This window comes from Tetrao urogallus (genome assembly GCF_951394365.1).
Source record: "Tetrao urogallus genome assembly, chromosome: 2".
NCBI classification, from domain to species: Eukaryota; Metazoa; Chordata; class Aves; order Galliformes; family Phasianidae; genus Tetrao; species Tetrao urogallus.
The window spans coordinates 50,912,939-50,973,886 of NC_136814.1; the positions used below are offsets into that span (position 1 = coordinate 50,912,939).

At 39.3% G+C, this 60,948-nt stretch overlaps 1 protein-coding gene across 1 annotated transcript; it reads left to right on the top strand.

The window, feature by feature from the left end:
• Positions 1 to 9,855: 9,855 nt before the first annotated feature.
• Positions 9,856 to 55,897, top strand: SNX9 (sorting nexin 9; the record flags this gene model as incomplete). The annotated part of the gene is made up of 18 exons (XM_079550020.1): positions 9,856 to 9,909; positions 13,030 to 13,116; positions 15,604 to 15,678; positions 16,835 to 16,969; positions 28,602 to 28,785; positions 29,536 to 29,689; positions 30,702 to 30,786; positions 31,690 to 31,815; positions 32,096 to 32,213; positions 36,270 to 36,400; positions 39,244 to 39,347; positions 41,075 to 41,178; positions 43,767 to 43,844; positions 49,485 to 49,561; positions 50,872 to 50,961; positions 51,554 to 51,668; positions 53,057 to 53,148; positions 55,850 to 55,897. The coding sequence occupies 18 exons, from the start codon at positions 9,856 to 9,858 to the stop codon at positions 55,895 to 55,897; spliced, it is 1,857 nt and encodes a 618-aa protein (XP_079406146.1).
• Between the last annotated feature and the right edge of the window lie 5,051 nt (positions 55,898 to 60,948).

Sequence of the window (60,948 nt, forward strand, 5' to 3'; positions counted from 1 at the left end):
AGCATATCGGAATTATACCAGAAAATGTTGACAGAATTGAACTGTAACTGGTCACCTGTAGTGTGAACTTCAGAAACGTCCATGGTGTGACAACCTGGATAGCTGGGGGATGGCTGGCAGTCAGGCGCAGCCTGCACAGAGCGGGCTGTTTGTGCTTCCTGAACTAACTCCTGTTTAAACTAGAACATACTTTATGAAGAGAAAATGGCATTTCTTCTGTAATTTGTTTGTGAACTCTGGCCAGTCTTCTTGCCTTCCTCAGTGATAAACCGTGCCGTTTATGTTCCCAGAGTGCTCTGAAGATGTGGTTTAATCTCATCATCTCCTAGCTCTTCCCTGCACCATTTAAGCTCATGAGATTTCTTACTGAAATATAAAACCTTCTGGGGAAATAACTACTATTTTCATGCAGAAAAAGAAAAGAAAAAAAAAAGCCTCTATTGATGCTCTCCTGATGTATTAGTTAACTGTCAGCAGGGCAGGGATACTGCAGGCCCAACGTCCTTTGAGGGCTGCGGGGATTCAATCTAGTGATAGGAGCTGGCCTCACAATCGCTGCTGCTCCCTCCTCGTGTTGACTCTCTGTTGATACTAATGCTTGTCAGACCCGTCCTTGAGTGACTATAACTTGCTAAAATAGCCAAAGATTAACTGAGAGAGAGCAGTGGAAAAGTTTTGTCCAGTTCCATCTAATGAAGTAGGTAAAAGTTTGCTAAGAGCAGATGCAAAAGGTTTGGTGCAAGCACAGAGGGGGAGACATTCACAGTGAAGGCTGGGAATATAACTGGAGAGCAAAAAACAGTGGATGTGAGACTTCTGGTGGCAGTTCTTAGGTTAGCTGGATCCTTAACTGTAACTTGGCAGCCGCCTTTCTGGCTTCCTAAGGGCTTGCACAATGCCGAGTTCTCCAAAAGCTGAGGCAAGCTTTAAAAGAAATAAATAAAATTGGGTTGATGAGGGAATCCCAGCTTCCCAAATTTCACAGTACTTTAACTAAACCAAACATAAGAGATAGGCACATCTGCGTTTAAGAACTGATACACTGGATATGTTAGCCTGGATACTTCCTTCATTAATGGAGTTGAATTTACTAATTCCTAATTCTTGACTGTACAAAAAAAAAAAAAGGCAAAATGAGCTTGAGCTTGAAAGTGTGTAATGAAGCTTAAAAAAATTCCAAAACCCAGCTACAAGGAAAAGGAAATATCATAAATGTATGTCTCTGATAGATGCTTTAAAAAAGTTGCCAGTCAGGTTCTCTCATTCTTAATGCTTCTGTGCTTTCTGTCTTGGCTTCTTTGGCCTTTCCTCTTTCCCTGCTGCAGTTTGCAAAGTCCCAGCTTTACTCATACCCTTTCCTTTGTTTTGGAGGTTCATTGAACAGGGAGAGCCACGAATGTCAGGAAGTGATATGCTGACTTTTAATAATGTGCTCCCTACCGTCATCTATTTTTAGAGGTGTTTGTTTAAAAAGGTAGGCAAGTCTGTTGCTTGCAAAAGCTAGTGCTCTGCCCTTTGTGAAGCCAGGATTTCAGGATGATATTGAGGGAATTTGGTAGGCGTGTGTGGATGGAACCTGCACTGCTAAACAGTGCACAATGAGGGGTTTAATGTTTAAGGAGGAATTTGGAGCTGGCCAGCTGATTTATAGAAGTGTTGTTGAAGTTGGTGAAGTTACTTTCACAAGTGAGCCAGGCAGGTATTGGTAATCTTCACTAGGTTTGACTCCAAAAATCCACCATTTTTACTTGTAACATTAGGGACAACTGTTATTTCTTCATGATGTTCTTGATTCTTCACTGGTGTGTCTACTTCAGGAACTTGTCTTTATTTGTTTGTGATTCTGTCAATAGGTCTGGGCCCTTTTTCGGGGGAAGAAGTCCACTGATGTGAAAGATCTTAGGCTGGATATTTTGTTCTTGAAAGAAAACAGATATAACTAAAAATACAGAAATTTTTACTGTTTGAGGCTTTGGAATAGTTTTTTTTGAATGTCATTAGCTAGATATACTTGAATTTAGCATGATTCTTCTACTTGTGCTGAGGGAAGATTGTTTTATGTCTGAAAATACCGGATACGGAAAAAATACAATACTTTGGACTTAGATTATCTTTTTTTTTTTTCTGTTCTCCTACTCGTGTAAGGCTCACCAACAGAAGTCTCACATTTTTGTTCCTATCGTTGTGAAGCTGTTTGTATGTTTACATAATGAATCAGACAGAAACAATTCTTTGTTCTGATTTGCAGCTGGGAAGGGAAATATCCCTCTGTGCCAAGTGCTCCAAACTTTGCATTGTGCGAGTCTGCCTTCTGTATTGTCCTGACTTTGACAGTACAGAGCCTGTTCGGGGAAATTATATCTTTGGAAAATATTCAATGAATCAATCTTAATATTATCGGTTAGTTGGGATGAACTTATACTATGTGAATCGGTTTGTAACATGGCTAGCATGTTCCACTGCTTAAATTCAGCAAAGCGAGACTTGATTGATGACGATTTCATTTGCAAACTTAGGATGTGATGGAACAAAACTCGTTAGGTTAAGTGGTCATTTTGGTTTAATGGTCTTAGTCTCATGAAAAGGTTTTCACAGAATTGTAGGGGTTGGAAGGGACCTCTAGAGATCATCAAGAGGTGATCGAGAGGTGCCAAAGCAGGTTCCCTACAGCAGGTCGCACAGGTAGGCGTCCAGGCGAGACTTGAACATCTCCAGAGAAGGAGACTCCACCACCTCCCTGGGCAGCCTGTTCCAGTGCTCCGTCACCCTCACCATAAAGAAGTTCTTGCGCACATTCATGCGAAACTTCCTATGCTGCAGCTTATGTCCATTTCCCCTTGTCCTGTCTCCACGTACCACTGAAAAGAGACTGGCCTCACCACTATGGCCCCCACCCCTCAGATATTTCTAAACCTGGATCAGATCTCCTCTCAGTCTTCTTTTCTCAAGGCTGAACAGACCCAGTTCGCTCGGCCTTTCCTCATAGGGGAGATGCTCCAGGCCCTTCACCATCTTTGTGGCCCTCTGCTGGACTCTTTCCAAGAGGTCCCTGTTTTGTTAAACTATAATTAAGTAGATGTGAAAATACTTCTTGGGACTTTTAAAAAGTGGTAACAATAGTACAAGAGAAGGTGAAAATGTTTTGGGGTAATGCTTATTTACCTCAAATACATGGCTTATTGTTACAATGAGATGTTAGGATGAGCTCAGCAACAAAAGAAATAATACCATCATTTTTTGTGAAGGTACAGAATTTTCCATTCTTCTGTCTTTAACCTTGAGATCTTTTAAAAGTTCAGTGACAAGTGAGTTACTTTACATTCCAGCAATTGTTAGTGCAAGGCTTCTCATATGAGAGCCAGATCTTGGGCTGGCAATCTGGCAGAGTGCTGAGGTTCTGTATGATGTTATGCTCTGGTAATGATTCCTCTGACTCAGTTTTTCAAAGCTATTTTAAGTACCTGGGCATTGAGTCATCAGAGACTCATTACCAGAGGTCGTCATTTAAAAATACAATTACAGTAGTGAGAGAGAAGGAACTCTGGTATCAGATGTTATGAGCGTCATCTGGTCCTATAGACCAAGTGATTCAGATTTTCATTCTGGTCTGATTTTTTCCACATATCAGCATCATTTCAGCAAGAAGTTACAGTTAACAGTCTTTACAGTTAACTGTGGCTTTGGAGTGAAGATTATTTTACTCCATTCTTTCTATGTTTTCCTTTGCAAATTGTCTTCCTCTTTTAGAACCTCTGTTCTTAATGCCTTCAAAAATCACTTTAAATATGAACATCCCCACCTTGTTTTGTTTATGAAAACTTTCTTATTTGATTAGGATGGCTGTCACATTTCAGAAATGAAAGTTTACAGAGGGGAAGTGATATGGGAATTTTGCTATTTTAAATGGATTGGTTCCATCCTACGTTTTTACCTTTATTTGCCTGCAATTGCAACACTGGTGCTGGAAGCAGCATTGCAGAGCATTGCAAAAGCAGGTCGTAGGGACTGTAAAACAGTAGGAGTGATTTGTTTCAGCGAGCACTGCATTAAGACTGATCAACACTGAGATAACCAAAATTATTTACTTTAAATAACTGCTGCAGTGGTCTACATTTAAAGCTAAAACTTTCCTATTTCAAGGCATGTTTTGCAATTGAAAGGTCACTCAGCTTCACTTCAAACTTTTCTGAGAGGAGCGAAGATCAGAACTTGTGCTGTTAATTCATTTAGTTGTATCTCAGCATTGTCAGCGATTTGTGATCAAAAAGGAGCTTCCCAAATCACTCCAAGTCTAAAACACAAAGCATTCTTGTCCTAATTCCACTAGCAAAACTTCAGTGCTACCGAAGAGGTTTGTGCGTGTTGCTTACTGGAAAATTGCACTGGATCTCTTACCGTTTTTTCCAAAGCAGTTTTTCTCGTTGAGCTTCATAGGGATGTGCAACATCTGCCAAAAAAAAAAAAAAAAAAAAAAAAGCAATTAAAAGCAGAATTGTGTAGCTTTGACAATTCACTTAACTTTGACAATTCACCTTAACTTTGACAATTCATCCTCTGAAACCCACAGCTTTGAAAAGGAAAAGGGCATGAGACACAGCTACTCCTGTAGGGAGTTGTCCACATGCTGGCTGGCCCAGCTGCTCTCAGGGAGAGGACATTCAGGACAAGGTGTGGTGTGAAGGGCGAAGGAACAGCCCTGGGTGCTGCTGCTAAGAGGGTGTGCTTGCAGTTGAGCCTGCTAGGTAAGGTCAAACGAGTGAGCTTTTTGTTAGTAAAAACTTTAATTTCCTCCTATAATTTAGAGTGGCTCGTCAAAAGGAGGCTATAGGCAGAGCTTCCCCTGGGTGTTAAAGGAAGCTGCTTTACAGGAGGGTTTTCCAGTATGCAAAGTACGGCTGGAAGGAGGAGGGGGCTATAGAGAGGTGCTGGCAGCACAGCTTTAGGCAGGTCCCTGGAGAGTCTGAGCACCACAGCTTCTTCTGGGTACGCAGCGGTGCCTGACCTGGGTTTTCTGCGCGTGGGACTGGCCCAGGTGAAATCCCTCAGTCCCACTCTTGTGCAATGTGGGACTTGTGTACAGCCAGTGACTGTCGTTTTCTTGCGACTCATCTCTGTGTTGCTGACTTCTGCTCCGACTTGCCATCTGCTCCTCCTTGGCGGAGGAATGGTTGTGTTTTTATTTTGTGCCTTCGTATGCTATCTCTGTTTATACACAGTAGGTTTTGAACTTGCTCTCTTTTTCTCAGCATTTAGAGATTACAGTTCTCAGTGTTCAGGGCAAAAAAATAAGTTGTACTCTTGATTCTAGTTTAAATCAAGCAAAATATTGGTTTTCCTGGCTGATACAACAAAAATGGCTAGTTTTCAAGAAAAAAAAACTGTAAACAGTTCTCTTAGGGTGACTTTAAAATGGTTCTCTCTTCTGTATGAGAATTTCTTTCCCCTCCTTTGTCATGAGGACACTGGATAACACTATTACATTTGTTGCTCTTCCTAGGTCTTATTTAAGTCCTGGGGTCCACAAAAAGCCTGGCCTATACAATTCACCTTTCAGCAGCACCAAGGCCATGAGTGATGAAGCTCTTCATTTTGTCATAGAACTTGATCAGATCTGGGAATTAAGCTTAAATGTTTTATCTCCTCCATTGAATTTTCAAAAAGCTCTGGGGAGGTGGTTAAGATTGAAGTAACTGAAAATCACTGTACCATAAACTAATATAGTCAGTGTTTAGTTTTGGCATAATTTTTTCAGCAGTACTGTCGTTTCCTCCCTTACTAGCTCTGTGTTTGTCTTACAAAAAATGGTTGCTTGCAGAATGAAAAACTAAGAACCTTTCTTACTGCGGATAGGTAGACCATGTTCTTGGAAGCTTGTATATAGGAGTTTAATTGTAATTGTATCAACAGCTCGGTCATATCTTACCAAACTTCCAAGTTTTCTAGCCACTTGAAAGGAAACTGCAGTTCAGGCTTGCTTTCTTTGATTTCTTCTGCCAGTATACCCTTTGTAAGTGACAGATGCAAAGTAGATGACTAATGTCCAGACCAAGTGCTAGGTGTGCTCTGGCCAGGTCTAATGTCTTCTTATGTGAACTGCTGATTGCAGAGACTGGTTTGTAAGTTTATGGGGCTTGTGCTTTTATACTCTGTCAACAAAAAAGCTTAAAATGGCTGTAAGCTGGTCTATATTAGAATGCATTTAATCAAAGTCAAATTTTATTTGAAGTAGCATCTTTTTTGCATGCGGGTTGATTGCTTTGATAGTTCTTCCTTTGTGTTTAGATTGCCGTGTACAGCTGATGCACCACCTGTAACAGTGTGGTGAGTCTGAAAAGGCTTTAGAAGTTCGTTAGATTACCTTAGTGAAATTGTATGTGTCTCTAATTATTGGGATAATTACTGTTTTATAATCTCCTCGTGTAGAAGAAGCGCTCTTGTGTGACTGCAAGCTGTCTTAATGAGTAGGTCACAATGTGGCAGTTTTTTCTGGTGAACGATGCCAGCTTTTTCTGAAACCTTTACCTCTTCCTAGTTTTGTTCTCTGGGGACAGGATTGCAAGGGTTTAACACTGCCTGTTCCAAGATCTCAGGCTGATACCAGGAGGATCAACATGGCAGGCTTCTGAAGCACACAGTTACACTTTTTTTCAGCAAACAGTTGTGAGCATGGGTAGCTTGATTGCAGAGGCACAATAGTGATTGAATCTGGGCGGGGATTTTGATTGCACTTGAGATAAGTGTATCCTGCCTAACACCTGTGAAACAGTCACGCAGTGCTTGCTTCAGCTGTGTGTGCAATGTGATGAGGCAGTCTGGGCACTTGGAGCAGTGTGGTAAATTGGTTTAGAAAAATGTCTTCTGATAGAGTGGGAGCTCCCTGCTCCTATCTACAGTAGTTTGCTAATGGATAGCTGGTTCATAAGTAATGCTTTAAGCGAGAAATAATACCTAGTGTAAGCACTTAATACAGTAGAATGCTCAGATGTGATTAACAGGAGAATCTGAGTCAGTATTTGGAAACATCTCTAAAATCACACGGGAGTCTTGCATGTATTTCTGCAACTGAGTTTACCCTGCTTCTGTACTGCTTGGGTGTGCTGGATTCTGTCATCTAGTTCCCTACCACCCTATCAGTTTGTCTGTATGGACACCACCTTTCTAGGGTAACTGTGCACCTTTCTAATAGGATTCTATGAGTAAAAGTTCCAAGTGCATAATGTCAGTGTTGAAAGTACATCCATCTGAATGCTGCTTTTAAAAACTGCTACCAAAAAAGTGCTGGACTCACCTGAATGTCAGTCTTCCCTTCTGTCTGCAAGCAGCTAGTGTCTGAAGGGCCCCTCTAGTCTCTGGCCTGCTCTGCTATGGTATCTCAGTAGATTGACCCTTCCTCAGTTGCCTGTACTGTACTTCAGTTTGATTCCTTATTTTTCTGGTTCGTAAATGCAGTTGTGTAGCTTCCCTTGGAAAGAATCTATGCCAAGAGCTGTGAAGAACTTTTGGAATTTATCAGCTGTGGATGTGTGGGGAGCTTCTTTCCTGATAGACAGAAAGATATTTTTTAGCAAGACCATTCAGTCCTGTTCAGTAGCTTGCTGTCTCTAAGGTCAGAAGAGCTGATCTGTCGTGACCCGAGAAGGGCGTAAGTTACGGAGGAAGGTTAATGTCATTGTCTTTATGACTAGAGAAAATATTTTTTAAGTATCTTCAGCACTTTAAAACTTGCCTAGTCACTTCTTTCTTACGGACTAGTATTTAGAAGTAGTTGTAAGGTATGCTTACTACATCCTTATTGCTAGTTCTACAAGTGCTGGTGGTTTAAGCCTCGTGCATTTTCATGGGAATCAAGCATTTCATTACTGTCCCTTACCTCAAAAACACCTCAAACTTCCCCCCTGTGCCATTTGGAAACTCCTTCTGCTCTGTTAACCATTCCCTTGGGTTGCCAGGCAGAGCTTTTAATCCAGTGTGTGCACTGGATCACGTGTCTGCCTGAAGTACTGGAGGCACGTGCAGCTTACTGGATGAAGGGAGGAGTTCCCTGCTCTGTTTCCTCTACCAACAAGCATCTTTTTATTAGCAGGACAAAATGATGCATGTTCTTGTTTCTTAGCTTTTTATCTGTATTTAATTTGCTTCTCATGTGCTTGTAGTCAGTGTTGTTACCTCTAAATGAGTAGCTGCAGGCTATTGAGTTATTTTACAGTTGAAAAATTGCTCAGAAGAAAGTGAGCCAGCAGGTCAAGAGACACATTTTTCAGTTTGAGTTTATGGAGTATTTGTGGAGCCACAGCTGGTGAGGGAACTTAGAGTAATGACATCTGAATGTTATGATCTCACTTTCTGGATGAATTTGCTTTAATTCTGATCCTGAAAAGAAAACAAACAAAAAAAGCACCCCATTTTGTCAGTAGAGAAAAAGCATCTTTATTGGACAAATCAAATTTAGTTTTTACTTACAGTTTAATAAAATTGTGGTATAAAACCATGTTTGAAGAGGTAGTTATGGTATCCTCACACTGGTGGTTTTATCTAGGTAGATGCATGACACAATGTACAGAAACGGCAATGCCTGGCATTGTACAGGCAATGTGCATTTTCTCCATCTGCCTTTTATTAGTTTAAAAAGTGCATTTTCTCCATCTGCCTTTTATTAGTTTAAAAAGATCATTTTAATTTGCTTTGTAATAACTTATCATTTAAATTTTGGTTTCCAAAATGGTGTATAATTTCTTGAATTCCTAAGGTAAGGCTTCTGGATGGAGACAGTGTTCTTAGAGTCCTTCCACCTGTGATTTTGTTTGCTTCTTGTCTCCTGGGAATGCCTGTAAGAGGAATATGTGTAGAGATTTCTGTACTTGAGGCAAGACAGAAAGTAGCTGCCTTTCCAGGCTCAGAGACATAAGCACTTTAAGAGCTATTTAATATTTCTGCTTAGATTATCCAAATATACACTTAACATGGCAGTCTGGTATAATTGTGATGTATGGACTAAAACAAAGAGACAGTTTTGTTAAATCACAGCACCAGATATTGCTGTTGCTGCGTGAAAAACCATTCAGTCCTGGGGTATGTAATAGCTTTTGGGTGAACCTGGGTTTTAGAATAAAGAGAGAAGAAGGTTAAATAAATCTGAATGATGCTACTGTTGGAAGAAAGGTGGCATATTCAGCACTCCGAGGTGGGAAAGAAATGGGGTGGCTCTTAGCTCTGTTTCTAAAGCATTTTTTTCCTGTTAACTTTGGATACTAATTGTTTTAATTTTTAGCCTTGTCACATATCCCTTGGGAATAGCAGCAGTGTGGTAGGAAGAGATACTGCCTATTTCTGAATGGAGTTATTTGCAGCTAGTTCTTTGTCTCTATTCTTTTTCTTCTGTAGACATTTCACCAGGCTTCCCAAATTATGATTTCTGCTTCTCTAGTGTGTTGCTAATTTCTTTGAAAAGATTTATCTGCCCCAGTTACTTTCCAGAAAAGAAACAGGGAATTTGATCTTCTCTCTATGAATCTGGAAGCTACTGCTCCCAGCAGCATGGGAAGTAGGACATGAAGCTGGAGAGCACCCATGAAAACCCGCCCACAGTCTCTTTTTGAAGGAGACCGACGTTGTGAATTTCTATCCCATGAAAAGTGCCATACTGAATGACTGAAGCTAATGTGACTAATGTAGACTAACGTGCTAACTACTAAAGGGAAGGTGTGCATTTACTAGAGGAATTTCATACTTTGAACCTTTTATGGTTATTTTCTTTGTAGTGTGTGCTGCCCTTGTCTATCCTAGGGGGGCTGTCATCTTGTGATACAAGTTTTTTAAACTTTAACGTGTGGCTGAAACACATGAATCTGCAGCATAATGCAAGATCTGTTTTTTGTAGAAGTCTTATCCATGGGGAAAGTGTTTTCAAAGATATGATCAAATTTTGAGTGGGTGCCACTGATATTTTCCAAGTGCTGTAATGCATGGTGTTCATTGTATATACTTGAACAGAATGGTAAAGGATGGATGGCTTACCAATGTTGGCTTAGATGGGCAAGCTACTTTAAAAGCTGCTGTGAACACAATTGGTCATAGATTCACAGAATACTCTTGAGTTGGAAGGGACCCACAAGGTTCATAATGCCCAATCCCTGGCTCCACACAGCACTACCAAAATTCAAACCTATGCCTAAAAGCGATGTCCGAATGCTCCTTGAACTTGGACACTTGGGCCATGCCCAGTGCCCTGGAGAGCTTGTGCCATGCCCACCAACCTCCGTGCTGGTGAAGAAGCTTTTCCTGACACCCAGCCTGTCCCTCCCCTGACAGCTCCATGCCGTTCCCTCGGGCCCTGTGGCTGTCACAGAGAGCAGGGCTCAGCACTGCCCCTCTGCTCCCTGTGAGGAGCTGCAGCTGCCATGAAGCCTCTCCTCAGCTCCTCTGCTCTGGGCTGAGCAAACACAGGGACCTCAACTGCTCCTTGTACAGTTTGCTCTTCAGATCCATCACCATCTTTGTAACCCTTTGGACCCCTCATTGGTAGCTTTGTGTCCTTCTTATGTTGTGGTGCCCAAACCCACAGGCAACACCTGAAGTGAGGCTGCACAGTGCAGAGCAGCGCCATACAATCCCTTTCCTTGCCCAGTGTCAGTGCTGGGCCTCATGCAGCCCAGCGTGGCAACTGTTACTTATTTAGAGGATTTGCTGTATTCTATAAATGAAGCAAGGGAAGGGAGAGTACCAGCAAAAAGTGTAAATAATAATAATAAAAAAACACTGAGGAATATGTTTGAGTTATTGATATACAGATCAAATTGCAAACATATCTCAAATGCCAAATGTTTTTACAGTAATCCATTTTTTTAGTACCTCAGTTCTTTCAATTTGTCGAAGTGCAGCAAGGGAAAAACTGACTGGGTTTCCCCCCCACCCCTCCTTTCTTCTACTCTCAGTGAAATAGGAATCTGGAGGAAGTGAGTGGATAGACATGATACAAGAGCTTTATTAAATGCTATGAATCTGTCTTCCTCTTTTCTTCCATACATGCTGAATTCTTCCAGATTTCTCTGAACAAGTCATTAGGGAACAAAGTATTTGCACCTGATCTCGAGGTTATTAGACACAAGTATTTTAGCTTTCTAGTCAGGTCATTGCTGTAGGATGTTGTACCACTTCTGAAGACTAATAAAATTGCATGTGTCCTGGTGAACTCTCTTTTAAGCATGAACTTAATGCTGTCTGTACTACTTGAAGTAGCTAAGAAGGCTTTCCCCTCAGGTCAGATGCCCATCGTCTGAGCCATACTAAGTAGACTTGCTGAATGGAGTATGTGTTGACAACCTGCTGTAAAAATGACATGTTCAACATCCTTACGTATACTAAAGCGCTCTCTCTCTCTCTCTGGCAGAAACAACTTATTTTGCTTTTTCTTTCCCAAAGGGCAAGAAGGCCCTTGTTGGAGGCACCATCTGACATTATTAGCAATAGTGTTATAAAGTTGTTTTTCTTGGAGTTATATGTATATATTAATCAGCAGGAACAAAGCCTTCTTGTGTGTGAACTGAGGAAACTAAAAGCATGTGTTGATAGCAATATCATAGTCTTGCAGATAGGCTGGAGAAATTGATGTGTTTCCTCAAATCACTTTCTGCTGCTCCTGGAGGAGCTAATGGGGAGATGGTTTCTTTTCTTAGTTGACCATTCTGTGAACTGGGAGGTCTGTAAAGCAGTTCTTGTGTTACCTGTTTTGGAGACCTTCCTATGCAACCACAAATTTTCATTTCTTTTTTCTTGTAACTGAGTTTATACATTGTTATTTTAGCTGGACAAGAAAAGCTTTTTGTTACAGTTATTAGCGCTGTCTGCTAACACCTGGGTTTTCCTGACCAGCAGTCTGGCTTTCTCTTTTGCTGTTCTGTAATACTTCGCTGTTGTCATCAAACAGATGAAATAATGTATTGATTAGTTTTGGGCACCTGGCTAACATGGAGACTTGAGATAACACAACAAAGGCTTCTATTATTTGTAAGTTCTTTTAGTATGATGAGTTCTATTTCCAAGAAAGATTAGTTTAGATAAAGGGTTTCTTGCTCTCTTGTTTGATCAGATTTAAAGTTTATCTAATATGCCACTTTAAATGACGGGCTAAAACTTTTATGCTAGATCTTCCTTTAAGGTTCTTAGATGAATTATACGTGTTATACGTGAATTATTAATTATACGTGAATTATATGTGTCAGATGTTCTCTGCATCAATTTCAACAATTTGTAGGAAAATAAATATAACCACTTTGTTATTCCTGAAGGTCTTTTCTGGTTACATTGGAGAGGAATTTAATAGAAAGCAATGAAAAGGTGGTTGGGAATATAGTCTTACATACAATTGTGGCACAGTATATAAAGCAGAACTGTTCTTTAAACACCAGACAGCTTTGTTAGTGTTTCAAACAATTTTTTAAGGAGCATAATACTAAATTCAATATATGCTGAAGGTATTGTTTCTAAATGCTTAATAATTAGATGGTTGGGTTATTTTCTCGTTCCTGCTCCAGTCAATATATAACAGGCCTATTCTCATTATGTGCATTTGCATAGTTCCTCCTTTTTACAAAGAATTTCAGAACATAATTTTACATCTTGCTTCTTGTGTACCTACATCTGCAGTAACGTTTGGTATCCTTTGGCCAAATTGCTTACACTGTGAAACCGTCCTGTTTACCCAAACGAGTTGGAATGTGTCTCATAGAAGAAAATATTAATTGGATTGTTTGCTACCTTCTTCCCCTGGAAAAAAAGCTGTCCGGGCTGTTCAGGAGATGGCAGAAAACAGCCAATCTTAAAATGATCATCTCTGACATGCTCTAAGGAGATTTTAGTGCCATACAATCTGTGTTAAATTCAACTTGGGGTTCTAATTCAGAAACTGTCAGCTCCCTACGTGTTGAAATTGTTCTTTTTATGTCCAGTATTTCTGCTATTTAAGTCATACTTCCTCCGTTAAATCTTCTGAACGTGACAGAAGACTCACTGCTGTTTTCTTTTACTATGTAGGCTCGTGTTATGTACGACTTTGCTGCTGAGCCTGGAAACAACGAGCTAACTGTCAGTGAAGGGGAGATCATCACAATTACCAACCCGGTAAGAAAAATTAAAAACAGGGCTTCAGTGCGCTGTCCTGACCTTCTTCCAGCCAATGAAGGAAAAGATGTTCTAGATGGCATCTGAAGTCCCTGTCTACCTTCCCCTGAAGTAGCTAAAATGAACTAAACCCAAACTAAACCCAAAGAATTTTCCAGCAGTGTTGTGGTAACAAATACAGTGAGCAAAATTCTGGAGAATGGAGGCCCTGTCAGACTTTGTCTACATGCTTTGGAATTTTTTGCTTGACTTTTTTAATCTAAGTAGTGCTGAGTGCCAAGGCAGAAGGGTGGGCTAGTGATGCTGATGCGTTTTACATATAAGTGTGTACTCTCTCTTTTTTTTTCCTTCTCTTTCGTGATTAAAGCAGTATGTGCAAGGTACAGTGAAGGAGTGGTGAAAATACTGAGATAATGCTGTCAAGGAAATTTTAAATTAATCATATGCTTGAGCAGTGACATTTGATTTATTAATTTCAGCATGCCTTTATAGTTCTTACACTTTAACAAGGTAAGTATAAGTTGATGATGCTTCTGAATCTTCAGTGATATGGCTCAGTGAATAGGCTTTCTTTTTCAGACAAACAAATCCTCATTTTATGCCAGATTTTATTATCTGGTTGCATAGGAAGTAAAAGAGCCTAAGCACATTTCTGAAAGAGCTTAATCATATATAATCCTGATACTTTTTAGTTCCACTGACCATAAATACTTGAAGCAGACCTTTAGTAGAACCAGCATCTTCTTCAACAAGATATTTTGTGGGAGCAGAGGTAAATAATAACTAAATCAGGAGTTTAATTTTTTTTTTTTTTCCAATGGTAGGACTGAATAAATAGTTTACAGCTTTCAAGCTGGTTTTTCCTGAACAAGCCATTTGTGTGATAAGGCAATATGCTCAAAGTGAAGTAGAAACTTACTTCATGCTGTCCATGACTAAACTGTGGGGTAGATTGCAACGAAGGCTCTTGATCTTTTTTATGTGGTAAATGTAGAGACAGCAGTAGCAGAAATCATGGGAGTCCACTGGTGAGAGACCTGGGACTATTCAGCCTTGAGAAGACTGAGAGGTAATCTCATCACTTCATACATATCTGAAGTGCAGGAGTCAAGTGATTGGGGCCAGAATCTTTGCACTGGTGTGCGGTGACAAAACAAGGGGAATGGGCATAAACTGAAATACTGAAAGAAAGTTCCTTACAAACACGAAGAACTTTCCAGTGACACAGCACTGGAACAGGTTGTCCAGAGAGGCTGTGGAGTCTCCCTCTCTGGGGAACTGAAGATCCATCTGGACATTTTCCTGTGTGACCTACTGTAAGAAACCTGCTTTAGTGGGGTGTTTGACTTGGTGATCTCCAGAAGTACTTCCAATCCCTACAGTTCTGTGATTCTGTGATTTCTATTAAGTGCAGTACAAATGTGATTTCTGGCTCAAGATATTATTAGTCCTGCCGATTAACCAAACTAGGTTGAATTTATAATCTGAGATATCTAGTTGTTTGTGGTGGTGTGTGATCATTTAGTTCCATAACAAAAAAGCAAATGAAAGTTTATTTCAGTAAATGATTGGTCTTTACTATTTCAAATCTTTAAATACATAAGCAGACTTCTCTCATTATGTGCAGGATTGCATGATTTTTTCAAAGAGAAAAAATATTGTGCATAAATAAATACATCAATTAAAAAGCAAATTAAGAACCTGAAATTCAGTAACTGCTGTATAGCGCATATGGTTCCAGTACTCACCTGTGAATGAACTTGAGGTGTAACTGTGTTCAAGTAGCAGCTTGATTTTTAACTCAGAGCTGTCTTATTCCACATAGCATTGTCTTGAAATTGACTCTGCTTATCTGCAAATGTGTGTGAAACGTGTTCAAAAAAACAATATCAGGGTGCCATGCTGAGATCTGAACTGTCTTAGTTCTTTTCAAGCTGATAGACTAAGACATGCCTCAGTGATATTAAATGCAAACTAGGAGTGTTTCCAGATCTTGTATGGCAGGTGCCTTTGAACCTTGAGGTTAGCCATAATGTTCTTGTTTTATAGCTGCCACTTAACTGGTTGCATCTGCACCTTCCACAGGTGAAGTCCAGAATATGCAAATGCTACCAATAGCTTAATTCTATGCATCTTGCCTCTTTATAATGCTGAGAAAAATGAATGTTTTGGAAACAGCACACAAATTATTGTATTTTATGCACTGAGCATTGACTGTGGTTGCATGAATGATTGAAAGTGCTCAAAATCAACTTTTTTTGTCTCATGCCTGTTAAAGCCCACAGTAGTCCTGTTAAACAAGTGTGGTCTGTGTTCTTTTGAATGAGTACCTCCTTATTCAGCGGATTTAAGTGAGTTTGTTGTAGTCATAACTGTCTTTTGAATCTTGCATTCAGCACTTGACAACAAGACAGTACTTCTTCCTGAGTTGCTTGAAGCATGCTGTGGGATCCATCTAGCAAAACTATTTATGTATTATTTTTTTAGGATGTCGGTGGAGGGTGGTTAGAAGGAAAAAATAGCCAAGGAGAAAGAGGACTTGTCCCAACAGATTATGTGGAGGTAAGTGACTGCATCACTGCGTGCTAAAAAAGCAGAACTACTGAAAAAGCAATCATCCGGTTTGCTGACCAGCTCAAATGTGAAACTTTTAGTACTAATATTCAGAATGTATAGTATTGAAACAACTGTAGCTGACTTTGGAGACCATGGCAAATGTCATCTAAAACTACTGTGTTTCGTAGTGGTTTTCCAAGAAATGCAACATAATATTAGCCATTGTGAATCCTAGTGATATATATGCAGAACATGAGCTGTTTTGAGTTTGCTTCTGGTTTTGTCTCGTGATCCAATAATTTTGTTTTCCAATCTTAGAACTCAGATGCAGAAGTAAAGTGAGTAATGCAAGTTTGCTCTGCTCTTGCTGTAGCTGACATGCCTCATGCCCATGAGATCTCTGGAATAGAAATGCACATCTGGGGCTCAGGGTGTGGGATCCCAAATCCAGGGACTGCTCCATTTATCTTCCCGAGGGCCTGTAGTGTCTCCTCTGTGTGTTGATCTGCTCTTTGCTTGAAGACTGATGTTACTGGAGTGGGGATGGAACAGATCTCTGAATGTAAAGCGTGGAATCTCATTCACCTTTGGAACATAGAGCATGTATACATCTGCAGGTCATCAGCTAGGTCAAGATTTCTGGCTGTAACTCCTCCAGTGTCACTAAAGCATGTCCTTCCCTTCCTTCACTAGAGCTGTTTATTTTTACAAAGCAACCAAGATGAAAAAACAGCCCCAAATCTCGAGGTGGGAGACATGCTGACTTGCATAATCTTGTTTCTTGTATTTGTCTGGTTAGTTTCTATGTAGCTTTTTGCTCTCCTGACTTGTCCCAAACTGATTGTGAATTCCCAGTCTCCAAGCAGTAATGTTAACAACCATGTTGATCCCTAATGAATTTATAGATACGTATCTGCTACCACAAATTTGTTACACTGTGCTAATGCACTCTGATTCTATCTGTTGTGGAAATGAGTCCTCCAGACTCAACTGCTTGTAAAAGATACTATTGAACTACTACTTGTAAAAGGTACTGTTGAATTTAAATTCAGAAAGGATGTATGCTGCCATCTTAACATCTAGTGTTAGAATGATATGTGATAAACTGTGTAATTGAATTCTTGGAAGTGTAAAAAATCTTCTGCAATTTTTCTCATTTCAGATTATAACTGACGGTACAAAAGATGGAATTAGTTGTGGCAATTCATTAGCTGACCAAGCCTTTTTTGATGCCCTCTCTTCAAATACAGCTCAGACCAGCTCGGCAGCAAAAAGCAGTAATCAGGTAGGTCTCCAGGTGCCATGGCAGTTCTGTTAATATAACTGCTTGCATTTCTCAGCTGTGCTGTACCGTATTTATGAACCCTCACAGAATTGCTAATAGAAGTAATTATGTTTTCGTTAGGGAGCACTTCTGTTGATTATTTATTGTTTTTGTCTCTTCAGCTACTGTCACTCCTAAAAAAATAAGTGTTCTACAACTTCAAAAAATAAAGCATTTTATTTTTTAGAATCTACAACCTTGTAAAACTTTGACTACCGTTGTCTCTGTTTGTACCCCAGTCACATGTAATGGAATTCTCACTTTTAGCAAATTTGCATTAAGATAAAGTTGCTTGCATTAGTATGCTTATCTTTTTAAGGAACTGTGCTTTTTTTTTTTTTTTTTTTTTTTTAATGTTTGCTACAATTGGATGTTCTATGCATCATGAGCCACAGATGGATATATATCTTTCAGAATTTAAGTAAGATTTGTTTCTTTGATTAAAAAAGATGAAGCAAGTTCTGGCTTTGTCTCTTGTCAGTTGGAGAAGAGACTTTGTTTTTTCTAGAATAATGTTTTTCTTTCCTTTTTTCTCATTTTTTATTTTTTCATACTTTTTGTCCAGCATGTCATTTTATTAAGCTGCAAGTGTTTAGCTTCATGTTAAATATATGAAGGCAGCCATTATTTTAAACACAGTTTGTTATGTTCTGTGGATTGCTACATGTGTTACACGTAGGAGCAATTAAACACGTCAAAGTCCATAGGTCAGCACAAGAACAAAATCTGCTCTTTCCAGCGCCAGCTTGCAAAGCTGTCACTAATTGGAAAGTAAATGCTTTACTTATTGTAGCAGTGGGGAAAATGTGCCTAGCTTGTGGCAGTTAAAAATCAATTATTAGTTTTCTTAACTGTAACCTGTACCACAGAACTCAGAGATGAATTGAGATCTCTTGAAAACTGTACATGTGATGTTTTCATTATAGTCAGTATACATGAGTGTATGATATTTAATTTATGCTTCTTGTACTGAGCTAGACAGTGCCAAACCAATATAAGGTTGCCTAGCCTTTAACTAAAAGATTCTAACTATTCAGTAATCATTTGTAGTTTGCTTTGTTACGACTGTCTAATAGAAAAATTGGTGGAGGAGGGGACAGATCTCAGTGGTTTCTGTAAGTGCTTCCTGATGTTGTGCTCCATGCAAAGTCATGGAAGGGTGTAAAGAAGACGGTGCCAGGCTATTTACAGTGGTGCCCAGTGACAGAACAAGAGGCATTGTGCACAAACTAACACATACTGAAGGTTTCATCCAAACATCAGTAGACACTTTTTTACTGGGCAGGTGAGAGAACACTTGCCCAGGTTGCCTGTTCTTTTTTGGAGATCTGTAAAGACCACCTGGACAGGGTTCTCGGCACCCTCCTCTGAGTGGTCCTACTTGAGCAGGGGTTGGATCAGATGGACCCAGAGGTCCCTGCCAGCCTCAGTCAGTCTGTGATACTGTGGCATGTATATAGTACATTCAGGTACTGCGTACATGGAGTACATATGTGTAATATACACATATACACCCACACACAGTAGAGCTCACTACGACTGTCTCAATTTTTATTTATTTTTATTTTTTAATTTTTATTTTATTTGTCTATTTTTATTTTATGAATAATTTAGGTTAAACACAGAACTTCTGATATACCTTGTGAATTTCTCATCTCAGGCTGAACACAAACCATTGATTATAGGTTCCTTTTAACTCACTAATTTACAGTAATTTTGAAGGTAGAGTGGAAACATCATTTCTTCTGCTGTTATTCTTGCTCTGGTTTTTCATCCATAAGAGTTTCTAGCTAAACTTTAAATTTGAAGGGTTTGAAATATTTGCAGCACCGATTTCTGTAAATTCTGAGTACTGTTCCTCTTGTGAATGAAATAAGTAAATTTTACCTTGGAACAACTACTTGTTGTAAAGTAGATTAGACTATTTTGAATGGTGGTAAAGGCATCTATGCTTAACAGAGGGTATTCATGTGCCTGGAGAAGGGCAGAAAAATAGCCCTTGCCTATATAGGAGGAAGAATTACAATAAAAGATCTGTTCTGCTGGAAATAGAGAATTACTACATCAATGTAATTTTGGAAGATGCATTTCTAGAGAAGACAAAGTTTGAAAAGGCAGGTGCTTAACAGTTTATCAGCAGTATACTGAATCTGTAATACAAACAAATTGCAGTTTCTTTATAAACAAGTTTTGGAATAGGGTAACTCCAAGTGAACAGCTTGTTTCATTTTCATCAGTGTATTATTCTTATGTGTCTCCATTATCCTTCAAATGCTCTGTGTTTGGAGTTTGGAGAAGCAGTTTGGAGAAGCACCATACCGTTGTGCATTATAGTAACACTGTATTGCTGGAGATGGGGAGAGAGAGCAAAGGGGGAGTGTGAATCTGGATGCAGGCAAGGTCATGCAAGATGTAGGGGAAGCTAATACATTCCCTCAGGCTGATATGTTTGGGCTTCTTGCTTTCCTGCATTTTTGTAGCAGAAACCATCTTGTTGCATTGTCGAGATTTTATCATTATTTCAATTTCCTCAAGATTTTTATTTTTTTTTTTTTTAAATCTGGGTTCAGTAAACTGCTGTTTGGTTAAATATATTTTCTAGAAGGGCCTGCTTTGAATGTTAGTTTCTTCAGTTTCTGACACTGGTCTTATACTTTGTTCACATGTCCTATTGCTAGTAAGAATTTAATCTATATACTGAGCAGTCTGGCTGTAGTTTTGGATATTGTGCCTTTCTTCCAGATCAGAGAGTTCTTCATGATATTTTCTCTGTGCAAAAATTTTATGGTTAATTCTCCATCTGTTTCTAAGAATTTTTTCTTTTTTCCCCTAGAAAAGCCACTTTCTGCAATCTCCTTGATCTTGTGTCTCATTTGTAAAATGAAGATACTAGAATTTTATGCATTGCTCCTTTGTAAAGTCATATGGTGCAAAAAAAGATTTAATATTGTTGTTCTGGCATAGAAAGGCCAGACATACTGAAAGATTGCGTTGACTCGTGTACTGGTGCATCAGGAAGTCATTGTGGTGTTCATCCCCTATTTACCAGCTTTACTTCTGAAGCTGTTGCCTGTAAGAATATAGCCTGCTCTCTGGGTTGCTCCACAAGTGTATTACTCCACACTTGATTGTGTTAGCATTTGCACTGGTTAACAAGTTTGTTCAGGTGCTTTGGATTGATCTGTATTCAGATACACAGTCGTAAGCAATTGACTTGCTATTTTCAGGTTGCTTAATGAGTGATTTGGTCAATATACAAAGTGCTTCATCTACAAATACAACTTGTGTGTTCAGACTGTGGAAAGCGTAGAAATACAGGACATTAGGTGTTAATGTAATGGGAACTAAAATTGTCGGGTGTGGTCTGGTGCACTGAAAAAGAAAAAGAATTCCTAACTGCTGACATTTTGTTACCTGTTACAGTAGTTGGGGGGTTGAGTTTATTACAGGAAAATTTTGTAAAAACACTTGTAAATAAACAGGACATCTTAGAATTTTTATTACTATTTATATATTAAGGTTGCTTTAAAATGTCAGTAACTTTGCAGTGGAACAGGTTGTCCAGAGGAGTTGTAGGTCCCCTATTCCTGGAGACGTTCAAGGCTGGGATGGATGGGGCCATGGGCAATTTGATCTGATGGGTGGCAGCTCTGTCTACAGAAGGGATTTGGAATTAAATGGACTTCAAGTTTCCTTCCAACTCAAGCCATTCTGTGATTCTATGTGTATAATATCCACAGCCCCCAGTTTCAGTCAGTTAAAATGATGACTTAATTCTTGAAATGGCTACCATACTTCTGCTGGTAAAGACAGAATGATCTGTCTCACTATCTTTCAGCACCAAGCCTTATTAAGAATAAAAGATCCAGCTAAGTTACTCTTAGGCTTTTTTTTTTTTTTTTTTTTTTTAAGAGACTTGCTGTTTTAATACAAACTTTATGACCAAGAATGTTTTTCTGTCTTCATTTTCCAGTCCTCAGCTGGATAGTCGATCTACTCAGAAATGTATCTTAAATCTCAATGTGCTTCTGATAGGGCTTGAGTAAAATTCCAACAAATTTTATTTTTTAGCTTTATGCATTGTACTCTTGTTGACATAACTTTAGATGTTCTGCTATATCTCAGGGATAAAAGTGCTTTTGTCAAGTAGAAATGCTGTATGTCATAGTTTTCCCAAATCTATCCGTATATCTGCATCTCTTTAAATAAGACTTCGTTCCTTCTTCTGTTTACATTCCCTTTTGCTTTCTAGGAAAATAAGATGTCTCTGGTTTCTTACTATAGAACCCTTAATTTTTTGGTATTAGAAAAAGATCATCAGGTTGAACGCTGCACTGCTCCTTCTCTTTGCTTTTTTAAGATCTTTTTTCTTGTTGTTCCATAAATTAATAACTAATGCTACCTACTCTTCTAACTTCCTTTTCTTCATTGACAAAGATACAATGACCCCAACACCACATTGGTATGCTGTCATAATTGGATTAGCTACAAATATGAAATGAGATAGAAAAAGGGTCCTGAGATACTTCCTAAAGAGAAGGGAAGAACTTGGCACAGCTTGGCAGTTTCTTCTTTCCTAGCTAATTCCTTGAGTCAGTAGCGTGCCAGCAATAAATATCTTGGTAGAGCTTGCAGCATCTCCTTTAAAGAGGCTCAAGCAGGTAGCAAGCAGTCATGCCCAAATAACCAAGAGAAGGTGCATGTTTCCAAGGACTGCTTGTAGTACTGGGGCAGACAAAAGCAACCAGAGGAAACAGTGAAGCTAACTATATACAAACAAGGGAATAAATGATTAAGGGTGACTATTTTTATCCCCAGAGAAGAAAAGTGGATAAGAGATCTTACTGCTACATGTACCTATCATGTTTGTGGTTTCATGTCTGAAAGGCCTTTGAATAAATCAGTCAACAGAGTAATTAAGTAACCCTTAAATGGTGAAGATGCAACCTGTTATATAGCTTCTATGGGTCTCATGCTGTCCTGATTGTATGGTCTTTACATAAAGGAGGTGAAAGAATGAGGAGTTTTCTTCCTCTGACACTGAAGGCTGCTAATTTTAAAGAGTAATTTTAAAGAGTCATGGAAGTTATATGTAAGTTTTTCTGATATTAAAATAACACTAGCAATGATGACACTGAAATGAACTTAAATTATGGTAGGTCAGACGTATTGTTTTAGCCAGTAGTAAGTGAAATGACTTGGGATAATTTCTTCCCAGTAGAAGAAAGATAAGCGGGTACAGTCCAGAAGATAATTTTCCTTCAGAAAACTTCTGTATAGTCATTCTGTATAGTCAGGACAAATCAAAAGTAGTGAAAGCACCTTGTTTGGTGTGCAGGAACTGAGATAATTCTTAACTTGCCAGGTGTGTAGACTAAGTTGTTGAACAAGCATAAGAACACTAAGGAAGCTGTCCCCAAAGCTGTACTTAATATCTTTTCCAATAGTTGCAACTTAATGCTGTAAAGACAAATTGTGTTCATTAATTTGTGTAGCATACATCACCAGAATGGCTATGGAAAGTAGTAGATGATAAGATCAAAGAAAATAAACATAGTGTTATTACTAAAAGTGCATTATTCTGTGGAAACTGACATGCATATTATTGCATTCCTGAAACAGTCTCCCAATTCTGTGGCATTGCTGTGTGCATTCAGTGAGGTAGAAGTATTGTTGTGGGAAATGGGAGATGCATGACTCCCTCATGTTTGGTTTACTTCAGTCTGTCTTGTTAAACTGGTATGCTAAAATGCCTTCTAAAGTATGTAGGTAGATTGCAATTGTGTTTGTTTTTTTTATGGACTTCAGAAGCGTGCTTCCGTAAGTAATAAACCTTAACTCTGTAAATGTATGTTTGTAAGACTTAATGTATAGTTATCTCCGTACATAAATAATCTCTTGAAGGGTGTAGTGTAAAAGATGTCTAAAAAGAAGTTCAAGCAAAGTTATTTGGGTTATAACTGTTCATAAATTACCAGAATACTCAATATCCTGGTTTGCTGGTTCTCACAATTATTGAATTCCAATTCTTGTTACAGACAACACTTCAACATCTTCCTTTGCTACATGTAATTTGAAAGCAGCACTTTTCCTCCACATTTGGGTGGTTGGACTCAATGATCTCTAGAGGTCTCTTCCAGCCCCTACAATTCTCTGATTCTGTAATTCTGTGATCTAAGTCATGATATTACATTCAGAATTGTGACAGGAGTTTATGACCAACTCTTTTTTTAACAAAAAACCGGCAGTGATTTCCATAAAAGAGTGGCTCGCATGCTTTGAATTGAATTGCATTCACATACAAAAATATGATTGTCCACAATAGGACAGTGGTTGTGCCTATCCAAATTACAGAGATGTGTTTTGTGAGAGTCCCAATGGAATAAAGGCTCAGACAGCATGTTGTTAAGTTGTGGTATTGTGATCACTCTTCATCATCGTGATCCCATGCTGTAAGGCAAAATCTAACCCTGAAATAGTTTTCCCACAGTTTTTTGTGTTTGCACATTCCTTTTCTTGTAGCTCAGTTTTTTACTGACTTCTTGTTTTGTGAGGTAGCTTTGTGGTCTAGTAGTTTGGCATTGAGTATACAAAGGATGTTTTGACTTGATAATAGTGGCAGTCTTGTCAGTTGTAGAAGTGCCCCTACTTTAATTGCAGGCATAGTGCCATGTGGCGTGTGTGTGTTGTACCATCTCCTTCACCACAGCAGGGGGCAGTTGCTCATTGATCATATCTTTAAGGTGAAGTCTTCGACATTTGTCATTGAGAATGGTACTTTGAAAAGTCTTGGCCTACAAAAATACACGAGTGAAACCCTTGTTCTCTGTTATCAAACGAAAATACAGAGTGCAGTTCCCAAAATGAAAGGATAAAGCCTGGTTTAGTTTTTGTAGCCTGACCCTGGGATGTCTAAAGAACAACATCAAAGAGAAACAAGGGAATCTTCTGTTTCTGGCTTTACTGTGACTGCTACTTGGGTAAGTCTCTGACATTTCTCATCTGTGTTTTGAGAAGAAACCTGAAATCAAGTGAAAAGAAAACAAGGATATTAAAGTGACTTGACTGCCATTTAAATATTCCTGCGTGGGTAATGAAAGCAGAAGCCTGAGAGATCCTCATTGGATAAATATACAGAATTGTATGACAAAGCTAACATTAAGCAAACTTCAGAGAAAGTATTATCACTTCCTTTAATCGATGAGGGTGCCAACAGATGGGAGTTTTTTCCCTCTCCTCACCCTATCACTGAAGTATGGACTTTTTCTTTTCTCTTCCAAGTTACACATCTTTCTAAAAATACTACTTTGCCTCACAAACATGGCTTTTTTTATTTGAGTCAGAAGTTAATAGATGAAAATCTACCATGAAGCAAGGCAGCTTCTTGGCTACTTTGTGAATAGCCCCTGTTTCAATGTCTCTTCAGGAGTGTCATAGTTCTCATTGGAACTTTGGCTATCCTGTACTTTCCTTGATATGACCAAGCTTGCTTTTACTTCTCACTTTTTCAGCATGGCTTCTGTCTCTTGAAGCAGGTTTCAAGGTCTCTTTCTTACAGTTGGAAATGATTACTTTTGGTGGCACAGCTATCTGGGGTCTTCTGGGGTAATCAGCTTAGTTTTAGCATCTGAACGTTGTTTGGTTTGTCTCAGCTTTTGTCCTTCAGGAGTAGAATTGATCCATTCTTCAGTCAGAAGCATCCATCAATAGGAGGAAGGAGTCTGCCAGGAATTATTTACGTAGTCAGGAGGTCAAAAAAAGATGTTTGAGCTAGGACAGAGTGATGCCACGGTGACTTAGGTTTTTTTCTTTTTTATAACTTCAGATTCTTAGAAGATAGAAAAAATGTTGCTTTTTCATGTTTCATTTTTGATTCATTTGATGAAGACAGTGACCTTCCACCTTCCAGATGAGGATTTTGCTGTTGTGAAATTCTTCTTCAACTATAATTAGATCTTTGAAAATATGCTACAATTCTCCTGTCTGTTCCCCATCCCTCTTACCCATAATCATCTGTTTCTAAAGTGATTTTTGCATCCATCCTTAATGGAAAATTCTTAAAATATTTAGCAATGTGGTCCCTCCATTGTCTGTCCCCCAAATAGCTATTTTTGTTCTGGTTTTTGTCTCAGAGCAGTAGGAGTGAACAAGGCTGTAGTGGTCTACAAAAGGGAAAACTGGTTGCCTTTAAGGAATTTATCTTTCAATTTAATCTCGGTACTTGAGGAGCAGAGACACAGCATTTCATTTGAAGATCGAAGTTTCTTAATTATGTGTGGTGTAGCATTTTCTTTTTGTGCATTTGCTTGAGATTGCTTTGGATGTTTGGATGTTAGGTGTACTTTGTCCTTAGATTAACTCAATAATAGCTTCTTGCAGGGACTCTTCATCTTTTCTGTGCTGCCTAGAGAGAGAGATCAGAGGATTATAAGTTTCAATTATGGAATAGTTAAGGTGTGAGAATATACAAGTTAATCACTTACAGAATACCTGCTGGCCTGATTAAGGTTAAGTCAACCAGAGCTAAGCCACAGAAATGGTTTCTCTTATGGAATTTGTCAGCTACCGAGATCTGTGGAACTGCTGAGTGGAGCTGAGATTATTCCTTTAATAAATGTTCTGTTTTTACTTGGGCCTTCATGTTGTTGTGAGACATTGAGGAAGGCAGACTTTGGATTCCTGAACCCTTCTCTACACTTACTGATTTTGGCTACTGTTTGGAAGCGTCCACAGCATGTGCGTGTACACAATGGACACAATATAGGCAAACATTTGAAGAAAGATGAAGGGTGACCTGGAAATGTTCTCTGAGATGTGTCACCTGTGTACACATCTCTAACCCATCTCTTACCCTCTTTGCCAGTGCCTCGGAAAGAAATGTGTGCCCTTCAGCTGAAAGCAGCTGAATGAGAATAGCGTATCCAACAACTTCTGCACCTTCTTCTGTGTCACCTGCTTAGGGGAAAGAGTTTATCCCAGAGCTTTTTTGGACATCTCAGAGGTAAAACTGATTTCAGAGTAGTGCTTCCCTGTAGGACCAGAGATAAAACATCTCCAGGAGCAGTTTAAGTAATCCGTTTCCCTTTGCTGTACAGCGTTTAATGTATATGAGCAACTGTCTGCAAGTTCTGTAATGATTGCTTTTGACAGCCATTCTTTAGTACTGTATTCAGTATTACTGTTATTACCTCCCCCTTTTTTTGCAGTGAATCTTAAGGTTTCTTTGCCACCCACTCATGTACCAGATTTCACATCAACTACAGAGGAGAGGAGAACTTTACTCAGCCTATTGGCAATCATCCCACTTCTGAGCTTTCATTTGCCAGTGATCAGCCCAAAATATATTGCAGAAGTATATGCAAATGAATATTATGCAAATTGTTGTAGGTGCTCTAAGTTGCATTAGGAGACATGTTTTTCCATGTGGGTGAGTCCCAACATTTGTGTTTTCCTTTAACAACGACAATGAATTCTGATGGCTTGTTTTTGGTTTTTTTTTCGCTTCACATAAACTTGTATGGGGTGAACATCATAAGAAGAGCAGCTTGGTACCCTATAAGCCAACAACAGCTTCACTGTAATTAGTAGTGTGCATCAGTTATCCAAGAATTAGCAGACCTCAACAAAATGCTCTCCTAGGGAGCAGTGTTCTTGCATCAGTTTCATCTTAAAAAAAAAAAAAAAAAAAAAAAAAAAAATGTTATCAATGTAGGAGCTGTCCATACAATTGCTCTCAGTCCAGCATTTTCTAGAGACCACTCCTTGTCTGGCTCACTTATTTCTCTGGGGTCTTCTGAATGGAGATTTCCGCTCAACTTAGAGGCTTTCACCTCGATTTCCAGTTCCTAGGGACTCTGTGCCTGAAGAGCCCGCACTGTGCAATATCAATAGTACATGCCTTTTGAACTCCTAAAGGTTTGATAGCAACTGTGAAGTCTGACTGTCAGCAGACTTTGTTGTAGGGAAAACTAAAGCAAGACCTCGCATTCTGTGATTACCCAGGATTACTTCAAAGAACTGCAGAAAAATAATGCATTGGCATTATTAAAGAGTATTTGTTTATCTAAGTGGTGGGCAGAATATGATGCTCTTACCATAATAACTGCCTTGACTCGTGGTAGCATCAAGGATTATAAAGCAAAGTCACAGGTGCAGCTGTTTAATTAAACTTTTGTATTTAAAAAAATTCAATACATGAAAAATCTAAAATGTTTGGAAGATAAAATTGCATTTGTTGCACAAACAAATGTTCTGCTTTTTTTGCTTACAAGAGGATGTCTGCAAAATCTGGATAAGGTTCTGGTTTGTTAGACAGTTTTGAAACAAGTGGTCTTCTTAGTGAGCTGAAATAAAGTAGTAATTTCTATTTAAATTTTAACTTTTGTAAGGAATGCAGGTATGTTGAAGATTTTGGAGGGTTTGGGGAGAATAAGTTGACTTGCAGTGGGAGTTCTAGTGAATCTTCTGCCCTGGAAAATGCTCCAAGTTTCATGTAAATGTTGTAGTTTTACGTAAGTTGTTATAGCAATTAATTATACTAGGCATCCTTGATATACTGCTTCACGATAAAGACAGTGCCCTGGATTCTGCAGGCTTTGAGATATTTTTTTTTCTCACAAAACTCAGTTCCCCCCTCAGTTGCTGAACAAAGCAAACTTTGTAGGCTTTATTTTCTTTCCTTCCCCTTTTCCTCCTCCTTCCTCCTACACTTTGGGTGTGTGGGTTTTGATTTGTGGTTTTTTTTTTTCCCCTCTTTCTACCACTTAGTCTCTGCACTGAAGCATTTGGAGTAGACTGCACTTAACTAATCAATGCTTTTTTAAAGCGCAGTGTTAAAAATCAAATCACAGAGCAGGATGCTAGGCTATTAATCCAACAGTAAACCTGAGAAATTGATGCAGTAGTTAGAGACATGTCTTCTGTGTGCTCTTTCCCTGAAGTTTCCACCTCTGCTGCAATATCAGTAGAATGTTGGGGGAGTAGGTCTACGGGGAGATGCCAAACTCTGTTTCCTGGCAGATGTTTCTTTCTTTCCTTCATCTTTGCTTTGAACAAATTAAGCTGTAACAGGGAAGCTGCTCAAATTCCTGGCCATAACTTCCAAACTGGTGCACCCAATATTGGCAACTTAGGATTTGCTTTTAGTAAAGCCACTGATCTTCATTTGGTGAAATAAGCATTCAGTAAAATACTAGTCATTGACTTTCAAGTTTCTGGTTCAGATATGCTGGTTAGTCTGTGGATTGATGTATCTAGTAGTTCACATACACCATACTCGTGGTGTTAGAGTAAAATAATTTTTACCACGGGTAAGAATACTTCCTAAGAACGTTGGAACAAATTGTTTGAGTTCCTTTGGGAGATATAACATTTATTGCCATGCTCTAGTGTCACATTACTGGAAAGCTGATGGGTTCTTCCCGGTGCTTACTGCAGTTTAGAGCAGATTTGGCTGCTGCTACTGAACTGAACAAATGTGAAGTGCTGAATGTAAACTTGTAGCCTATCATCAGGACATCAAAGACTTCAGGAAGAAAGTGTGTGTTCTTTGCTCCTGTCTTCATCAATTCCTTCTTTATTTTCGTCTTGTCTTTACACAATGTAGGTAAATAGTGCCAGTGATCCTTGGTCAGGCTGGAATATTGGGAAGTCTGGGAACTGGGATAATGGAACCGCTGGAGACAGCTGGGCAACAAAACCTGAAAGTGCAGCTGGCCAGAGGAACAGTGCTTCGAATAACTGGGATGCAGCAGCAACATTTGGTCATCCACAGGCATATCAAGGACCAGGTGTGCTAATAATGCTCTTACTTTTGAATGAATTAGGGTAGGTGGACAATGGATGTAGGAATTACTTTTGCAACTGTAGGAAATGAATTGCTTAATAAAAAGTAAGTATAAAAATAAAAATGAAAACCTTCCAGGTAGGTAATCATCATATCAGTAAATTGAATACTAAAATGATGAAGGTCATTGTTTGGTTTTAAAAATATTAATAAAAATCAGGTCCATAATGATGGGTGCCTCAAACCTGTCTCAAGCCAGAGTATTGTTCACGGGCAATCTGTTCTTAGACATCTTGTTCAACTTGAATAACTGGAACTTAAACACCCTTGAATTTATGCCTTCAGGTCTGTGAAAACATAGTCTCCAAATCCTTGATTTTAGGAAGATGGTAGCCTTTCAGAATGCTCCTCACCTACTTGTCGGAAGGGACTAAAATAAGAGGAAAACTTACAACTGGATCTTACTAAGCAATGGTATATGAATATAGAGCAGTGCTGTTTTTTGTAGTATTTTTGCACATCAGCATCTCTTTTTTTTTTCCAATCACTGTTGCCCCAGTGGATTTGTAGTGTAGTGTTTGTTAGGATGTACTTGATGGGGATGATAACTGAGGAAGAATTAAAAAATACAAGATTCAGCTAGCTCTTCGGTATATTTACCTTGTTGATTATTTGTGTATGAGTGCTGAGGAAGGTGCTTCTGCTTTCTAAAGAGAAAGCATGTAACTGTCTTTACCCTTCCTCTCTACTTCAGCAGCTGCTGATGACGATGACTGGGATGATGACTGGGATGACCCGAAATCATCTTCACCATCTTACCTTGGTTACAAGGAAACTGAGTCGTCAGAGGCTGGCGGGTCCCAGCGTGGAAACTCTCGTGCAGCTGCTATGAAGTTACCACTTAACAAGTAATGGAAAATACAGAACAAATGTGTATATATTGAAGAGAACTGGAATTTTTCAAGTAGCGTAGATGTGTTGCAATTAAACCTTCTTGAAATATGCAGTGTAAATAATGTTTTGGGGGTGAAAATGTATGTGGATTAAGTGTTGGCTCTATGTGATTTGATAATGTAGATTCAGGAAACCCTGAACGTACATCATAAAACTATTTCTGGAGATGTTATACAAACAAATAATGCCTTTACTAGCTCTTCATTTCTGGACTTACTGTTGGTTAAATTTTTCATGACTAGTCATTCACAGATGGTTGACTTTGTTCATCAGTGGACATTTTGTCCAGTTATGCTGCAGTACCTCTCCATCAGTTTGGCAGCTACTTGTTGCAAACCCATTTTGCATAAAAATAATTTTAAAAGCATTTGCCTGAAAGGTATGTCAAACTTGTAGTGTTTCTGCAAGCAAATAGTAGATTATAGATACTTGAAGGGTTAAGTATCTTCTTAATTAAAAAAGAGAACTGCTATTTGCCATTCGTAAAGCCTTTGTGTAAGGATGCTACAGTGATTTTTGTGCATTTTTCTTTCTAATTGGAGGACAAATTATTTTAACTCATGCTTAGAAGTACTTTTTAAATCTGCACTTTGTTGTTCTTTCAGATGATTGAATTCTCATTGTCTGAAACAGCAAAAAGGTGTGCACGTGTGTACATGCATGTGTGCATCTGCAAAGTATAGGCTGCAGTGAATGGCGTGGCAGATGTTAGTTAATTCATGCCCTACTGTTACATTTGCTCTGGTGGACTGCAGGGCACAGGTAGCTGCATGTCATGCAAGAAGGAGCCTGTATTACACAGACAAAAGCTGGAGATTAGCAGTGTAAACTTTTCTGTTTTTTTTCAGGGTGAATAGTTGGTAACCCATGTCATAACTTGTTTCTGTTTTTGAGAAATGCTAAGTGTTTTCTTCTGTGCATATTGAAAGGGGATGCAAAGTAAATTTATCACTTTGTTTTGGTTAGATTTCCTGGATTTGCGAAACCTGGAATGGAGCAGTATCTATTGGCAAAGCAGCTAGCAAAACCAAAAGAGAAGATTCCCATAATTGTAAGTTGGAGGTAGATGAGTGGGTGTGACTGTGGTGCGGGTGTGACTTTTGTTTAGTGGGTTGGCTGGATTTTTATTTGGTTATTTTTAGAGAGGAAGTGGGGTGGTGGTTGATTTCTGACTTGTTTTGGGTATTGTTTTTTTTGTTTTGTTTCGTTTTTTAGATTCTCTCCACTTCTCTTCTTACCCAAGTTAACTTTTAGTCTCAGGGTTGTTAAATATATCTGGGTCAGACACAGTTGGTGCTTAATTAGAAATGTCACTGTCATCATGAAACTATACACCACTTAAAGTCATGATGGACTGCATTCCAGAATCCTGTATCACTGAGAATTTTTTCAGAGTCAAGTTTTAACTCTTTTCTTCTAAGCGTTCTTCTGTTTTCAAAATTATTCTTAATAGTGTTTTTCTTACCTGCATTATTTGTGAATGTGAAAAACAAGCCTTGTTGAAACAGAGAGGGCAGAAAATGTATTACACTCTCTCAGCTTTCTTGATAGTTACTTGAAGTACATTCATGAAGGTTTGCTGTATTCAGTCATGATGATGGGTTCATCTGCTGATCTAATAACAGGCTGTTGTAGATCTATACTATTATAGTGAAATATGATGGAGGTAATAATACCTACAACTCACTGCTCCTTAGTTATTTGAAAAAAATGTACGGACATACTTAAATACAACTGTGGTAAATTATTTCTAGCTGCAGGAAACCCTGTGTTTCCTGATTCTCAGGCTTACTGAAAGCGTCTGAAACTTTTAAATGAAGAGAATTAGAAACTCCGTTTAAAAAATATTCTTCATGTAATGGAATGTATTTGTTTCTTTGTTTGTTTCCTTGTTTGCAGCTGGTGCAATGTCATGTATTCAATTAAAAACAGTAATATTTACAATTTCTTACAGATCGGTGATTATGGCCCAATGTGGGTTTATCCTACCTCTACATTTGATTGTGTGGTGGCAGATCCCAAAAAAGGTTCAAAAATGTATGGTCTGAAGAGCTACATTGAGTATCAGCTGACCTGCACTGTAAGTGTATCTGAAACAGGCTCTTCTCTTTCACAAATGTGGGTCATTTTATAGATAAATAAGTTTATTCAAGTTGTTTACAGGCTTGTAAGTGATGGTTGACACAGGTTTTCCCCCAAAGAGTAGTTTTGTTATTTCCTAGCATTTTTAGTTCTGCAACTGTAGATTCAAGACTACATCATAAGTTTTATTTCAAGTTCCATATATTTACTGGTCACGCTTGTTTCATGTTGCTATCTGTAGATGCCTGTCAAAATTCAGAGTTGTGTTTCTCTTACAGAACACTAATCGATCTGTCAACCACAGATACAAGCACTTTGATTGGTTGTACGAGCGTCTTCTGGTTAAATTTGGATTAGCCATTCCAATCCCATCTCTTCCAGACAAGCAAGTAACAGGTAAATGTTTATTATTTGTTTGTGGACTCATAGGAATCATAGAATCACCAAGGTTGGAAAAGACCTCCAAGATAATCCTGTCCAACTGTCCGCTTTCACCAATATTTCCCACTAAACCACGTCCCTCAGCACATCTAAATGTTTTTTGAGCACCTCAGAGACAGTGACTCCACCACCTCCTTGTGTAGTCCATTCCAGTGCCTGACCACTCTCTCGGAGGAGTATTTCCTAACATCCAACCTGAATCTACCCTGCTGCAACTTGAGGCCGTTCCATCTAGTCTTACTGCTAGCTGCACAGGAGAAGAGGCTGACTCCCACCTCACCACAGCCTCCCTTCAGGTAGCTGTAGAGAGTGACAAGGTCTCCCCTGAGCCTATTCTTCTCTGGACCGAATAATCCCTTAACACTTGTGCTCCAGACCCTTCACCAGTTTCATTGCCTTTCTCTGAACATGCTCCAGTGCTTCAGTGTCTTTCCTATGGTGAGGGGCCGAAACTGAATGTAGTACTTGAGATGCGGCCTTGCCAGTGGTAAGTACAGAGGGATGATCACTTCCTTGCTATTTCTGATACAAGCCAAGATGCCATTGGCCATCTTGGCTACCTGTGTCCACTGCTGGCTCATGTTCAGCCAACTGTGAACCAACACCCCCAGGTCTGTTTCTTCTACACAGTCTTCCACCACTCAACCCCATGCCTGTAGCGTTGCCTGAGGTTGTTTTGGCCAAAGTGCAGGATCCTTCATTTGATCTTGTTGAACTTCATCCCATTGGCCTCAGCCCTGCTATCCAGCCTGTCCAGATCCCTCTGTAGGGCCTTCCTACCCCCCTACTCCCTACCCTTTCCTGCCACCGAGGTCAGGCTGACAGGCCTGTAGTTCCCCCATTCCTCCTTACAACCCTTCTTGTACATGGGAATCCCACTGGCAAGCCTCCAATCCTCTGTGACCTCTCTAGTTAGTCAGAAGTGTTGAAGGTGGAAAGCAGCTTGGCAACCACCTCTACCAGTTCCCTCAGCACTCTGTGGTGGATCCCATCTGGCCCCATGGACTTGTGGTAGTCCAGGTGGAGTAGTAGGTCTCTTAACTGTTTCCACCTGAACTGTAAGCAGTTTGTTCTGCTCCGCATCTGAGACTTCCAGGTCAGGGGGTTGAATACCCCAAGGAAAACTGTTCTGACTTCTAAAGGCAGATGTAAAGAAGGCATTGAAAACCTCAGCCTTTTCCTTATCCTCAGGTGATCACATTCCCTGCTGCATCCAGGATGGAGATTCTCGTTAACCCTCCTCTTACTGTTAATATATTTGTAAAAAAGTCTTTTGTTCTCTTTTACCCCAACAGTCAAGTTGGGTTCAAGCTGGGCTTTTGGCTTTCTAATTTTCTCCCTGTGTATCCTAACAACTTCTTTGTACTCTCCGTGAGTTGCCTGTCCCTTCTTCCACAGAAGACAGATTGTATTTTTCTCCTCAGGGAAAGTTCCTTGTTTATTCACATCACTCTTCTTCCCCACCGGCTCATCTTGAGGCACAGGGGAATAGTCTGCTTCTGCACCTTTAAGACTTCCTTCTTGAGGAGCATCCAGCCTCCCTGGACCCCTTTACCCTTCAGGACTATTCCTTCAGGAATATCATGGGAACTTCCCCTGCCAGAACACTTCAGTCCTCCCTCCAGAAGTCCAAGGTAGCAATTTTGCTGGCCTTCCTCATGACTTCAGCAAGAATTGAGAATTCTACCATTTTGTGGTGACTCTGCTCAAGACAGTTCCGGAAGAGAAATAAAGAGAGAATTTTTGTTCAAGTTTCAGTCATGTCTTACTGCTTGGGTGTTTTTTTCCCTGTTTTCTTTAAAAAAGATATTAAAGAAAAATCTTTCATTAAGTATTTATAGTAAACTGTAACTATCTGTAACAAAACACCACCAGTAAAAGCATCGTTTCGTATCTCCACTGATTTAAAGGCCATTGATTTAAAGCCAAGACAAAGTGGATTATTCTTTTGTTTGTTTTCTTACTGTTATTTCCCTATTATTACTGAAGATATTTGCTGTTGGAGAGAATAGATAGCTAGTTATATTCTGTATTTGCAGACTGTCTGGAGGAATTGTTTTGAAATTTTTGTTTTAATTTTCTTTTGTATTTGATTGTGAAAGTGTTATGTTGTAGGACCTTTGCTGCAAAGGTCTCAGAGGAAAGGGAGAATTCTCCTACAAGCTATTTTTTGCCTATAAGTAAAATGTTGCGGCTATTCCTCCTATTGCTTGATTTCACGATTGGTTTAGAGAGTTTATTTCATTTGTGTAGCACTGTGCTCCAGTCCAGTGCCCATTCGGCTTGACCAAACTCTCCAAAGCCTATGAAAGTCAGTTGTTCTTACTTGAAGGAAAGTGGGATTGCACAACTTAAGTGCTCATGAATTCAGTAACTACAATTGAACGTGCAGTCTGTGCATTTTCACTGGTCTCTTTCTTCCTTTCTGCAAGGGCACATGGGTGTTTGTGAGGAAAGGAGTGTAAGCCTGTATAAAATCTGCATATTTCTACTTACGTTTCTTCTACATATTTCTACTTACATTAATTTCTACATGCGTTTTCTGGTAAAATTTTTATAAAGGCTTTAGGATAACCAGCCAAAAACAAGTATGCAAAAGCAGGCATGTAGCCAACCATGTGGCTGTGGGCATCAGTAAAAATGCAGCAGTTGAATTGTGTTTGAAGAAAGCTAAGCATTGATGCAAATGCTGGGATAAATGCCGAGGAAACTGAAAAGTGAGGAAGTGACTTCCTCCCCTCCCCTTAGATAGCCTTGTACTTGGAATTCACCAATGTATTTAGATTAACTTGTGCTTGTGGACTGAAAGGAAACCAGAAGACCTGATGGAGTCCCTAGATTTCATTTTAACTGTATCTTAATGCTTAGGACTTTGTCATCTCAATTAAATTTTCCCTGTGGATTTCTGTCTTTTGGAGTCTGTGGGAGAGACTAAATTCTCTCATGCCACTGCCTCCCCTTCCCCCCACCCGCCTTCTCTCTTTCCCTTTCCCTCTTCGTCCCCCAAAAAAAGAAAAATATTCCCCCTTTTTCTGAAGTGTTGCAAGAAACACTGACAAACTGTGCTTATCACTTTCCATGTTTGCAATTTATAAATAAATAGAAATCCACTTTCGTCAAGCTGCTGCCACAGTAACTGTATAGTAGAACTATATTGAAACTATACGCATTTGTTATCTGGAGGAATCTCTCATTTCTTTCAAATATATCCTATTCAATCTACGTTTAAGAAGTCTGTAGTGCATTTTTTAAAAATTAGATATTATTCTCTTTAGATATAGTTTGTGCTAAAATTAAAATATTCTTATAAACATGCATTACTGAAACACTACTGGTTTAAAAATATATTTTTTTGGTTACTTGGTGCTGTAATCTAACTGACAAAAAAAATCAATTACTGGGTCATATATGCATTATAACCAGTTCATACAGAAGATTTATTGAGAATTCTGTTTTGTCAAACACATTCATTTGCTCACAACCATAAAAATAAAATCTGCTGTTTGAAATTGGACCACTCAAATACATATGCTTTGTTATTTAGGATATGATGTCCTTGGAAGTAGGTAGTTCATCTTCCTCTAACTTTGTAGAGCCCTGCCAAGAATTTTGTGGACTGTATCAGAAAAACATATGCATTCCAAGTCCATGCCTAATTTGTCTTGGATCATCTAGCTATCTTAATTTCTCCATCCAAAAGTTTATTAATCTCTTTTTTCCAAAAAGTGATTTGAACTGCGGGTGAGGTTTATGTTCTTATAACTATCTTTAACTATCTTTAAAAGGAGCAATATCCAGTACTGTGATCTAGAGTTTTTCTGATTAATGTTTACTCCATGTAAGTCCTGCCTCTATTTAACAACTCAGAAGAAAAATTACAGATTCTGTGTGTGGGTGTCTAGTGTGTGTTTGTATGTATATGTGTGTGTGTGTGCATATATACATAAATATAAAAAAGAAAAGCCGATTACTGAAATGGAAATAAAACAATTACTGTTCACTGTATAACAGGGCGCTTTGAAGAAGAATTTATCAAAATGCGTATGGAGAGGCTGCAAGCTTGGATGACAAGGATGTGTCGCCATCCTATTGTTTCAGAAAGTGAAGTTTTCCAGCAGTTTCTCAATTTCCGAGATGAGAAGGTAGGAAATGGCTGGAATTGAGGAGTTGTTCCCTCCCCCCCACCTTCCCCACACATCCACCATTCCCCCTTCAAAGTAAGAATTGCACTCCATAGTCTTCTCATTTGTCTGCCCCCTGTGGGCAGCAGAAAGGATCTGTAACCTGTCGTTACCTTACTGTAACCTGACATGTTAAAGTAAGATGTAAAGTTGCTTTTGTGAAGTACTCTATGCCACTCTAACAGATACACTCTTGAAAGTAGCTTCGCTGCCAATCTAAGGCCAGTTTGTGTCCTCCAGCAGGACACCCAGGAAATCATTTGGGGTTTTTCCCTTATCCATCTCTGTCAGGCTTGCTGCAGTCCTCTGATTGGTACTGTCTTGCTAACAGTAGTAACTGTTTTGTTGCAGAACTGGAATGTTTTTCATCCTGTACTATATTTAAAAACAAACAAAAATCCCCAGATATGGTTTTCACTGCAATCAGTTGTAATAGGATTATGCTGTAGCCTGACCCAATATACCAAGCTTTCTGATTTCCTCCCTATCCCTTACTTACAGGCTAATATAAACAGAGCATCTGGAATTTTTTCTTCTGTTTCCACTAAGAGCTCAGTATGACAATTACATAACAGTCTTATGATCACTTTGAGCAGCTTCTGATATCAGCAATATCACATGTGCACATACAGCTGAATATAAATTGCCTTTATACTGCTTTTCAGTAGCATACAAAAGGGCCTTTTTACCACAAAATCTAGAAAACAGAGTGCTCAAGCAAAAGGGTAAAAACTCTTGAAGAAGCCTAAGCCCAACCAAAACTTCCACTGTTACACTGTAGGGATGCATTGAGAAAGTCTGAGGCCCTCTTGGAATTAAACCTTCCCAAGTAGGTAAAGGTTAACAAGAAAGGTGGTTTTTTGTTTGTTGTTTGTTTGTTTGTTTGAAGTGTGTTAACAGTAAAAGGAAGACTAGTGAAAATGTGGGTCTCCTATTTAAATGAGATGGGTACCTTTGTGACAGGGGGCACTGAGAAGGCAAAGATCCCGAATGCCTTCTTTGCTTCAGTGTTTAATGCTAAGATTAGCCCTCAGGAATCCTGGACCCCTCAGGTAAGATAAAGAATCTGGGTAAAGGAGGACTTCCTGTTGTTTGAGGAGAATCTGTTCAGAAGTGACTAGCCAAAATCAGGGCACACAAATCCATGGACCCTAATGGGATGCACCTGCATGTGCTAAGAGAAATGGCAGAGGTGATTGTTGAACCACTGTCTATCATCTTTGGATGGTCTTGGCAAACAGGAGAGGTGCCTGAAGACTGGAGGATAGCTAATGTCACTCCAGTCCTCAAAATGGGCAAGAAGGAGGATCTAGGAAACAATGGGCCAGTTAGCCTCACCTCCATCCCTGGAAAGGTGATGGAACAACTTGTTCTGGATGCCAACTCTGTGCGGTTGGAAGAGAACAAGGTTATCAGGAGTAGTCAACGTGGATTCACCAAAGAAAAATCATGCTTGACCAACCACAGTCTTCTATGTTGTCATCACTGGCTGGGTAGATGAGGGGAGAGCATTGTATGTTGTGTATCTTGACTTCAACAAGGCATTTGACACTATCCCCCACAGCATCCTTGTTATGAGACTTAAAAAATGTGGGATAGATGAATGGACAGTGAGGTGGATTGAGAACTGGCTGACTAGCAGAACTCAGAGCTGTCATTAGTGGTGCAGAGTCTGATTGGAGGCCTTTAACTAGTGGTGTTCCCCAGGGTTCAGTGCTGGATCTGGTCTTGTTCAGCATCCCCATCAATGGCTTGCATGAGGGGATAGAATCCACCCTCAGCAACTTTGCTGATGATAAAAAGAATTGGCAGATACACTGGCAGCCTGTGTTACCATTCAACAAGACCTGAACAGACTGAAGAATTGGGCAGGAAGGAACCTGATGAGGTTTAACAAGGGCAAGTTTAGAGTCTTGCACCTGGGGAGGAATAACTGCATGTGTCAGTACAGGCCAGGGGATGACCTGCTGCAGGTGAGCTCTATGGAGAAGGACCTGGAAGTACTGGTGACCAACAGATTGGTAGTGAGCCAGCAGTGTGCCCTTGTGGCCAAGAAGGCCATTGTTATCCTGAGGTGCATTAAAAAGAGCATGGCCAGCAGATTAAGAGAGAGAATCCTCCCCCTCTTCCTTGGTGTGGCTGCATTTAGACTACTGTATTTAGTTTTTGGCTCCCCAGTTCAAAAAAAACAGGAATCTCCTAGAAGGAGTCCAGTGGAGGGGCACAGAGATGATAAAGGACCTGGACCATCACCCATATAAGAAAAGGCTGAGTAAACCTGGGTCTGTTCAGCCTGGGGAAAAGAAGTCTGGGAGGGGATCTGAGAAATGTTTATAAATACTGAAGGGATGTGGACAGCAAATGGATGAGGCTGGGCTCTTCTTGGTGGTGTGTAGCGATAGGGCAAGGAGTAATGGCCTGAGACTTGAACATAGGAGGTTTGGTACTAACGTGTGGAAGAACGTATTTATGGTGAGTGTGGCAGAGCACAGGAGCAGGTTGCCCAAAGAGGTTGTGGATACTCCTTCTCTGGAGATATTAATGACCTGTCTGGATGCCTACCTGTGTGACCTGTTGTAGGGAACCTGCTTTAGCAGGGGAGTTGGACTCGATGATCTCTTGAGGTCCTTTCCAACCCCTGCAATTCTGTGATTCTGTGATTCATTTGAAAGATTTTAAGGTGTTGGTGGTCTGTTCTCCTAGATGTTCTCCTCTGTGTGTAAGTGCACGTCCTTAACAGTGGATGAACAATAATGATCAGTTCTTTTTATTTATTTATTTATTTATTTTGGTCTTTCCTCAAGGAGTGGAAAACTGGAAAGCGGAAGGCAGAAAAAGATGAAACTGTAGGAGTCATGATCTTTTCCACAATGGAACCAGAAGCTCCTGACCTTGACATGGTAGAAATGTAAGGTGTTGGTTTGTTTGCTTTAGTATTTTTTGGTTGGTTTGTGTTATGCTTTTTTGTATTTGCATGGGTTTTTTTACAGTAGATATCATAAATCTGAGTAGACAGCATATACTGAGTTAATATAAAAACTAAAATAGTAAACATTTTGGATGCAAAACATTATCCAAATTTCTATTTCAAATTTTTTCAAATTTTACAGTGTAGAAATGCATACTATGTTTACTATTTTAGTTTTATATTAACTCAGTATATGTTGTTGAATAAACTAGTGGGACAGTACAAGAAGTATTTATAGGAGCAAAAACAATAGTGTACCTACAAGTGGAAATAGCCCAGTGTGGACTTTATGCAAGTGCTGTGGTACTTTTTAAGGTGCATATAACAACTGTGCTGTGGCAGTTCTGTACTAATCAGAAAGAATGGATGTTCATACATCACTTTCACTTTGAACATGAGGATTTCAAACTTTCTGCTTTTCTGAAGTGATGTGCTGTAATTGTCCCAGTGGTATAAAAGCCTAAGGAGATGAACCAGGAGAGAGCACATATGATTATATACCCATATGTATATAATTTAAATGCTTGCAAAATCTCATTTGAGATGACAGCTTTTTTTCTGCTGTTTATATGTGGGCTTTAGGTGTCTGACACAGAGTTCCATCTTAGGTATCAGAAGATAAGTGGTTTGAAAACTTCTTGATGTACCCAAGAGAGAGCGAGCACTGATATGAACACTTGCGAGAAGCCCATTACTTCTGTAATGTTAGGCAAGACCACCAGTGGGACAGACTGTGTGTAGTGGCATTGCTGTATCACTTCTAAACCCAACTGCATCAGTCCTGTTAATGTTCTTGTGAGAAACCCCTATTGCAAACCGGGCAGCTCCAACAGAGCCTCTGGCTGAGGTGGGCAGCTTGGGTGGTGCTGAGAACTTATCTTTTGGCACTGCAAGGTGACTCTGATGCCTTGGACATGCATACCATCATCAACAAAACAGAGGAGAGCACCGTCTGGCCATTCTTTTTGCAGTCACCTTACCTTTACTGTTGCTGTTTTGCCATCCTGGGGAAGATATGTAGTGTTTTGTCCAATTAATTTCTTAGATCACTTACAGCATTTTAGTTGTTCTAATCTAGATACAGTAGTGATATTAGAGACTACACAACAGTCTTCGTACTGTACTGAGCAGTATGGAGTCGGTTAGATGTCTTTTCCTTCTTTAAAACTGTGCAAATTCAGCTTATTCACCTAATTCAACTATGTTATTTCTCAATCTATTTGGCTATGGAGCTGTGATGTATTTTTCTGTTTTTCTTCAAATGTTTTGTGCTCCTTTCAAATAAGATAACTTTGCACTTGAATAAAGCATGAAATATTCTTTTTATAGTCTTGAAAGCCATAACTTCTCTAAGTGGACAAATCTGGCTGTTCTGTAGTTCTTGGGTTAAAGTTTTGCAGTGGTCAATAGTTCTTCAGTGAAAAGATGCTATTTGCTGAAACAATTTTGCTAGTAATTTGACGGTTTTAAATTAAAAAAAAAGTCTGGAACAATTATATTTATTTAGCGAACATGAATTTTGCTGCTCCTGTAACTCTGCCATCTAACTTCCTGTTGGTGTGGCGGCCTTCTGTTTGTATTTAGAGCTCTGTGGATGTTTTGTGTCAAGTTAGAATAATGCATCTCTCTAAATTGCTTTTTGTTTTTGCTTCTTTCATATGTCCCAGAGAACAGAAATGTGACGCAGTGGGTAGGTTTACCAAAGCAATGGATGATGGAGTTAAAGAGCTGCTGACAGTGGGACAAGAGCACTGGAAGAGGTGTACAGGGCGTAAGTGTCTCTTCTGAACTCAACAGTGTTTTCATTCTTGTTCTGTTTATTTGTTTCTTTTGTAAGTCAAAGTATAATTTAAAACTAAAGGAAATACTAAATTATAATGAGAATTATGTGCCTTTCTTGGTGTCTGAAAGGGTGAGTTGTGCAGGTTTTTTCAGTTCTTTTGGTTTTTTGCCCGTAGTAAAGTTGTTTGGTCCCCGCCTATAGGCTTAAAAATACTGTGAGTTAAATAATTCCAGTCATCCATCTAAATCCTTGTTGCATCTGTTCTTTTTGTCATTCATCTACATTTTAGTGGTGTGGGCAAAGTAGACCTGTCTCTTTGATCAAGTCATAAATTGTTGCACTTTATTAACCTTTTATTTTTGCATGTTAGGAGAGGAGATTTAAACATGAAAAGAGTTCAAAAAAAGAATACTGAGGAACTTGATTATAACTTATTCTTTAGCCCTATTCTTTTTTTCTTTTCTTTTTTCTTTCCTATCTTGTCTCTTCCTTCCTGCAGATATTTAGGGTTGCAGAACTTCACACCAAGTCCCTATGACTGCCTGGGCACTAATTTCCTAGTCCACAGCAGTGTTCAGTGTTTGTGGCCACCACAAGGCAGCTATTAAAGGAAGCAGGTACTACAGCTGAGAATCATAATAAACACTTCAGGGCAGGCTGTAGTGTCTGATACCAAAGACCAGTTATATAATTCTCCTCAAGTCTACTTTTTTTTGTTGTTTTTCTTTCCTTCCCCCCACCCTCCCCACCCCAGATGTTGTCCCCAGACTTGGAATGTCTCCTAAGTTTCTCTTCATTGGTATCTAATCTTACATTGCAGTTGAATATCTGGAGCTGACTAGCAGGAATGGGAAGTGTAGGAGCTCAGTCTCTTCTGGTAGTGATTACATTAGCACCTGCAGGATATGGTTTTAAGCTATTTACATTCCTCCACTTGATGGGGAAGGTTTCTTTCCACACATCACTGACGTTCTTGCTGCTAACGTTAAAAATAGTCTAAATCTGAACTCTCTTACCTCACAACTTTAATACTGTAGAGCCCTCATTTCACTAGGGGATCATTATTGGCAATTCTGGGTAGAAAGTAAAGGTCAGGGGAAGAAGGAGAGTCTGTCAGCACAGACTAGAACAATAGCATTGCTTTGCAGACACAGAAGAAAATGGTCAAAACACTGTAGTTAAGGGTTGGCTGTGAGTTGTGCTACAGCAGAAATTCATTATTTTGTTCACTGTTAAAATCTCTCTAAACTTATGACATAAGTGCTTTAGGGATGTAATGATTTGTGTAATCATTTTTTACAGTGGTCACAGCTTTTAATTACCTTGCGTAAACACAAAGTCAGATGTGATTGGCAGTCTTAACTCCTAACTTTTCAGACATTCATACTGAATGGAAAAGGGAGAATAGTAAAATCTGAACTTGAAAAACTGAATAATGTAAATTTCTGTCAGCTCTAGTCTGAACTCCTAATCACAAGTATTTTTGGCACTTCCTGAGCAATGACTTCTATGCATTCCATTCCATAACATTTAAAAATGACTGACAGTGCAAACATCAGAAACACAAATGGAATGAAGGTGTTCTTTGCTGAAGTTACCACTGGGGAGTCAGGAAAGAGTAAATGGCTGAAAAAAAGTTTTAGTACTCTGAATGGTACCTGCTCCCTAAGAAACATTAGCTTTCATAAGCTGTCTCATTCCTGAGAAATGATTTTATACATGATCAATAAAGTAATTGTGTTTTTTTTTTTGTTTTGGCTACAGAAGGGTCCCTCTGAAAATCCAACTGTATGTAATGCTAGAGCAACCAAAAACTGCTGTGTGCCGTCATGAGCACAGATATTTGACAACAAAAAGCAAATCTATTTTTTTTTCTGTTCCTTGCTAGTGTAGGTAGTTTATTTAAAACAACAGCAACAAAAATAACTGCTTTCACAGCTCACGTTGCTTTTTAGGCCTCTGGAGTGGTGATACTCAGTTTTAGTAATAAACACATACCCATTAATCTTTTTTTTTTTTTAATTTGTGAGGAAGCAAATTATGCATATATTTTTAGTAAATGGACTCAAGAATTCACTTTTGTAATTCACATACTTACATCAGCTTTTATTCCTAGATAAGCCTGGTTCCTAGTCTCTTTAAATATCAAATCCATTATTTCAGGAGAGTTTAGGTATTACAGGTCTGTAAGCTAATTTTCTCTTTAAAATATTAGATTTCTGCTCCGTGTCACCTTCCTTATAGAGGAGGGTGAAAAAAATCTCACTGTACACATAAGTTGGAGGGCTGAGGTGAAGTGTGCAGTGAAAATTTTATAGCATTTGCACACTGTTCCCCAGCTGTTTGTGGCCTTCAAAAATCCAAGCTGCAAAGAGCTTTATCCAGTTTTGAAGCTTGTGTAGCGGGTAGAGGGGGTGAGAATGTGATTGTAAATGCTTCACTATTAGCAACAATGTAATACCTCATTGGTTTTGACATCTGCTTCTTTCAAGTTTTGGAAATGTTGCAAATTAAGATTAAATCTTAAAGATTTTTGCTTCTGTTTCCCTCTTTCCCCATCCCTTTGTCACTTTCAGCACTGCCCAAGGAATACCAGAAGATCGGAAAAGCACTGCAGAGCCTGGCACTGGTCTTCAACACTAGTGGTTACCAAGGTACTTCTGCAGTTTCATTTGTACTTGAGTTAACAAAAGATATTTCAGTTACATTGTGTTACGTTTGCGGTTTGTTTTGCGAAGGTCTTGATTCTTTCCTTTTTGAATTTAGATATCAGTCATGTTTCTGGAAAACTACTAAAACCGTGTTGCTCCATGTTTATTATGGTTGTTTTTTATATTTTAATCTGCAGTCTTGTTTCTTTCATTCTGGAATCAGGTGCTGGGTTGGTAGTGGTGGAGTTTAGTTTGATCTCAGTAATATATAATCTAATCACCGAGCTAACTGGCAAAACATGCTGTAGCTTTTTTTTTTTTTTTTTTTTTTTTTTTTTGGTGGCCTATATTTCTGTCATATCAGAGGAAAGGGGAGGAAATGGAGCTTTGAAAATATTTCTACAGAACTGTTGTGTGCAACAACAGCTCCACACAAGGATGAAAAACTTACTACTAGATTTTTGTATGCCATTAACTGTGGTGGGGAGTTGGCTGCTGTAGCCTTTGCCATCCTTTATCCTTCCTTCTTCAAGGGCCCTGAAAAAGACTTTGTCACACTGGGTATGAAAGTTGTAAGAGAGGAATTGAGAGAATCAATTGCAATTTATTTTTGCAGACTTTTCAAGTTCTCTTTAGTGTGTAAAGTCAAAATTAAATTTCTACTTTAATGTGCTGAATTCATTATCTGGGAAACATTTCCTCATATCCCAAAGAGAGCTAATGGGATATATTCTCTCTGGAATTCTCAGGTTAACTACAATTCTGTTTCTTACATTTTATAGCAAAATTGCTCTGTTCTAAAACCTTAAAGGTTGATGCATAGACACTTCCTGAAGTCTTTCTATTTTAGAACTTTTAATTAACCATTAACTATTTGGACTATAACCTGTTCCTCAATTTATACTCCGAACACTTTTTTTCCCCAAAAAGCATGTATTAAAATGCTGTCCATTTTGAAACTCAGGATCTCCGATGCTGGAAATTCTGGAATACTTCTTGTAGTTTGTTCTCATCTTTGTCCTGTACTTGAACAGGATAATTGCTTGTTTAGAATTAGAATGTAGTATCTTACTGAAAAGGTTACTTTTGTATATGAAAACCAAGCAGAGAATTTGTGTCGCCATGTACACTCAGCATGGGTTAGAAAACAGTAAATCCTACCCAGGTACAATCTGCTGCAAGAATTCTTGTGAAAGGATTGAAATTTGTTTGAACTATAATGCGCATTCTTTACTGGGATAAAAGAAAAAGAATAATGGCTTGAAGTGAGGATGCAAACTTGTAGATCAGCCTTTCAGTTTGGGTGGTATGAAAAAAAAAGTACACCCCATGATTCTTGAGAACAAGGCAAGGATGTTGCTGTTTGCCCAGCTGCACTGGGTTGCATCCTGGTGTTTTGCAGAGGAAGAATGCCCTTCTCACTGATAGCCTCTGTTCCTAATCCACGTATTTTGCTCTTTTAATAGCTGGTACACCAGTGTTTGTTTTTTTTTCCTCAGAATTAAGAACATATGGGACTTCTCTTTTTAATTTCCATTTTCAGGAAAAGGCAACAAATGCAGTACACACGTTGTTTTATATGTCTTTACTGCTACCTTCAGTCTGCCGTGCCTGCTCTTTGTGTGCGGTTTCATTTGATGGCTGCTTCAGTTAGAGATCTGTGGATTGACCGGGCTCTGTGCAAGAGATAAAAGCTCCTGAATTTACTTGATAGCATGCAGCTTTCATAATCTCAGTATTCAAAGGCAACACTGAACCTATTCCTTCAAACAAAGAAGTATTAGCTAGGCTGAGTATGGGGTATGATTTTTCTGGATTTTCAATAAAGAAGATTGGTTCCTTTGACCATACTGAAAAGGATTCAGTTTAGTTTCTGTTGGTAGCTGAATCACTTCATCTTTTTCATCCTTACTCAGACACCCAACTCCCCTGTGCTTGTTTACTTCTGATGATAAATTCTGGAAGTTTAATTGTGTAGACCACTGAAGATGGCAGTTTTGTTACATGAGCATTTCCAGCTACTGGTAGCTGACTTCTAGCAACATATCTGGTATGTCAGTTCATTTGCAGTTTGTATGGGACAAATCTACTGTCTTTAACTCTTTCTTCAGAGATTAACTCAGTCTTAACTCTTGTCCTTAACTCTGCAGAGCCTTACATTGAATGTCCACTTCCTTCTCTCCTAACTTCAGTCTGAAATGTTTAAGATAGCACCATTCAAGATACGTGTGTTAAGCTGATTCACTCAAGCTGTTTTTCGTATGCTGCAAAATGAGCCTTATCAATTCATTCCCACCACAGGGCATACAAGGAATTTGGCTCCAGTATTTGCAGAGGCGAGGGTACTTTAAAAACTATTAATGATACATTGAAGGGTTTTCCTGTAACTTGGCCAACGGCCTCTGTACTGTCCAATCCATTTTAGGAACAAGTGCTTTGAAAGTATGATTTTAGTCCAGAAATATATATTGGAAAGTTCCAGAATATGTCTGCAAGCGTCTTTCAGTCTGGCACTGAGTTGCCTGTCTCATTGCACTGTGTGATGATCTGCAGCTAATGCAGCCTAAAATACTACAGCTTCTCTTATGTGGTTTCAAATGCTATGCTATGCCATTCCGCTGTAGTGAAATTTCCCAATCCTACATCACCCCTCAAGAATTTTCTTAGGTAGTTGCATGTAAGCTTCACAGTTGCACCAGTTAGCCGCAGGGATATCTTGCCTTCCAGGCTGCTTGAGTGCTGAACGTGGCAAGTGTCAGAAGTACTTTGCACCAAAAAAAGTCTTGCTACATGTTGTTTCTTAGTACATCAGTCTTGATCTTTTTCCTACTCCTGGAAACGTACTTTGAGGGGGAAAAAAAATTACTTCTTGACAAAAATTAAAGAAAAAAATTCTGTTCTAATCACACCTTATGAAATAGTTGTTCCTTCAGCATGGCTGGTGTATTCCCTCTGAGGTGATTACTGTTGGCATCTACCAACCAGCTAAACTCCTGAGAGATACTCTGCTGAACGTTTCCATAAGACTCCTCATGCTTTTACATCTTCCTTAATCTCCCTGTAACAGCACGCAGGCAGGCCTGTGAAGCAATGAAAACATCAGTTTCTCCTCATGACTGTGTTAAAATATCTGTAGAGTACTACTGGACTTTTTAATTGGTCTTTCTACATGCATCTTTAATCAAAACTTTGAAGGCCTTTCTGTTTCTTTTGGGAATACGGTAATGAACGCTACTTTAGTTTTGTTGTAGATGCCAGCAGGTATATCTTTGAACTGGGACCTGGTTCAGCCTTCATGGCTCCAGTTGAGCTACCCACTCCCAGCTTAGCATCTTGCATAACTCTTGAGCAGCTGAGAATGTTAAAAAGGTGGACTTGTCCAAGTAAAAAGACTCTTACCGAAACCCACACTTAAAGCAGTTAATGGCAGGAATGTGCTGGTGGAATTTGAGTTGCTCTGATGTGTGTGCATGTGAATTCTCAAATTCAGAAAGCTAGCTTGGTCTGGGGACTGACTGATGGAGCATGACCTGACTCTGCTGATATGTATTTTAACTTGAAGGGTGCAGCAAGTGGCAGATGAAATCTGACTCTTTAAGACTGCTGTAGCATGGCCTGAGAAAGAGATTGCAGAAAATAAGAATGCAATGTGAGGAGCTGCAGATACTATTCTGCCTCTCATGTAACTGTCTATTACTGTGATCCGCTGTCTGGTACAACTCTTACCTGCATCATTAAGGGTGCGCTTCCATAGCAGAGTGAATGCCTGTTAATCCTGTTCTTGCTAGAAGCAGCAGACTCTGTGCTCCACTGCCCCCACATGAAAAAGCATGTGTTTGGAGGGCTTATTTGCATCTCCAATATATGGAAGTCCCTTAGGTGAGTTCTGCACAGAAGCAGGGAGGTTTTCTTTTTACTTGAATGCTTGTAGTCTTTTTCCTTTTTTATACACAGACAGCAAAGGTCATTTTCTTTCTATGGAATTACAAAATGAACAGCCAATATCTAGACCAACCTGGCTTCTGAACTGAATAAAAATCACAAGATGTTTTGTCCTAGAAATCTAGCAGTTGCCTCAGCAACAGTTAAGCTAAACTCAAGGTTACTTTTCAACAGACCTATGGAATTCCAAAATAGTGAAATCACTTTCCTCCCTGAGGAACTGATCTCTCTGATTTTTATTTTTTTTTTTAATAGTTTAATAGGAAGAAGATAACTTTTGAATTACATACCTTTTTGGTCTCTCAATGGTATTATTGTTGTTTTTATCTTTATTTTATCATAATGGGCTTAAACGGGGAAGAACAGCTGTTTTTTTAACCATGTTTGTATTGCTGGACTTACTAGCACTTAAGATCAGCCTTCTGTCAGAGCTTTTGCCATCATAAAACTAGTCTAATGGAATGTAAGAATTGACTGATAGACCTTAAGCAACATTTAGTCATTACCCTGTTTCCTTTAGGACATGCTGAGAAAGAGTGCTGTATGACATAAAATAATTTGTTAAACATCTATAGAAGAAACTATTTCAATGTTTGAATCAATCACTAATGAAATCGACATTTGGTAATTTTCAGTTAAGTCAATGATTAATGTTCTATAGAGTAAAAACAAAATGTTCTTTAAAGGCTGTTAACTGCTGCCTGGTATCAAGGTGTGTCTGAAAGGATAACATTTTCATAAGCTAATATTTGATAACCGCAAATTAAACTTTCCACCTTCTCTACCTTGATTTGCTTTCCATACTGTTGACTGAGTGCGTTGGACAAGGTAACAAGGACAAAAAAAAACCACACCAAAAAACAGTGTTTTGGGAAGGCAAAGTGGCATGAAAAAACAAGAGTGTAAGGCTTGTTTCTATCTTTGTCTCACATAGTCATGTGCTGCTAGTAATACAGTGTTAGGAGTGCTTGTGGTGTTGCCTAGCTTAGGATTTGTGGTGATGTTAGTATTTTTCCATGTAGCTTCTGCAGCCTTTTATTTGTTTCATGTGATGATGACAGTTAGAAGCTCATTCTCAAAAGCAGAGATTCTTACTCAGCTTGAAAATATGATAGAAGAGTTCCCTAAAAGCTGAGAAAGCTTGTTGGCAATGAGAAAATGTTAGTAGGGCCTCTTTTTGCCCCTCATGCCTTTTAATAATTACGATCCAGGACTGCTGGAGATTTTAAGGGTAGCATCACTGTTCCATAGGGCATTATGGAGAAAGTGCTGCTTGTTAGGAATGAAAATAATTTGTTAAAAAAAAAGCAACTTCAGATCTCTCTTGAGTACTGTTGGTTTATCTCCTAGCATCACCCTCCTTGTTCTCCCTTCCTTCCTTCTTACTTTAGTAGGCTTCCTGGTGCTCCCTGTGCAGGAATACCTGTATATCTAAATAACATATAATTTTGAAGTGTGGAAATGAATGGTGCTGATATGGTAGAACAGTATATAAATGGTCCCTCCAGTATTCATTTTGTACAAGCTCTTAACAGTTTTCCTTCTTTAATGATATAAAACCATTATTTTTCCAACCTTTCTATTATTTTGGGTTATGAAATGATGAGTAGGCTTGTGTAATTATAAAAGAGTGTATTTCAGAAACTTATCTTGAATCAAGATGTGGCTGTTTGTATTTTAAATACTGGTGTTTACTTTTAGGGGAATCTGATCTCAATGAAGCAATAACAGAAGCGGGAAAAACCTATGAAGAAATCGCCAGCCTTGTAGCAGATCAGGTAGAAACATTGTGACACACATTGCTCACACTGACATAGCATGTACAAATACATCACCTGTGTGGATGTGACTATTCTTTCTCCTTTTCTCGTATTAAAATGTAACAAAGGCTAATGATGCAGACCACTTAAGTGAAACTGCTATTAATGCTTTTAAATGCAGCCTCAGAGGCTGAGAGAGCTCGGGCTATTCAGTCTGGAGAAGGAGCTGTGGAGAAAAGAGAGCGGCCTTTTGGTATCTGAAGGGCAGCTGTAAGAAAGAAGGGGACAGACTGTTTAGTAAGGTCTCTTGTGATAGGACAAGGGAAAGTGGTTTCAAACTAAAAGAGGGGAGATTTAGATGGGAAATAAGGAAAAAGTTTTTTTTTTTTTTTTCCAATAAGGATCATGAGGCACTGAAAAAGGATGCCCCATCCCTGAAGACATTCGAGGTCAGGCTGGACTAGGCTCTGAGACACCTGATATAGGTGTCCCTGTTCACTGCAGGGGAGTTGGACTAGATGGCCTTAAGGGTACTTTCCAACTCAAATGATTCTATGATTCTATGTCAGTTTGGGAAGGAAGCAATAAGAAGGTATTTCTCTTGGAACAGAAAGCCATTTTGGCTTCTAAAACACTAAAATGATTACTTTATCTTAACATGTATTTGTTTCTTGATGTTCATTAAACAACAGAATGAGATTTAATCAAGGATAGGATTCCATCTTATCCTATATTCCCCAGATGTCTACAAGATCCAAATCTTCCTACTTTTCATTATGCCTTGATGTGCAATTGCCTGCTGCAGTGCAATTGTCTGCTACGGTAACAATCTAGTTTAAATAAATCCAGATTTTATATTGGTATTCAAGCTATAAATCAGTGTTTGCAGAGTGTTTAAGATTCATTTCCAAAATATAGAGCCTAATTTGAAGGCTGAATCTGGAAGCTCTTACACAGCCTCACAATTAAGCAACTAAGGAGATGCACCTGTATAGGTACACATATAGCAATGGGGTTGTTGCTTGAAATTGCGGTTGCTAGGACTAGAAAATCCTGTGAGAATTTGGGGGAAAGCACTCACTTCATAGGCCAGTGTTAAGGAGAACAAAGAACTGAGGCTTCTTGTTATTGGTGCTCAAAAGCTTACATTTTAATAAAGACCTGTTTAAATTTGGAAAAACTTGCAACAAACAATTAAGCTTTTCACTTACTTTTCTCTAGTCTTCCCTTTCTTCCCCAACCCATTTATTGGCTTCATTATTTCTTTACTGTGTCTGTGATATTAATGTCTCAGGTAGTTTTAACAATGCATACGCTTTATTTATTAGCCAAAGAAAGATCTGCACTTCCTGATGGAAACAAATCATGAGTATAAGGGATTTCTTGGTTGCTTCCCTGACATCATAGGAGCTCATAAGGTACGTGAGGGACGTTTACTCACAGGAGTTGGGCAGTGGGAAGACCTGCATGGGGAAGAACAAATGTTATTCCAACAACATAAACAGGGTTTTTTGAATATTGTTTGGCATGAAAAGGAAAGTGCAGTCTAAATCCATTGTTAAGGAGGAGGCATTTCTTTTTACCGTTCCTGCTTGTGACTTGAGGGTTTTCTTGAATCATGTTATATTGCAGTGAATTGTAGTCTCTTGGAAAACAGTGTTTGTCTTCTGAATATTGCATAACATGTGGATAAGGTTCTACAGGCATTTGGTAGTTTGAAGCTTTTGGTGTCTCCTATGTCATTCTGCTGAATTTTGGAACCTGATCCTTTTGTCTCCTCTGTGTGTATTTTTGCTTGTTACTGCCTTTACCAAACTCAATTTCTTGGTTGCCATGTTCCTGCCTGTGTTCTAAGTCGCATCTTGCAAGCAGTGGAGCAAAATAACAAACCTATCAGTCATTCTGTGTATATATTGTGCAACATCAAAATGTGGCTAGTGGAATTGTAGATGACTGTGAAGACCTTTAAGTTGGCTACTTGTTTAATCTTTCTTCGTTTGCTTTCTACAGGGAGCAATAGAAAGAGTGAAGGAAAGTGACAAGTTAGTTGCAACCAGTAAAATAACACCACAGGACAAACAGAATATGGTGAAACGTGTGAGCACAATGGCTTATGCACTACAAGGTAAAACAAATTTGGAGCTAAATAGCAATATTGTAGAGCTGAAGGATTTTTAAGTAAGAAAATCTTGGCAAAGAATCTTTGTTCTACCAGAAATTGTTGTTACCTATTTGTTTTCCTAGAATTACAGCTGCTTTTCTGCCTCACTTTTTTGTTTTTCTTCTTTTGTTTGCTTTTAATTGCATTTCCAAAATGTGTATTTTCTGTGGTAGCAATATGACATTTGAAATAAGAGCATCCCAGAGTACTAATTCTTTCGTTTTGAAATCATAGTGAGTCTCAAAATAAAGCCATGGGCCTTGGTGCAGGAAGCAGTTGAGAACATGTATGTGTTTTTCCGACTCAGAGTTTAATCAGGCATGATCCAGTTGAGTGTCATGTTCTTGTAGATAAGACTTAATTTCCTGGATGTTCTTCAAACTTTTTTAGGTTAGAGATGTTGGAAGTAGGAAATGTAATACACTGCACCTTAAAAAAAAAAAAAAAAAAAAAAAAAAAAAAAGGAATTGAGGAGTTCAGGCCTGCACATTACTAGACTCTAAAGTGCATCCAGGTACTGCCCTCAATGCGGTTACTCATTGCTGAGTGTTTTAGTTTCTTTTAGCTGACTTGAAGCTAAGAGTACTTGGTAGTTTACAGGGAGAAGGCAATGCAGCACACAGAGCCAATTAAAGAACAAAAATCTCCTCCCTTCCTTCTCTCACTGTTTCTTCCTGGATGCAGTGATGCAAAAGTATTATTCTGTTCAAGTGGTAATCCGTGGGAATCATGGGAAAAGACCTTGAGGATGGCTGTTGCAGTCTCAAATGTTTTTTCTCCCTCTATTGATAGCTCAAAATACATTTCACTTATTTCAGCTATAAGCTGTGATCTGACAAAAGATGCAGAAATTGGTGAAAGGAATGGCTTCAGTGATGCAGTTTCTCAGATTCCTTCTGAAATGGTCAAGAATGGGTCAAACTGGCTGTATCTTTGTTTTATCTAAATGTTTACAGCTGTGCCTGAACTCATTTATACCCTTGGAAGTCTGAATTCCCAAGCCAAATATGTTTGAAAAACTTCCCAATAGGACAGTTAACCTCAGTAAGACAAAATCCTGTTTGTTTTCTATACCAAATCTTTGTACCCCTGAGTATTGTAACAAGAACCTGGCTTTACCCAGAAAGCGTTAGTGCTTCAGCAGTGAGTATTTGACACCCTACCAATTGTGTGCATAGTTCCATCATAACTTCAGCACTGCAGGCTAAACAGATTGTGGGCACGTGAATAGGAAATACACTGGCAGGGCTGGACACTGAGCTTGTTGCACAGTAACTAACCTGAAGTAAGGGAAACCTTTCCTAACTATGAATACTTCTCTTGAATGATTTGCCTCCTGGATCTGATTGCAGCTGAGATGAATCACTTCCACAGTAACCGGATTTATGACTACAACAGTGTCATTCGTCTTTATTTGGAGCAGCAGGCACAGTTTTATGAAACGGTAAGATGCAGTATTTTGGTGCCATTTTCCTGGCACGTACTGTACTGAACTTTTATGAGAAATACTCACTATGTTTAGTCATCTTTCTGTATGAACCTCTCCCAGTACGATATTTGGAAAAGAATTGTAAAAGGGAGGGGGGTGAAGCCCCTGTGAAAGAAGAATGAGTGACATATTTCCTTACAGATGCTATTCTTGTGTGCGTGGCTATGCGATATTAAGCCTGAAATACCGTGGTGAAAAACTTTATTGGTGTTAATTGATAGCTTGGTTTTTCTAGTTGTTGTCAGTTTCGTTTGGTTTTCTCAGTGCCACTACTGAGGTTACAAAGAACTTGTTTTAGATTCATGCACGCAGATATTACCAAACAGTCCTGAAAAATGCTGTAAAGACCTCCTGCAACAAATTCAACAACAGCAAATAAATAAATAAATAAATAAAAGCATTTGAATTAAACTTTTGTCCCATAGTCTGGAAGGACAAAGGGAAGCTTCTCTGATTTACAGTCTGATGTATAGGTGTGTGGGGTGGCAAATCAGTGATTTGGTGACTTATCTAATATGTCCTCATTTAACATTGCTCTTATCCATGTTATTCTTTCTAGTTTATGAAATGCAACTTGAGAAGAATTTTTTTCAACTGATGTGTTGGTAAAATGTCTGAGTATGCTAGAAGCTGGCTAGACTTAAAGGGGTAATTAGTAACTGGTTGCGCTTCATGTAGCAAGAAGTGGCACTTCGGTGGATATCTTCAGTTGCTGAAAATACCAGATCCCCTATCAGGTCACCTTGCTCAGTTCTTCTGGCTTGTCTGATGCAGCCAGGCACATATATTTCCCTTAAATTCCTTCTATCTTTTGTCCCAGTTCTTAACCTCTTCTGGTTGCAGCCTTGACAGTCTCCTTCTACTGAACTTCCTCATTCACTCAGCACAGGGACCAAATCTATGTTCACTTGTAGGGTGCTGGTTATCATGGGAGCTGTGGAAAGAGCCCAGGAACTCTGTTCTGTTGTGCAGCCCTGTTCCAGGAGATAGATTTCATGAAAAGCTTGGTTTTGTTCTTGTAGTCCCCCTGAATTATGGATATCAGAACATCATTGATAACATTGGTAGCTAGACCTTCCGAGTAGCTATAGCTCCACTATATGTAAGGCTTATGGCATAGCCAAGCTTGTGTAATCTCACATGGAAGGAAAAGACACCTCTCCAGAAAGAATTATTGCTTCTTTCTTCCAGCCAACTGCAAGTCAGATCCAAAGCAAGCAGAATGGTGACAGTAGTGGAGCAAAGCAGCCCCCCTTGTCTCCTTAGAAATGGCTGACAAGCCTCTAGCATAACATCAGTCTATGTTCAGATGTCCAGTAGAGAGAACTTTCGTCCAAATAGTTGCACTTCCTGAAAGTCATGCTTGATTCAATGGCTTTTACAGTGCATAGTGCATTGCTGGAGAACCTAACAGGCAGGGGGACAGCACTGCCCATGGTACTGTCAGTTGAAAGTACAAAATGAGCAAGGCAAGAAGTATATGTGTGAGCACAAGCGTCTCTATAACTGAAAGCTTTGCAAGCCCTATGTGTACAAACCAACGCAGTTGTGCTTTCTGAGCATCACAAAATTTGACCTTTGTGTGGCAGGAAGGTTTGTTGCTTATTGTGATGCTATTTTTTTTTCCTTTTCTGTCAGGAGTTAGTATGAAAAGTGAGCTTTCTCTGATCTGCTTGTAGCAGGCCAAGCAATTGGCATTTGCTATTGCTTTCAGAATGCATGAAAAAGGATAAGGCTGATTACAACAGAGAGAACTCTATGTGATTTGAATTTGGGGTGGACCTGTGTGGAGTCAGGCTTTGAACTCAGTGACCCTTGTGGGTCCTTTCCAGCTTGGGATATTCTGTGATTCTATGATTAACAGGATGTGTACTTCCTGTGTCTCAGCATGTAGAAAAAAAACAAGCCACAGAGAATTCATGCATGTATGTAATAACCTTTTGTAATAGCTCCTGAAGCGTAAGGTGAGCCTGTATTATACTTAGCAAAAAAGTCTAGCTCTGTTATACTGCTGTAACAGACTATCTGAATATTACGATGACATGAAGAGGGATGTAGCTTACAAACTCAGTGAGCCTTGGAGGAGAAAAAAACAAAGCAAAATTACTGCTTTGTTTTTTCTCATACCTGAGTGCACCTGGGATTTTGAACTTAGAATATTTGCAGTCAAATAAACGAAGTCAGTGATCCTCTTTGTGAGGGAGAGTTGGATTGCTAGAGGCTAAGGAGCATGAGGGATTACTGGTGGCTTATATCAAAGCCAGGAACAATTTCCAGCCATTAATAGCCACATTTATTGATTACATATTTCTGCTGACTGCCTTGCAAGGCCGAGGCCGTTCATTACTGCTGTGTAAACAGTACTTTTGTTTCTGACAGTTCTGACATAGTCTTTTTCAGGAGAAGGTGACAACAAGTCAAAGTTGGGATACGTGGACTGCACAGAACTCCCTTAAATACTGTGTTGTATTTGTGGTGTTAAGAGAGCAGCTGAACAGTGTTGACCGTCTTGTACTTGTTGGGGGGTACTGAGGAAAGACAGCAATTTTTGAAAGATGAGGGAACGCTTTGTTTGATTTCTTGCCTGCCTGCACTGTTATTTCTGCATAGTGTAAAGTGCCTGCCTAGTAAGTATGTTCTGTTTTTTTTGTTTCAGATTGCACAGAAGCTGAGGCAGGCACTCAGCCGCTTTCCTGTGATGTAGAGAATAAGGAGTACTCAATGACGAAGAACCACCTTGAAGTGCTTTTCTGATCTGGGGGCAATGCCAATAAAAACTTGTTAGCCTTTGCCAGCCAAAAAACGAATCAGTTATGGGGGAAAAAAAAAAAAAAAAAAAAAAAAGAATTATATAAAATGTTTACTTTATCAGCCTGAATCCAGAAGATAATGTTCTTTTTTTTTTTATCTTGGATGCTCTCCCCTTTGTGTCATTATTTAAGCAAAAACAGCTAGATAATGCTGTCGGTTGTAGGGTTCTAAATCATCAAACTGGTATGTTGGCATGGACCTTGTGCAGACTTGCATCTATCAGATGCTATTCCAAAAATTCTTTGTCAGCATCAGAATTACAATTTTTGTAAGTGAGGAAGCGGGTGAGCTTGGGAAAATGATTTCCTACTCATTATACTCAGTTCTCCAGCAATTCAGTAGCCAGAAGGGATTGTATCTGTGACTGTTTCTAGTATATGTTGATGATTATCGGCTGAGCAAACACTTGTTCTAAGTTTTGCTTCCCACACGTGGCCATGGCATACTGCTCCCACTGTGACTTCTGGTAAATATAATTCGCTCTTCTTTCTTCTTTTCTTGGTAACTAAACCTTATTCTTGTGGCACAACACCTCAGAGCTTCTGTCATGCTCTTTCTTTCTCGCTATGCACTGTGTAAAAAGACGAAGTACAAACAAGGAAAGAGCCATTCAGGAAGGTGTGAAAAACAGTTTTCCATGCCAGCATTTTGACACCCACACAGTGTTAGGCCATAGGGCACTGGTGTTCCTCAGAGCTGTACCTCTTTGAGAGTTTTAAGCCTTTCAGTAAAGGGGACCCTCACGTCTTCACAAACTGATGTAAGTCCTCCAGTTCTGGCAGAGCTCAGGTCTTCATGTTGCAGTATGGTGTGCTGTTGGCTTGGGTTTACTTTCTGTTACCTTCCAATGCAAACTGAAAGGTGACAAAGGTACGTCAGTTATCACACAAATGTACTTTGATCATCATATCTGAAGTTGAAGTCACGTTTCTTAGTACTAAAATATCACCTGGGGCCTGGGCTTTTTATAACAGCGCTGTTCTAAGTGGGCACCAACTACAGTAATTCATGTAACACCATAAGCAATCCAAAAAGCCAAAGTGCAATTTTTTTTTTTTTTTTTTTTTGCAAAAATATGACTAGAATCTAAATATTTTAGCAAACTTTTAAAGCAAAGGCATTTTCTCATAAGCCATTCTAGGAGACGGGTACAGTCTGCTGGTTGAATAGTTGCCTTACTCGATTTTGCATTGGTGTTATTTTTGTGTGCTAGAAGGAAAATCTAGGTCTGCCTGAATAACCTGAAACCAAAATATAAGAGACTTCAGCCTAAGTCCAGATGCTTCTCAGTGTCATGGGTTTTGTTCACGTTTTATAAACCTTGTCTTTCTCTCCTCCCAATTCTAGTTGTTCGCTTCCAAAATTCCATAGCGCAGTGTTGTTTGATACAGCCATTTAAATATGTACAAATTGTAAAGAATGTGTATAAATGTTTTACACCAAATGTAAGAACTGCTTGCATGCAGAAGCAGCTTATATAATAAATTGTTACAATGTGTACAGTACATTCTGAAATCACTTTTTCAAGCCAGCATTTTTTTAGCATTTGTATATTCACTTTTGGTAATGAAATCTCTTTGTAATGAATTCTTCATTTGGGAGGGGGAAGGGGGGTTCTTTTTACCAATCTTTGAATAGCTCCGTATGCACTAAAGTTGAAAGTTCTTTACTTTGAATAGATTGTTTTGGAATCTACATGTAAGCTGTGCATTCCCGGTGCAGGGAAGCTGTGACAGTAGCGACTGTGTCAGAGATGCAACATTTTGGCAAAAAAGGAAAACTGTTTAAGGACTTCAAGTAAAATGAAGTACAACTGATAATAAATATTTATCTATACCCACAAGACTATTTTTTTTTCTTTGAAATGATCACATTGCTTTTCACAGGGTGATGCACTGTGAGTCAAATCCTCCTTACGGCTTTTCATTGGCTTTCACACAGTGGCCAGCAGAAGAATGAGGAAGGATCCATGTGCCTTCCATAAAGCAGGCATCCGAACATAATAATAGTGCTCGTTGACTGCAGAACAGCCAAGGCTAAGCGTATGTTGTGAGATTTCATTATTCAGGTCAGTCTGGCTCATGGTTGATGGAACCCTCCTGACTGCAAATCAGTAGGAGAGCACAGTGCTACTGTGTATTCGTGGCTCTGTGACAGCATGGTGTTGACCCAGAATGGAAATTAGATTGTCTTTGGTGTTGTTTGTTTGTTTGTTTTAAATTGGATGTGATTAGTGGCATAGGCTGAGGGATTTGGGAGCAGCAGAAAGCCTTCACTCTGAAGATGCAGCCAGAAAACAAAATAAATTAGAGTAAGATGTGAGCAGTGCCATCCTGCATTTCATTTGTCATAGCTGAGTAATTAATCCCTAGGGTAGCAAAAAGCCTTAAAACTGTTTTCAGACTTATACTTGGCCTTTGCTCTTTGAGTTAGTTTTAATATAGTCCTCTTGTTAAAGTGTGACACTTTATATTTAGGGCTGAACAAGAAGGTGTATTATTTATTATTTTCTCTTGGCAGCAGACTTTTGCTTCTCTTAGTTTTCCTCTTACATCTACTGTCTGTAGAGACCTGCATTTCTTGATTATTGTTTAATAAATTTAGTTTGCCTTAGCAAGTATTTATCAGTTCAAGGTCACTTCTAATTGACATTACCTTCTGTCACAATCAAATCTCAGTAGATGCACATCTAAAATTGTTACTCTTAATTGGTATCGTTGGTGTTCTGAATTCTTTCCCTCCCTCACACTGCCTTGGAAAGAAAAAATCAAATTGATTAACTGTTCTTGTAGGGGGCTCACAAGGCTGAGAACAACAAAGGGAGGTGTCACACTGACAACACATCTGCAGTTAAGCATGGCATTCGGCAAGGGGAGGGAAGAGCACTGCATGTTACCAAAAGTGAAAAGTGTCCTGGGACTGAAACGGGTGCCTAAGAGTCTCCTTTCTGAGCAGTGTGTTCCTTGACCTAGGAAAGAACAGAGCGATGTGAAAGCAAACACTCAGATCTCCAAAAATGGAATCTGTACATATGTGGTTTCAGTAAATTAACCTGCTCTGCATGGGCATGATTCTGCCTACAGCTGTCTGTGCAGGCATGTTGGTGCTGGGGAGGCAGATGGACAGGTGTTCTTACCATTTGCTGTACCAGGTGTCAGAACCCTCCCAGTATCTTGCTGACAGGATCTGAGGGGCAAATGAACTATCATGTGCCACTAACATATGAGGAGACTGAGAATGCAAGCCAGCTGCTAATTTGGAGGAAGGAATTTGATACTGAAATTCAGCTAAATTCACAACCTCACTTCCCAGCCCCTCCGCAGCCGCCACCTCCTTCTCCTCCTCCCTCGCACCTCCCTGCCACCCCATGCTTTGCTCCACAGCTTCTGACAGTTTGCAGTGGTAACGTTTCTGACACATGCGAAAAGTACTTATTAAATAACTTGTCATATCATCTACCCACATCCACCTGCAATTACATGATGCCTCAGTGACTAATGAGTTTGGTTACCCGCTGACAACGTGAAAATAGTGAGGCAGCCAAGTGGAGTGTACTCGACATGGCCTGCGAAGAGCGTGCACTCACCTTTCTGTACCAAAGGAGGTGAAAAAGGGACCTTCAGAATGTGAGGGGCTAGCTTCTTATTTGTAACCTATGTGAAATGTTGGAAGAGTTGTGGATCCTAACACATCAGCACTAATAATGCAGAAGCAAAATATTTAGCAGGGTTTCAGATCTGTAATTACATCTAGACCACTAGGTTAGTCAGGATACACAGTGTCATACAGTACAGTTCTTTGTATACAGAGTGGTGGCATCTTCTAGGATGAATTATCTAAGGACAATATTCAGGTAAAAGTAATTGGCAGATAACATCACTGTTACATGCACAACTCAACAGATCACAAATTCTTCATAACATTTCTAAATCTAGATAGATGGTTCACTTCTTAATTCTGTAAATGAAAGGTTAAGCAAAATGTATCCATTCCTTCTGCTTCCATCTCTGCTCAATGCTTTTTGGACAACAGTACCTCCCTGCTCTCCTGTGAGAGCATTGCCTGCAGTGCTTTCTGGACTCACAGGAATCTTTTACACATGATGTAAATTGCACTGTGTTCGCTTTGGGAACAGCTCTGAAGTTCTGTCTGCCCTCCTGGGGCAGAGGACATAACTGTTACTGCTTTCTAACCATTCTGTAGGGCTTTCCTCATGGTTTCCTTATCACATTATTAGCACAACAGTGGCAGGGTCCTGAAATATTTACTGGCAATTTTCAAAGTCCCTTTAAGTGTTTATATGAGAATCTCCCCTCCCCTTTTTTATTTTCTTTAGCTGACTAATTTCCAGTGACATTCTGGAAGCTCAGTCCTTCAGAATCCCGGAACAAGGGAGAGCAACTGTTTATCCACTGTTCATCTATTTATATTATTTTTAATCAGATTCTTTCCAAGCCAGCCCCAAGATCCTGTCAAATGTGGTGCACACAATACGATGAGTCACCACATCAAACCATTGCCAGAGGGGAAGCGCCTCAGAAGTGAGGGCCATGCAGGGCTGAAGGGCAGTTTTCTGTCTGTTGCTTGGTTCCTGACTAGCATTTCTAAGCTCAGTAGAGATTTTGTTTAAAAACTCAACAGCTGGAAGAGAAGTTTTGCTGTAGTAGCGCAGCAGATGCTAAATACAAAGCCCACGTCTCCCTGCTGGAGCAAAGCTGTGGTATTCAGCGCTGCCCGGCAAGGTTCCCGACTGCTGTGCTCTGCAGGACTGCACTGCTCAGTGCTCACTGTACTTGCAAAGAGAGATGAGGAAAATCTTCATTTGCCTTCCCTGCTTAAATAGGGCACTGTCCTGGCCTTTACTAGATTGCACCTAGTAAACTGACAGCAATAATGTCTTTATCCAAGGCCAGCCTTTGGGAAGGAGTAGGAATACAAGTTTCT